The sequence below is a fragment of the Mya arenaria genome, chromosome 1 (assembly GCF_026914265.1).
Source record: "Mya arenaria isolate MELC-2E11 chromosome 1, ASM2691426v1".
In the NCBI taxonomy this organism is placed as follows: Eukaryota; Metazoa; Mollusca; class Bivalvia; order Myida; family Myidae; genus Mya; species Mya arenaria.
In genome coordinates this window covers 29055472-29116714 of record NC_069122.1, presented here as the reverse complement: position 1 = coordinate 29116714, position 61243 = coordinate 29055472, and the positions used below count along the sequence as shown (strand labels likewise).

The 61243-nt window shown below is 36.0% G+C and overlaps 1 protein-coding gene across 2 annotated transcripts; it reads left to right on the top strand.

Moving 5' to 3' along the window:
- Nucleotides 1–13258: 13258 nt before the first annotated feature.
- Nucleotides 13259–52842, top strand: LOC128239240 (uncharacterized). 2 transcript variants are annotated; one of them, XM_052955832.1, is made up of 10 exons: nucleotides 13259–13336; nucleotides 38399–38510; nucleotides 41282–41378; nucleotides 42024–42079; nucleotides 45193–45243; nucleotides 45729–45828; nucleotides 47035–47095; nucleotides 47841–47939; nucleotides 49361–49441; nucleotides 50407–52842. In XM_052955832.1, the coding sequence occupies exons 2-10, from the start codon at nucleotides 38399–38401 to the stop codon at nucleotides 52411–52413; spliced, it is 2664 nt and encodes an 887-aa protein (XP_052811792.1). In that variant the 5' UTR covers nucleotides 13259–13336; the 3' UTR covers nucleotides 52414–52842. The 2 variants fall into 2 exon arrangements, with proteins under 2 accessions (XP_052811792.1, XP_052811874.1); XM_052955914.1 differs by lacking the exon at nucleotides 13259–13336 and adding an exon at nucleotides 18113–18133.
- The last annotated feature ends 8401 nt before the right edge of the window (nucleotides 52843–61243 follow it).

Below are 61243 nucleotides of genomic sequence, written 5' to 3'. Positions count from 1 at the left end.
TGTGAAAGCATTTCAATCGAAGCATTCGGGCACTGGTGTCCGAAGTAGCGGACACAATCGTTTAATGGGTCACTTGTAAAAACAATACGAGGTTGTCGTCTTTCTTTGCTCTAATGGGACTGTAAATAATATGAACCATTTTTAATTGAGTTTACTCTCACCATTGTCTGCATACAAAGACTAAAGTTATGGAATGGCAGTCAGCTCTTTTCTCAGCATGTTTTGCTAAGTTTCTGTACATGTCTACTTCGACTAAATTTAGATCTTTCTTACGCTAAGGCATTGGGTACATGAGATATGATTTTAATTAGAATGATGCATGCGATGCATATAGGTTTTTTTTGCTTGTTAAATTACCAGCATATTTCTAGAACTTTCTCTGTTCATTGTGCTGAGAATTTTACTTACGTTTAACTAACGTTTTACGCAGGGGGCCATCGCATTAGATAACATGGGGGCTGGGCGCTATAATCTTTAACCATTTCTGTAAATTAAAACAACCATGACACATACATGTATTACATGTATACATACAAGCATTTACAGAAAAACAGGAAACTTTTCTGACGGATTACAAATCTTAAAATGTTTCCAAGACAAATATCAGAATGGCAAGAAAAACAGTGGGAGACCTCACTTTGCACCGGGATTTGATTAAACTCCGTAACTTGCAGGCGAGATCAATAGAAATGAAATGGCTGGCGTAATCTCCGGGAAATATGAAACAGGGCTTGGCTTGTAAAATGTCTGAAAGTTGCGTAAATATCTGCAGAATTGATACATCATGAGGACTTTAATGGGGTTTGGTCTTCTCTTTTTAACTTGAACGTGGGTGGGTATGATAAAAATCTCCATTATGACAAGTATGTTTGATAGTGATGGGCAAGAGGCGAGCGTGGTGTTCGTGACAGAAGCTTTGTTGAGGAGATAAACAATTATGGAGTACGGCTCAAACAGTTGGGGAGTGTATAATACAAAAACAGTAGCAACAACAACAACATCAATCCAACAACAAAAAAACAACAACAACAGCGTCAGCCGTCAACAACAAGAAACCGCCAACACCACTACCATCATCACCACCTACGCCCCCACCACCACCACCACCACCACCAACAACAACAACAACAACATCAACAAACCACCACCAAAAACCCTTACCTACAACAGCCAACAACATTACCACAACCACCACCACCAACAACAACAACAGCCATCTGCAACAGCCAACAACAACTACAACATCAATAACAACAACACCAACAGTCAATTTCAACAGCCAACAACAGTCAACAACAACAACAGCAGCCGAAAACAACATTTATTACATTGTTGTTACCATATTAAATCGCCACAACAACCGATTTGTACCATTGGAATAAAATATAATTCTTTTGAAACACTACCGATAAAAAAGCAGGAAAAAAGTCCGTAAAATAGTGATCAAATGCAGCAGATCTATGCAACAAGATTGTCGGTATGTTTATAGAAATAATTGAAACAAACGTGGTCTACAGATTTGCAATTTGAAATTTATTGCAATATCTGGTTCCTCTGCGGAGAATGAATCATTGTCTAAGATTGATACAAAATTACCTTTATTGCGTAAACAGGAACCAGTTGATTTTATTTCACATTGTATTACCAGAAAAACACAGACTTCCAATTCCACCATGCGTAATTAATCTATATTTACGTCTAATTTTTCTGACATATTTATTTCCTTTTAATCCAAATTTGATTGGCTCAAACTTGGCACGTGTTTTTGTGATTCCGATAAGCTAGTTGGCTGTCTGCCTGCCATGAGGCCAGCTTCCAGGAAACTGTTTGTGTATTTCGAAATAATAGATTACCCATAATATAAACACCGTTCTAGAAAATGATTTCAAATTCGTACAATTCTTGTTAAAACACCCTGGCTTTTCTTCTACTTACAAAATAAAGAAAAGCATTGCTTAAATGTTATTTCTCACACCTGAAGATACGTAGGTCATACTATTTGGCCATGCTGGAAATCCCAAGCATGCGCACAATCAAAGATAAAAAGTACCAGTAACTAAAAAAAAAAAAATCCCAAAAAAGCAAAAAAAATATCACGTTCAGAAATAATTGAATGCTGACCACACAATAGAGTCGGTGCAAACATAAATGGTAGAACGGGAAACCAGAGATAAGCATTGTTTAAGTTTTGCCTTATTTATCAGTCGGATGTTTTAAAAACAGTCACGACCCCATCTAATGTTTCATTAGAACATATAATCATTTGAAGGCCATGGTGATGTATGAGTCATAATGCTTTTTAGCTGCACTCTCACGGATTGAACGTTTTCTTACAACTTTTTATTTCATTGTTTTGTCTTGTTCAGAACAAGCTATTTTTGCGAATGCAGGGGAACCAGTGATATAAGACTGCTGACAAAAAATCAGATCGCAGGTTTTCATATTTATGTTCAATGTTTTATGCATTTTTCTTAAAGCTTTTAGGGTTTTAGCCACAGAACGTAAATTTTAAAAACTGCGATCTGATATTTTGTCATCAGTCTTATATCTCTTCTTTCCAGATATTTACGCACAAATTGTTTTATTTCAAGACAAAAAAATAAACTCAAATTGTAAAAACGGTCAATCTGTGAGAGCGCAGCTTTAATATCGTCATTTGATACAGAATGGATATTATTTCTCACGAAAGTAATCATTTTCCTAAGCATCAGAAATAACCTCCGTCTAGGTCAGTCTGTTACAATATGCCGTGGTACATTTCCAGGACAATATACGACGTATATTGGAAAAAAACAACGTACCAGGAACCATTGTAACTAGCAGAACGTAGAAAACAGCAAATAGATTCAATCAAACTTTTCCTGCCTTCTGGAATCAATCTTCCATCGCCGGACAGCAGTAACATTTACGGCCGAATGTCATGTTCTCCCCGCGCTAATTGGCGATTTTAATGCTAGATCAATTTATTTATCTTCCCCATTAGGCCGGAAGCTGGCACCGGCGGGCCGGTATCGACTCTGAAGCACGGGAAACATCGATTTTATGTCACACTTGGGCAGTCATTAGCGCAATTTGTGGCCATTTTGGGCGGTAATGGCTGCGAAACTGTAGACGGACGTATGTCATGAAATATCAGATCGGGAATGTATTGTAACAAAGCATATGAAATGCATCTGTAATACAATATATAATGTATGTGGGAGCGCCAATGCCGACTGCACGCACCCAAATACCGAAGGCTCAGCCGCAAGACAGCCGTTACTTTTAAATGTATCGGTTGACGATTGTAAATATATACTAACAAAGATAAATAACAGAAAAAAAGATATTTTTTTTAAATACTACATTATATTGTGTAAACACTAGCTAACTGGGCCAGCCACTGTTTTATCTACCGCTTTACCCGATTTAAATCAATGACGGCCTACTGCTTATTGCCTGAAATAAATGTATTGAAACACTTGAAGAAATACTGCCTTCTCATCGGACAAAATATAATGCTGATCACTAAACCGGGCTTGCGCTTTCTCCTCGGTATGTACGAAAGTATTTGTTCAATGTTCGTGAATCAATGACAGCATCTTATGTTCTAGTGTTCGAAATTATATGTTGTTCAATTCAATGGATTGCAGTACTTTTCAAACTTGCTGAAAATTTATTTTGTTGAATCAGCTGTCAGTGGCTAACGATTTTAATCAAGTGAATCGTATATTTAATCAGGGGCTGGGTCAGTAGACAGAGTATACTCTCAGACCAGGTTTAAGGATTTATTGATAAATTTTGCATTTACCAAATAAATAGGCCAAGTCTATTTTTGGTAAGTGCATACTAACACGGACCTCTAAACCAAATACATGGTGTATAGGGCCGTGATACTAATAACTACTAAATATGGTAATAGTCTGCACTCCTTTTCCGAATATTCACATAATACATTGCGTCTACACTGCATTATCTTTTAGCGATAATCTATTTTCTGCATTGATTATATCAGTGCTTTTTGCAACCTGTTCCTTTACTGCATCGGGTTTATTTCCGACGTTGAAGTATTAATTTCCTTCGTTCTTATCGACATGATAGTTAATACAACACTGTATTGTTACTTGCCCTACTTATCAGATATTGTCATTGGTCCAAATTTAATTCATTCATATAAGATGGCATTTATGAGTCGGCGAGCTACAGTGTATGCACGCACAGAAATTGCTGACATTTGTGAATTGATATTTGATCAGTGATAAAACATGCACGGTTTATTTGCACACTGCAAAGCTTTGGAGGTTTTTTTGTATCCGTGAATCGATGGCTTGCCATATTTGTAATGAATGAACGTGAAATTAAATTTGATGGGCCGTAATAAAAATGTCTCACATATTGAAATGTGCATAATCTGAATGAGTTGAATGCGTTTTAAAAGTTTGGTTTAAGATGTGCAGGTTTAAGCTGTCCCTCGCTAATAGCTACAGTCATGAAAATACAATATTTTTGACGTTTGGTCAGAATTCATAACGATGTTTTATTTGACTCTAATAATGATGATATACGGGCCTTTCGTTCCGTCAACAAATCTTTCAAAGGTCACAGGGGACACAAAAATTAAAAACAAATATGTGATATAAGTGTATCGACTTTTAGAACTCAAATCAGAGATGTTATGTTTCATTGTATATATATTGTATGTCATGTTTATATAGACATACGCCCCGTGACGAAGAACTGGCTGCAATTTTTCTGGAGACTTTCCTTATTTTTCAGCAGACGAGAATTTTTACAGACCACGTGAGTTGCATTTCCGGTGCCAAGACGTGTAATTACACCGGCGTCGGTTGCCAGCGTATTGTTTTGAATGTTGTTAAATGTCAGAGGTACCGACACGGGAAACTGATCGCTACTTCTTTCTCTATTCCGTGCATGCTGCAAAGTGTCATGAAATAACCAGTTTTCAAACACATGTATACATTCATTGCAAAATGTTTCAAAGCCATGGGAAATAATCTATGCAGCCGATGAATGATATTGTACATGCGTCGAACATGAGCGCGTGAAGCGTTGTTAGCAGACGACATTCCGCTGTTTCCCAGGGACCGTCTCAAAACATAGTTTTTGTTAGTTTAACGTTCCCATTTGATAAGGTTGGTGTTTAGTGAAGGTCAACAGGTCATCCAAGATCGATCACCCAGCGTGATATAAACCCAGGCCCGATAACAGAGGGGCTCTGGAAAGGGAAATTAAATAATTTGACCTCTACCAAGAGATAAAAAATGCACGATATGTTTTTAGATTTATCAATAAAAAACTAAAAAGATATCCCTAGTTTTCCAAATCATTCGTCCATTCCCTCAATTAAATGAAGATTCTGAACTTGATTCGTCTTCAAGCTACTGGTGTTACTACCAGCATGATACAAAAATGAATATACTAAATTTACTCTAAATTATACAACAGCAGACGTTAAATTGATGAACAAGTCAAGTCTAGTCAAATCAAGCCAATATTCGTTACTGCCACGTGTCATATTGACCAAATATTGATATACATACGCTATGTGTATTCTTTCCTCACAATACGATAGCATGATTATTTTTTCCGTATAAAATGATAGAAAAATATATTAATAATGCATTCAATTTTAAATATTCGTAAGAAACACGAAAACATTCTAGAAAATGAAAATGAATGCGAAATAAAATCACATAACTTGGAAGAAATAAAAATAAACGATACTATACTATAATTATAATGAAATAGTGAGCCAAATCAATCAATCTTACTTTAAAAAGACAGTAAACATAGATTGTAATAGTGTGTGTTTTCTGCATATCTCCCAAAGGCAGATTTCCAATCTTGGTGACTCAAGGTGAAGACTTATTCGAGTTACCTCCCCTGTACTGTCGGAGTCTTTTCTTCTAATGGAAGTCAGGAAATATCACTTACTATTTAAAGATATCAGGGGCGGATCCATGATTTGACGTGAGAAGGGGCGAAACTTTTTGCGCGCGCGCCGGGTGCACCCATCCCCTCATCTGGATCAGCCAGTGGATAATATTCGAGTTTTAGCGGAGGAGTTTATGGAAGGTTCCTATCCCCTGTCCGTTTTGGGTAGCACGCGTCTTCCCTCATTGAGACCAGCCCTCTGCCTTCGTAGAATTAAATGCTTAAGACTGCCAAATACTTTGATTAAACATTAATTCATAAATAAATACAAACCCTATATATTTGTCAGTTGAAACCTAAAACAACTTTAATTAAACTATATTTTCCCTATTATTTCTCAAATTCACACTGTTAATATTATTCATATAAAAAAAATTGTGACTTTTTCTCCCTTACTATCCTGTCCTTCTTCTGCTGAACTTTGTCCTTTATTTAACCTGGCTAAAACCGTAATTAAAAATTGCGTATATGTGAGAGTTCAGTTAAGGCATTATCATTTATCAGAGGTTTAATTATTATAAATCTAAATCTAGATGTGGTATGCATAGGATCATCACTCTGGTGAACGAAAATGTTTTGTGGCGATGTATAACCCCCCACCCCCCACCCCAAAGATTCTAACTTATTTAGAGTTTGCCGGTGCATTCATTAGAATCGATCTATACAAAGTAATGAAAAGAAAAAAAATCCTGGATAGTCATTGGCCCGCTCAAAAATGCACACCAAGTAGCAAGTTTGTTCACGTGTAAAACATTTAAAATACATTTTGAAACCATCTCAAACACCAAAATGTGTGTCCTAATTACATAACTACGGGTTCATGTGTGTCCTAATTACATAACTACGGGTTCATGTGTGTCCTAATTACATAACTACGGGTTCATGATGTTTTACACGGTTAATGTTTTAAACTTTAATCAAAATAAGAATATATACTACTTTGTTAAGATCATTTAAAAACAACCCTGTATGGAAGCGTATATAGTATATACTTATGATTTGTTCATATTGTCTTATCGACTTGTTTTTATTCCGAGTTGACGAGTTATATATGTTGACAAAAATAGTTGGATTCACTTTGTCGCATTGTCAAAAACGATGTTGTTATAACGTGATAAACTTTTTTGTCGACAGTTAATAACTGAACAAGTATACGAGACTTTACGTTATAACTCGGCAAGTCGATTACAAACAAGTCGACAGGACTATATGATCACACTATCAGAATATTCTGTATGCGATATACGCTTCCATAACTCTGTGGAATATTAACAAATTAACAAGACTACATGGTAACATTATACGAATATTGGTATGCGACATATACGCTTCCATATCTCTGAGTTACATCTGCGCTGTACGTGTACTCATATTGTTAAAATAACATCGCGAGCAAACACTTACCCTAAATTTTACTTCCAGCAATGATACCACTCACTTATTCTCAACTTTCTTCTCTTTTCCCTCTTATCTACATAAAAATGCTTTGAAAAATAAAACATTTTTAAGCTGCCAGGCCACCAACTTCACACCGATGGGCCGCTTGGCTGCTAACTTCACGCGGCGGTTGGCCTCCAGGCCGCTAGGTCGTTCAAACCGCTCGGCCACAAGGCCGCTAACTTCACAACGCTGGGGCCGCTAGGCCGCTAGGACTCCAACTTCACACAGTTGGGCCGCACCGCTAGGTCGCCATATTCACACCGCTGGGCCGCAAGGTCGGAAGGCCGCAAGGGCGCTAGGCCGCCAACTTCACACCGCTGTGCCGCCAGCCGCCAGCCGCCAACTTCACACAGCTGGGCCGCAAGATCGCTAACTATACGCCGACAGGCCGTTAACTTCGCGAACATCGTTACTAATTTAATTTATCAAATTTTCACCATAACTTTTAATATTTACAAAAAGTAATGCATTGTTAAGTCATTCGATATTTTCTGCAATGGCGTTGTCCTCAACCATTAAGTATTATTTTGGTATATATATATGCTTTTTCATTTCATTTTATTTGATAAAATGTTGTTTAAACTAAAAATACCTTTGCTGCAATAAATAAGAAATGCAATAAATAAGAAAAGACTTTAAAGTTAATATCTTAATATAAGATTTCTCCTCAGGCATTCTAACAAGGTTCTATATTTAAAATGTGTTGTTTCAGTGGATTGTCATGAAATAAATAATTCATAGAAATATTGCAATATGGGTCCGTCTATCAGTTTTGCGAAAATAATGACATGATTGAGTAAAAAAATACTTAAAAAATGTTTTGAATAAAAATGTTTTATGCTTTACATGATTCGCCATTGCCTCTCATAGATGTACTTGGTTTCAGGAAAGTCTTAGTTCGGATATTCAAATCAATTAAAAATATTCAATCAATTACAAAAGCCAGACTGGTATATAAACAACATAGGACAATGCTACGAGTACAGTGACATATATAATGTGTTCCTGCCCTTTTTGGGCAGAACTTCGGCCCAATTTCCCCTCCTGAAAAAAAAAATATTTCCACCCCACCCAGGTGAAACAAGATCGCCTATTTTAAGCATTGATCTCTAAGCATCAAGCAAATGTAGCAATGTAGTGCCATTCATGAATATTTCGATACGTTTGTTGAATAAAAGGTTTTATAACAAGTTGAACATTATAAATTATGTTAGAATTTACCCTTTATGCAAAACTAACGCTATCCCCCCTAGCAAATGGCCCTGCCACCATTCCCTTTAAAAGTTTGGGAAACACACTGATATTGACTATAAATCTAAATACATGTACGTATATTTAGTATGGGAAATACAAATAATTTGAAACATACGTACATTTCTCTTAATACGTGTACATTCTGTTAGTTTGTGGGGGGTTTTAAAGTAAAATATAATTATTGTAGCATAAATGCGTACGAGTATATATAGTCGACCATTTACGATCCCAATTTAAAGAAACAATACAGACAGCAGACAACGTCTTGAATCAACAAAACATAAGAAGAAAAAATACTAAATTTGGTGTGGCCACGAAGTGTTTTTTCTAATGTACATTTTTTTCTATGATATATTCTGTCTGTTGTTGCGTACGATAAATATGGAAATAAGTTTCATAACCTTAAACTATTAAACATGTGAATGTGTATGTGGTGAAAATATAACTTATTTCAAAACCCTATAATATGGCTTTATTATTTTCATTATTATAATTTTTAGTATAATTATTAGTTTAAATATTATTTTATGTTCTATTTTAATTATTATTTTATTATTATTATTATTATTATTATTATTATTATTATTATTATTATTATTATTATTATTATAACTATTATTATTTTTATTCATTTTATTTATTTTTATTATCATTATTATTATTATTATTATTATTATTATTATTATTATTATTATTATTATTATTATTATTATCATTATTATTATCATTATTATTATTATTATTATTATTATTATTATTATTATTATTATTATTATTATTATTATTTTTATTATTATTATTATTATTATATTTATTATATTTATTATCATTATCATCATTATAACAAGTTTATCAATTTTGTTTATTTGTTTCTATTTGCTTTATTTAATTATCATTATGAATTATAATTATGAAACTAAAATTTCAGAATGGAGCTGTTCTTGTTAAAAAGGTCAGCGTCATCGTCGTTGTTCTTCCTGCTGCTGTTGCAACCTCATTTTGTACTTTTTGTTATGTGTTGTAAGGATAGTGATTAAATTTCTTCTATAAATATACATACGTTTTATGACACTATCGTCTCTAATAACTCTAACAACTCATTTTTGAGTGGTGATGTGGTTTCATATTTTTATTAGGACTCGTATGACTTGTTTACACATACGGTAATTTTACATAACTCAACTCAACTCAACTCAACTCAACATTTTTTTTCAACTTTAATGAATTTTTTTGCAGTACCCATTTTTATAGAAACTGGATATATACCTTTGTAACACTCCTAAATTTACATGATCATCAATAATTCATAGAATAATTGGAAAGAATATTGAATGTAAAAACAAAATATCTTATAGATTATTTCCCCTCCAGCAACGAGCGTTAGATGTGCGGTAAGATGTTTTGTTTCGTATTGGCGACATTAAATATATAGTTTGCCAGTGTAAAGAGCTCAGGAAAATAACTCATGGTTTCGTTGACTTTGATCAAAAGTTTTGTGGAGGCATACGGCTGAGTTTTATATCAAATAATGGCTTTGCTGGCGACAAACTTTCGCATTTGTATTAAAGGAACTAGATCACGTTTTATACGACCAGACACCGAAATATATAAGCTCGTGTGAATTGGGAGCTGACATGATTCTGACAATTATACGACATCATTAAAAGTTTAAATGAAAACTATGTTGTAAACAATTATTTAAAACAAACTTTGGCAGAAAAAACGTCAACTTTATGTTGCCGTAAAGATTTAGTCAATGTGTTGAAAATCTTACGCATGGATTTACAAAATTCGGTTTCATGTGTGAATCTGCAAGTTGCTATGCGGTGTCTGTTCATAAAAGTAGGATAAATAACCCAACATAAAATCGGTGAGCGTGTCCCTTTAAATTAAATACATTCTTATTTTGAATAACATAATTTCCAGTGTAATTGTTGATGTAACGTGTATCATATTTATGAATAAAACATTCTTAACTCGATCAAAGGGTTGTGTCGGTGATCGGAGAGGATATGTTCGCTGAAAACGGGTAAGATTATGGAGTTAATTTGTTAAGGCGTTCATTTTTTTATGTTTTATGTAAAAAAAATGAAAAAATTAAATAAATTAATAAAAATAAAATATTACATAAGTAAAAAAAAAATAAAAAAAATGGTTAGGTAGGTCTGTATTTTCTTTTTACTAGGCAAATTGCTTCGTCAGATTAACTGTCGCCAAAAAAAAAAAAATTATATGCTTAAAAACATCATTACAATCAGTCTTGGCACCATTGGTATTGCTAAAAGACAAAAACACTTTATTTTGAGCTTTGAAAAGAAAGAAAATCAAATCAAACAATTGGTAAAAAAATATTTCTCCATGGAATAAAAAGGTTTAGGTCGGGGCAAAAAAATAGGGAAGATCAGAAAACCATAAAATAAACATTATATGTTACGCCTTATTTATATATTTTTCAACGCGTTCGTTCGAATAAGTAACGGTCGTACGAGCATACTTTATTGCGATCTTACTCTGAAACAAACTTTTTATATTCATTTTATGCATACAAAGGATTAAAATGACCGTTTATTGTAGTTTTTACGTAAAAGCGCGCCGCACAAGTAACGTCACTTCGGAAATGACGTGGTTGATTTTGTGTCCCAGCCCTGTGCGCGCTGACGTTTGATTTGGAATTGAGAGCGGGCTAAAATGTCAAAACATTGAAAAATATCAAAATGTTATTTCATTTATATTTCACTAGTAAATATCTATAAACCACAGGAAAGCATATAATAAATATGCATGGTGCATGCATTTGTCACTATATTGATATAAAAAATAACACAAAAAGGGTAGAACAATCCCCTTTCACCGTGGCAAACCGCTGAAAGCATAACTTCAAAGAGAAAATAATAATCTAAACCGCCCACAATCATAGGGCTCTTTTCAATGAATGTGTCATACGTTCATTTTTTTCTAATTATTTAATAATATATATTTTGGACCGAGTGTTCAGAACTTAAAGTTAACAACATAAGTAACGACGTCGCTGTCAGCGTTTAAAGTAGCTAAAGAACTTCAGCGAACACGTTATATATTACCTTTTTGGATGTGTTTAATGTGTTGTAAACATCAAAAAAAAAATATCAACATTAAAGTTATGGAAGCCAGAACTACGTTTAAAGGTGAAATATTTGATAACGTACGCATATTTGAAATCATGAACACACTTACAACTGAAACAGGTGTCTCGCACCTTGTTAGAAATACTGCAAATCACAAGACTGTGTCCATCTTCAATCGAGAATAATAAAGATTTGAAAATTAACAATGATGACGTTAACAACGTTGTTAACTTTATGTTTTTGAACAATGGGCCCAAATTAAGACAAAAATATATGTTCTTAAGATCTTAATTCGATTTTAGAACGTTGCTTGATATTCTAGTAAATTTCCTTATTTTGTTACTAAATAGGTGGTCGGTCTCATATGCATTTAAAGTACTAGTTTAACACAAACAAACTCCAGAAAGTAGTTAAATAATTCTGAATATTTCACTTTTTGTACAACATATTTGACGGTTACTTATAATGGCATTACTGATAAATGCGTATATCAATCCTACCAATGTACTTAGAGTGAAATAATATCATCATCATCAGCAGCAGCAGCAACGCCGCAGTCGCAACAATAGTAGCGGCAGCAGCAGAACCACCACCACAGTAGTAGCCGCAGCAGCGGCAGTAGTATAATGACAACAGTTGTTACTTATGTCGAGTTTATTCGATGAAATGAAAATGAAAAGTGCGCTTATGAATTTAATCTTTCTGTCAGTTTTGTACAGTGCTAAACGCACATGCAAAATAAATAATAAAAGCAATTTCCATTTTTCAAGTGAATTTGCACCAAAGCAATATAAAATGAACACGAAACCCATTCCTCTTGACTGCCTATATAAACCACCCATGCACTTTAAATCACCCAGGTTTGTCCATAAGAAAATGGTATGCTAATTATTCATCAAAACGAGATCTACCATAATTTTTCGGGCAACATTACATTTTGTCGAAGGAGAAAGCTGTACTGTTAAAGTTTTCAATAAATCAACAGTGAGCCGTTATGGATTTTAATCAGGTGAAGCAGTAGATAAAACAGTGGCTGGCACAGTTAGTGGGTATTTTACGCTAATAAAGGGTAGCCACTGAAAATAAAAAAAATGTTAGTACTTACACAAAATAAACGGTAATATGACTGAGTCGCATCAAACCAGTTGTTTTTGTAAGTAAATACTAGAACATCTTTAACCATCTCAGTTAAGCACATTTCTTTTAAATTAAACATGTGCATACTATTAAAAGTATCTCTTTCGGTAATAATGGCCAGTTGAAAATGATTCATCAATGTATTAAATTTTAACATCCGAAACTATTCTTTTCCGCGATAAAACGCATCGAGTAATTTCAAACCAATTTCATTTAAAATAAATTAAATTATCAAGACTGCAAGAAAATAATATAATCTCTTCAATCTTGAATATTAATGACGCGTTAGACACGCCTATTAGCAGTTAACGATTGGTCGCACATGCTGTTTCTAAAAATAACCACTTGTAAATAATATCGCTTCAGTCACGTGATAGCGTGGCTAAATTTATCCAAAGAAAAGTTACACAGAGGAATTTTTTCTTTGTTAATTTCTGTTGTTTTATGGACTGATTCCAGCGTCAAGGGTGAGTGATTTTATTGTTTATAGAATCTATAATCTTTACAGAGTATTGTCACTTAAAATCAAGTAAGAAATATGGTTAACAGCTGAGATAATTAAGGTAGAAATTTCCATCGCCTAGCGATACGTTCAAAATGGCGTCTCGATCTTCCGAATTTGAATATCGCCGAGTGCGATCTTTTGTTCGAATGAGATAATCTAGATTAATCGATTAAATACATTGACCGGTGGTCGAGTTAGGTCAAACTTCACACAACACATTGTATGTTTCTTCAGACATTTTTTTCTATACGTTGAACTATTAATAATATATTCATTTTTGAAAAGTCGACCACACGCAGAATATGTAGCGTTTTATAATGGATTTACGGCCGTAACCCGGCGATAGTGACTTGGATCTAGGTCATTTTTTGGCGCACTCCGAAAGTATTTTAGTTTATTAGTCAGCTTGATATTATGCAATAAATGTTTATGTTAAAGTCTGCTTAGTTGAAATGTCAAGTGTCGAAGCCGGCATAAGTCATAACATCAATTTTGTTCCAAATTGTTCAGTTTGCGCATATGATATGAAATATTATGATCATTAATGTTAACCGCATTTTGAAGTGTTATTTATATATTAATACGTTTTTTTTGCTTAACCGTTCATGGCTGTTTATTAAACTTTCAGGCATGTACTGTTTATATGAATACACAACATATGTAAGGTTATTATATCTTTAAAAGCATAGCCGAATAAGTGTTCGTCTTTATCATGCGCTTGGTTCAACAAAAATAATGATTTTTTTATTGTTTCACTGCCTAGCTTTTCACTGCACATTCTGAATGGGATTGTTTCATATACTCCGATATATACATGACTAGGTTTAAAAAATAAATATTAAATCTCAAAAATCGCAATTGTTTCCTCATTTGTCACAGATCTCTTTAAAATCATGGCGTTTGAACTTTCAATGACACTATTTTCAACCAAGCTTATTTCACGAAACTTATTAAGTTATAACCAGTAAGGCCAATTTAAGGGTGTCCAGCAAATTGACAAGTTTATATGGGTGATTAATATAACCCCATAAACATGACATGTATCACCCACATCATGTCAAATAATGATAACAATCTATAAACTGGAATGATTTAACATTTGAAGTTTGGGTACATAAGTTGACCTTTACGGTACGGCTTTTGTTATTTTAAGCGAAACATGCTCTTAAGATCAGATTACGGAAATTTCCAAATGTGATGCATTTTTTTCTTTTCAAAATGTTTTTTCTTTCAAACTATTATTTAAACTATTTATAAAGTGTGGGTGTTTTAATGAACGTTTATTATTGGTCCTCATTAAATATATATCAATCATGTGACTTGCTGCAGTGTTTCAGGGTCTCTTTCATGTTTTATGCTAAGGGTTATACTTTAAACAAGTGTAAGTTATGATAAAATGTGCACAAAATGTTTGTTTTCAATGATAAACATCCTCACAAGGTCAAAATCGAGCTCTAGTATTTATTATTTCATAAAATAATGACAGAAAATGTTATGTTTTGCCTTCAAGCGTTTGTAACGTATGTGAAAGGCTTTCATTTAAATAAATTTGTTCAAAGGAAAACCTGTCAGTGTCTGTTTTGTTTTTGTTATTAAAAAGTTGATATTGAAGTGAGTAAAAGAAATAAAAAAGCTTAAAAAAGAATCGTCATCGACATAAAGTCCGTGCTAGAGTAAATTATCGATGAAATATATACATCAATGCAGTAAAGAACATTGAATTACTTGCAGCAATTCAAATATGTAACAATGAATCTTTAAGCTGTTATTTCCTATTGCAATAATTATGATAGTTTTCTTCTTTTTGTTGTGCAAAACATACAGATTAAACATTTTATCGCCCAACTTGCGACGCAGGAAATCGGTGTTTGACCCCCTTCCTCTACTTCATATCTGGTGTCGGTGTTTCAGTCTATCAGATGAAAGTCTAATCTCTAATTGCGGACTGACCAATCACAAGCCAGCATTTCATTCACAATGTAACCTGTGACCTTCGACCCCGTAACATTTCAAGAGGGGGTGTCAGAATGCGATGAATGAAGCTGTTGAATGGGTTTTATCTTGTGTAAACATCGGCTTTACGCATGTACAAATGGTGTTTTCACTACAGTAAATGCTGGTATATACAATGTACGTAGTGATGTCAATTGTATTGTCAGATTTCCCTGCCACATACCATTAACTGCTTGACCGGGTTAACAAGAAAATTCAGACTTTTTGTCTGCATTAATAGTTGACATATTCCCAAATGAACGTGCACATTGAGCACTCAAATGTCTAGTCCATCGGAGTTGAAAAACTGAAAACAAAAAGAATAAAATGTCACGTTCTTGGCACGCTGGGTCCCGCGAACAAAACAACAGAATATATAACAGTACAGTTTTACATTCAGTCATTAATGAACATACATATACTAATATATAATAATAATAATTTATAAGTTATTCATATTTTGAAAGAATGTTACAATAACAAAGCGTCGCATCAACAAGAATGTAAAAATCTTCCGTGGCCGCTCGTGAAAGATCGGTTTGATCATCCCAACCAGAGCGTATGGTGTTTTGCGGAAAGTCATAACCAAACCCCAGCGTAGGGGTTGTTTTCTGAAACTCGGTTTCCAACCCGAGCGTGGGGTCGTTTTGCGGAAACTCGGTAAATTCTGTTTCCGCAAAACACGTAGTGAATACGCTCTGGTTTGGATGAATTTATCTTACACGACCGGCCATACTAGGTACTTTTTCTCTCACCTCATTTAAAGAAAAAATAGTTTTAAAAATATATTAACGTACGGGTATGTTTTTATCTCTGCCCGTGGGCAAGATAAGGATTTCCAGCATGGCCAAATATTTGGATCTACTTATCTTCGGTGGGAAAAAATGTTATTGTAGATGACACCACATTTGACAAAAATAATTTTCCTGACACGAATGTGAAATTAAGGCAAGAAGTCACAATTAAATACATCACGTTTTTGTTGTAAATAAATTGAATAAAGGGGGATGAAAGTTCAATCAATATTAGATTATAGGTTTTCTTTGTAACTGCCAATATCTTCTGAAACTGGCGAGCAGATGGTTTCGCTATCACTTTTCATTCCAGTCCATGGAATACACTTGACTAGTAGTTGTGTACCATCATGCCTGGTGTTAAATTAATCTGGAAACGTTGATTTCTCGCTTCAGCTTTGTGTGTTTGCCATATAGAAATAACATTGCAACCCCCACTTTCTCACGCACATGCACGCAACTCTTCCAAACTTTGAAAAACGAGCAAAAAAGGAAATTTAATGAATCAAGTTTTATTATAGCATCTGTCAAAAGTTTGTAATGTGGACACACAATATTTCACAATTTTTTATGAATAAACTTAGCCACTTTATGTACGTAATCTATATAGTAAAAACGTACGGGGGAATTTGGAGTGGCCCGATAAGCCAGGTGGCCCTTTAAAGCAGGTGACCGTTCAACAAGGGTTGTCTGTATGTGTCAGATCTTCCACTTTTTTTAAAGAACAACTCAGTCAATTGTATGTTTGTGTTTGTCTTACACATTTTATAATAAGGCGTTGTGTTATATTTCAGTATCTATAAAAATGCATAATTTATTTTTTATAATTGTTGATAATAGCTACACAGAACATACCCCAATATGTTAATTTTATGAGTCTACCAAAAACTTCCTATCGAAAAGATGTGTAGTGTATAATAAGTTGTTAAGTAAGGCAATTAACAGTTCATAAAATGACCAGAATAGAAAAATATGACCGCTGACATTCGAGACACACAGAGAAAAGTGTGCATTGTCAGAAAGTAAATCGTCATAAATATAATGTTGCAATGGTTTAATTTTCACGAATACTTGCAATGTATATTGATCCTAATCTGGGTTCACAAACTAGCTCATGGCATCGAGTGAATGGGTGCCGATTTTTTTACAGAGCAGCGGTTTAAAAGGACGTAAAAACATGGATAAATTAGTAAACCGCTTAGTTGTTCATAAGTTGCACACATACAGCCATGGAGATTTGCAATTTCTGCTTGGCTCGAAGTTTTTTCATCGGCCACTGCGTGCTCGTGCTCGAGTTAACGGGTTTCGACTGTTCGTTCGTTCCATTAAATCTTAAATATTTACTCCTTCCTCGAAAAACAGAGAAAACAATACAACAAAAAACTACTTGATAAATCATAACGGAAACAATTAAAATAAAACCATTTAAAAGATAGATGTTTTGAAAAGATATATTTTAAAGAAAGTATCCCGCGGAATAAATATGTAATTGTATATAATGACACTTATAAGCTAGCAACAGACCAATTACAACGATATTTGCATTAAATTCTCATCGTTATAGTGCATCACATAGCTATTTTTGTTTTAAACGGCTATATTTCATTGGTATTGTCTGTGTCACCAGTTTTTGTGCACATTTATAACTAAGTTTGTCATTTTGTATTTATCAAAACCATAGATACGTATTGTTTCAGTAAAAAAAGGGAAATCCGTTTTGACATCGTTCTAATGGCCATTATAGACACAAATGTCCCGTTTGTCGCGCCAAGGAAATGTGTTTTTGATTAATATTTTTAATCAAGATACTAATGTTATTTAAACACATGGCTGATTTCCCTCTTTAAATATATCTTAAACCTGAACGTTGATACTTTGCATACACAGAGTTAGTTGTGGCTAAAAGCGCAACATAGTTTCAACAGAGTTTAAGTTGTTTCACAAATCACAATGGTGTATTGCTCAACTGTTTGGTATGTAGTATTTAACTGTTTGGTAAAAACATTTTCTTCTGTTTGGTATTTAGATGTACTGTTTTAAGCTATAAACCATGCGCTTTTGTTTAATTTAGTTAAAAGTTATTTATTTTACAGCGATTGTGTTACACGTTTAGGAATTTAGCAAGGGTTAAAAATGGACAGGGTGTTGTAGAAAAGGGACGGGGCTAAGGTTAAAAGGGCGAATTTAATCGGGCTATTATGTATTTGGCAGAAAATGTTAGAAAGGGTGTTAAATTGAAGAAGTACTATTAAGTTTTCAAATGTTAATAAGTAAAGTGTGTATGTATTTTTAATCTAATTATAAGTTTTATGCAGTTCAAACGAATTATTTGACTGTCTTGAATAGTTAATTCTATGACGGCCGAAGGGTGCCCACGCTGGTCTCCATGACCCTCAAGTTATTACAACATTATATTAACAATCACTCTCGTTGACGAGATGCAACGCGAGAGTGTGGTCTTGTGTTGTGGGTGGGGATGGGGGGGGGGGGGTAGGAAACCAATTTGTCCGGCTTGGTGACCACAAACCAAACTCACATGCGCCATCGTCGGGATTCGAACCTTAGTCGCCAAGGTAAGAAACGAGTGCGTTAACGACGAATTAAATAATCATTCTTTCAGTTGAAATTAGAAAAGAAACACTTTTAAAAGGCAATTTAACATTCAAACGATTATTAGTCACGCGCAATTTACTATACACTTATGGCTGTCTGTGTTGTTATGGTAATCAACTTATTAAATGGCCGAACGTGTAAATACTGTTTAAACTATACCGATGAATGATTATATTATTGTGAATCTTATTACTGGTTAAAACATTTTTTTCAGAGAACACTCGAATTCAATAGTGCACACAATACTTTTATTCCTAATTGTATTGACAATTTTTGTTCAACTATTCAACGAATTAAAAGGCAAACATTATGCTATGTTGAATAGGTCGGACAAAATGGGTTGCATTAGGTTAAATAAATACGACGTATGATCTCCATGAACAAGTTGTCAATGGCTTATCAGTTGAGGGCTGTAACTAGGTCATGTTCTTCAACAACTAGTAATTATTCATGCCAAGATTTATAAATTAGTCATTCACAGTCGGAAGACTTGAGGTGGTTTATCCGTCGAACATCTTGGCACAGGCTTGATGGTGTGGCCCAAATAATGGTTTGGTTAGGGTCACATCCTTTTTTAAAAAAAGGTTAATAGGCGTTTTATTCTTTTTATGTTTTATTAGGCTTTATGTATGAACGTTATTTTCATCATTGGAGAATGGTGTTAAAGTAATCCTCTATATAACTCTTGAAAGAATTTAATCTACATATTAAAACACACCGCCACGTACATTTTTTTTACCAAATGACTAGGTAGACATGACGGTATTTTTTGTTGAAGTAATATTAGGTTTCAACTGCCAAATATGTCTGGAAATGTACGAATTTATAATCATACTTTATTTTTTTTATCAAAACAAAAGATCAGATAAAAAAGTGATTATCTTAAGCATTTTATTCCTTGTTGGCAGGTGGGCTACTATACTGAGACCCTTTTTAACTTAAGTGTAAAATTTGGAATTCTTATTTTTTTAGAAAACCAAATCTTAAAAATGGAGTGTTATTTTTTAAAAACTTCAGTTCACATACTTTAATTGCAGAATATAGACTTAACACTTTCTTAAAGAGAAATCAAATAGTAATTTAAGGTAAAGTGAATTATTTTTTTTACTTCTGCTTCTGTAATATTACTGGTCTCCGTGAGGGAATAAGTGTGGTTTCACATAGGACAGGATGCAGCACCCTTACATAACTATTAAGTCATAACCCAAGTCTTGATTATAATACTTCTCCAGTCGAACCCGTTGGCTCGAACTCGCTTTGCTCGAATTCCTCGTCAGGTCGAACTGGATGTTAAAGACCAAATTCTTTATACTGAATGTAAGCATTTCCGCTTAGCTCGATTTTTCCGAGGCTCGAGGTATTTTCGCCAGTCCCTTGGAGTTCGAGCCAAAGGAGTTCGACTGTTACCTATTTTCCATTCACAACAATTGTCATTGTTTGAAGTACATTGTATATGCCGTTACGATATATCGTTTATAGTAAGTTATCAATTCTCTTTTTAAATTTAAACCCTGCATTTTGAAATGAGAGTATTAACACGCAGTCGCCGCCCTTAATCAGAAAATTGCTCATCTTCGAGGTAGGTTAACGAGCTATCGTGGTCCAAAAAAGAAAATTAAACGAGCTAAAATATCATCATCATTTAAAATCATAATTTCCATATTTTTTCAATATTTTACCCATTTTTCATTCATTTTAATGTATCTTTAAAATACCTCAGATTGGTTGAAGGGTTTACTTGTGTGTGTTTTTATGAACGTGAGATGAAAAAATAATTAAATGTCGAGGGAGTTCTCTTCAGATACATGATAAAATGGAAATTCATTATTTAAAATATTTGATGTAATTTAATCAACCTATTTCCGCCTTTGCCATTCTAAATGTGTTACAATAAAGGGTGATGCATTTTTTATGCTTAACTCATTTAACTTCAATGATAAAAACCCACATGGTTCGTGTATAGCTGAAAATATTAGCGTTTATAAGTGAGTTTATGGCTGTGTTGCCATAATATCCGCAGTAAAAAAAACGCCAAAATATCGCGTTATTGTTTTGTTCTGTACACAAAGCGGATGATTTTTTTGGGGTTTTGGGCATTCAAGTCAAATTAGTTAAAAATAATATGAATGCATTAAAAACATTTTTTTTGGCATCGACCTATATTATGCTCCTTTAAAACTAACATTTTCTGATTATCTAGATTAAGAATTTTAGCTAAGGAGTTAAAGAAGGCTTCTGAACCCTGTCCATTATAATGCACCCTTTTGTCCTCATTTTAGTCAAGACTGTCAAATATTTATTTTTTATTTTAAATATGTACACACTCTACAGATTTGGCTGTACAAAGCTAATATTACGTCATTTAAACACAAATCCAAAATATTTCTAACAAATTCATAATGTTCAATTTCTATTCATCCCGATACAATGTGGTAAAGGTTTGCCCCCCCCCCCCTTAATAACCCATCCTGTGCAGCACCCTACCCCTTTTCTCAAAACCTGGCTCAAACCCTAGATTATTTACGATGTAACAACTGATTGCCAAACTTTACATGTTGTTGTGATTGGTGCGGCTGTTGTTGTCGTGGTTGTTGTTATTGCAGGTTGGTTTTGTTTATATAAAACGTAAAATCGAATTGCAGGTCTTAAAGTGACACATTATTTAAAATCAATACATGCACATATTCTACAAACACAAATTTTGAGTGATAAATATTTAACTACTTCATTAATTATGCATATGGGGAAAATATTATTTGCGGATAACAATATTGAAACCGTGTATTTAATAGCCGCAAACGCAAGAATATTAAATAATTGTTGAGTGCTAAAATATTTACTGTGTATACTAACATTTTTGTCGACAGACTGGATTTAACACATCTTGGAGAAAGGTATGATTAAGAAATATATGTTTGTCAGTGTGTTTTAACCACACTCGCTTGTTATATTAACAAAAAATTGACTATTTTTTATAAATAAATCTTAAGCCTGGTGAAACCATTGGATGTTTTTCTTCTTTTTTTTGCATTTAAACATAGTATCAACTATTAAATGTCACAAGTGTAATTAGTCATTAGATCTCCTGATGAATTTGTCGTGAAAGGTGTTGACTGCTGCTTCTATAGTCTGTTGCCATTGACAACCAACAAATGCGGACGAACCTTGCAAGAGTTAAATAATGTACACAGAGAGAATAGCACTATGGTGATACCTATGATTGTAGTAGACAGCGGCGATAACACTGCCTTTATTCGATATATCACCTCCACCAACAACAGCACCACGATATAAACAATGTTTTCTTTTACTTGGCTATCTGAACGTCAATTTAATCATAATTTCTTATATGGACGTTCTAACTTTCTTGTAACTGCAATTTTCGCCCATAACTCTGAATTTAATCATTGTTAAGTTATGTCCCTTGTTTATCTAAATGAAAAACAACAATCAAGCCGAGGCGAGTTACTAAGGTCCAAAGGCACACGTGCTTAAACGAAGCACGCGTTTCAATCACAAGCGTTAGCGTTCGCTATAAGGCGCGTGATTATGATCCAAAGACACGTGTGCACACACGTGCAAAAATGTAAGACATCTTTTCAATCACACGCGTAAGCGTTCGCTCCAAGGTGGGTTGTAAATGTCCAATGGCACACGTGCAACATAGTAAGGCACACGTGCAACAAAGTAACAAAAATGTATCCTGGCTGCAGGCTCGTTAAGATTCCAAAACATATACAGTCGAACCCCGTTGGCTCGAAATCGCTTGGCTCGTTTGTTTGAACTGGATGTAAAGGACCAATTTATATCTACTGAATGTAAGCATTCCCGCTTGGCTCGAACTTGCCGAAGCTCGAGATATTTTCGCCGGTCCCCTGACAGTTCGAGGCAACGGCGTTCGACTGTATAACAAATATCAAGATTGTAGCATGCAGCACTGGACATTAACAGTTACAATCACAAGCGTAGGCATCAAAGCTTGTTGTTAAAACCCAATAACATACATCATATAACAAGACTGTTCGATGCAGCATTGGAGAATAATTGCTAATGAAATGAAATAATAGAAAACGTTTGTTTGTCAAGATATTTCCATGGAAATCGAAATCATTGGAAAATCAGAATTTCTGTAGTTATTTTCGTAGTATGCGAAGAAATATGAATGTCTCCGGGCAATGTGAATTATATTGAAGACTTGTTTTCAATGGTTCGCCATCTTGTTCACATCAGCTCATCAAAAGCCAGTTGAATTAATTTTACATATTTCACCGCCTTGTCGGTCCTCAGTCGCCAATTGTGAAATGTTAATGTTAATGTAGCACACTTAAATGTAGATAAACTTTGTCATTTGTCCTTTTCAGTCTACTGCCATTCGTAAAGTAGCTTACCATGTTGCGGTTATTATGAAGCGTGTTGGATTGACGTTGAACGTGTTCCGTCGAATGGCGGTGCTAAATTCACTTCAAACGTTTTCTAAAGAGGAAAATCACCTTTAAGTTACAGTGATCATTCCACAAAAATGAACATCAAACAACAGTTAAATTAGATTAAGTTTTTCTGTAGGTAATACAACAGTTAAATTAGATTAACTTTTTCTGTAGGCTATACATATATACGCTTAATAATTTATTATGTTATTTTGTTAACAAATAAAAGAAACCGTTGTGTGAGGTTGCACATATTTTGCTCGACTTTTTTTCAAAGAAAAAGTGGGTATGTTCGTGGTCGGCGCGCAAATACTTCAGATTAACCATGAACCATAGTCGTAACCTAAAGCCCGTTTAAAGATGCACTCTTACTCCCAAATTAGATGTACCACATTTAATACAAGTGTTTTAATTGCCGTAGAGGATGAATAAATATCACAAACAAGGGTTCTTTTACCGTGTTAATTTGGAGGAAAGGTGCAGAGAACACGGTTTTTGTACCTTATTGGACGATGGTTGATCACTGTAAATATTTTAGGACCCACCAGTCATTCAATATATGTGCGTTTTCAGCTATTTAATACAAGGCAATCTTGTTATCAGTTATTAATATTTCCATCAATGCATTATGTAGCAAGTAGTACTCAAAATTAATGTTTGTTATACATTCTTATGTATTGATTTTAAATACCAGTGTCACTTAAATGTATTCAAATGGTTGCAAGTGACGATATACAGACGTTTTGCAAGGCCTACAACTCCAGACCAAATTACTGTCGAGTAATGTCCCCTGTTCGGCTAAATATAAAACAGACGAGCGTTGGCAAACGCTTCGCGACGCTCTTTATGCTCAATATTTTTACATACACGTAATCAACAGACAACTTATTTATTCGAGAAAAAAATTATTCTTTTTTCCCACCGTTTATACGAAAACACAACAACTTGTTTACTGACCGGTCGAAGGACGTTACCGACATTGTATTACGGGGTGGTCTTGAAAACTGGGTGGTCGCATATAAGGGTTTTTAGTGTATATCGATTTTTTATATTTAGTATATAGTTTTCGCTCGCTGACCGTTCAAAGGACGTTGCCCACATTTTATTTATATCGATTTTTAATATTTATTTCGTCAGCCGTGTGGTCCGGCTGTTCCAAGGGCGTAACCCACAATTTATTGATAACGAAAGTTTAATATGTATTATGTAATACGTGTTCACCGACTGCTCCAAGGCGTAAAAGCGAAGTTTTATTATTAAGTATGTAAAATGTATCTGTTCTACCGTACAAAATCTGCTTGGCTTTGATTTTTGTACCTTAAATCAAGCTAAGGCCGACCTAAGGAATCAGCGCCGACCATACCGTTTGTTGGTCTTGTCGGTTAATTTTAAATGTTCTATTTGCTAGTGTGTGTTTTAAACTTTTACTATGTATGGTTTTCCGGTTGGAGCAGTCCTTAGCGCACTCGCTTCTCACCAAAGGCGACCCAGGTTTGATTCCAAGCCTGGGCGCATGTGAGTTTGGTTTGTGGTCACCAAGCCAGACAAGTGGGGTGTTCCGGGTACTCCGATTGTCCGATTGTTGTGTCCACAACACGTGACTACACTCTCGCGCAACATCGTGCCAACGAGAGTGAATGAGTTTAAGTTAAAATAACTTTCTTCACAATCGTTGTTAAATATAAAATGTTTAAACTAAAATAAAGATATTGGCATTGGTATTGTTCTGGACCCTGCATGCGTGCGTCTGAATTGCAAATACATTAAGTTACTAACGCTTTAAGACTTCCAATATTCTGCAGTTTTCTTAACAATTGAGATATGTTCTATTCATTGTGAGTTATCCTATATGACTGGATTTAAAGCATTGTTACCCAAAATAGCTGATTTTGAGAACTAAAAAAAATGTCAAAACTGTCAATCTGTGAGAGTGCAACTTTTAGGGTTAAGAACCTTTAGCAGCGAGAACATAAACGATTAAGGGCCAGCGGTTAGAGGGTTTCTTGATCGAACTTATTACAGCAGTTTTCCTTTGAATATGTCGTCGTTGTCCAATGGTCTTTATTTCCCAGTGGATTGTTCTGTGGTCTTGCTGAGCGTAATATTAGATGCCCAAACTATTATTAAAAGTCAATTTAACAATATTGATCTAGCGGCCTTTGTGCAAAATCATTTTATGCTGAAGGCGTTAAACAAAGTATGGTTGTTTCTAGTTTCCCGACCTACCCTTTTCTTTGGCCCGGTCTTTAACTTTTTTACACTGCTCTGAGATTTTTTTTATCATTAGCTCTACTGGCCAAAGGCCAGAAGAGCTTATGCGATGGTAATGTGTACGTAGTATGTGCATCCGTGCGGTCGTGCGTTCGTGCGTCTGTAAACAATTGCTTGTGAACACGATACAGTCTTCAGTTTTGATTGTATCTCGATGAAACTTGTACAGTATCTAGGTATCCATTAGAGCTCTGTTCCTTTCGAAAACCAGCATGAATGCCTAGATTATGGGCCATGACAGTTTTAAAGAAATGCTTTCTATTTTTAGCCAGGTCTGCATGAGCGAATTCTATTTTTAGCCAAGTTTACATGTACATGTAAATTCCAGTCTAGGAGTTAAGGGAGACAATTTGCAAGTCTTGGATTTTGAGAGACAATTTGCTTTTTGCTTCTGCAGTTGATTTTGTGAATTACTCTGCCTTGTTCTTGTTGAAAGCCCAAAGGCCGTTTTTTTAGCTTGAAGTTCTGTAGTTTGCGCATTCATCTTAACAAAATTGGTTGTGAATGTTTAAGTTATGCACCTGGTGTCATTACTGGCCACACCCAGGGTTCACAGGTTTGGTAAACATAATCTGGAAAGGTTTGAAAATCTTTTTGTGTGTTCGTGCATCCATCTCAGCACAATTGATTGTGAATGTTTGTTTAAATTGATCAATGTTGTTCTAGGATGCCCTTGACTTTGACCTTTTGACCAACCTTTTTTTAACTTTTAAAACTACAGAAATTTTTACTATGAGTACAGTTTTGAAAGCGTTTTTTTTTGTCAGATGACTTTTACTTGGCACATATTAAAATAGTTTATGCAACTAATCTGCTTACAATACTTTCTGGGCTCAGATGTTGAACGTGCTACGTTTTCATGTAACCCAAACACAAAACATAAACTATATGTCTGTTGCCTTTTACCCATACATGCATGCTCTGGATTGATATGACCACAAAAGCCATGCCAGTAGAGCATAGGCCCTTTTGGGCCTCTTGTTATTTTTTAAATGCTAACGAAGTGTCTGGCTTTTCACAATATCAGTGATGCTTATACTGTTTTTAAAGATGTTCTTAAGCATATACAGTCGAACCCCGTTGGCTCGAACTCGCTTGGCTCGAAATCATCGTTGGCTCAAACTGAATGTAAAGACCGATTTCTAAAAAATAATGACGGTAGGCATTCCCGCTTGGCTCGATATTTACGAGGCTCGAGGTATTTTTGCCACTTCCTGTGAGTTCGAGCCAACAGGGTTCGAGCTGTAATTCATGTTTTGTTAACAGAAAAAAATCTCATGAAAATAATTGCCTTATAAAAATAGATAGATAAACGACCGACCTAACGATTTCCCGACCTACCTACCCTTCTTTTAAGGGATATTAACCGAAAACAAATATATTATTTTTTACGCCAATAGTGTAAGCTTTTGCTTAGCTTATAACTGGCTTTTCGAATTTTCCATTGCATTGTCATCATTGGTAAAAGAATTTAAAACTTGGACCCAAGCATCGATGTCTGAAGAGATATCTCAGCATGGTAGCCAAGATTTAACAAATGCATCATGGTGCAAAAGAAGTGATAGTCGAAAATTGAAAATATGAGGAAGATAAAAGCGATATTAATATGCAGTCAGTGAAGCGAGGCTCGAGAGCAGCAATACGCGGACCACCGTGGTTATGTGTGCCCGGTGGAGCGTATCGCAGTGACGCGCGGTATCGGAACATCGCCTAGATAGGACGAGAAATGATGGATGACATGTAAATGGCGTGTCAGCGCGCCCACCAGGGTAGAGGGAGAGACGCCCAAGTGTGATCTGGGCTCTCCCCTGTGGTAGGTTGATTTGGTGTAGAGTTTGAGGACCGGGGGAGGGGGGGTTATGGTAATATTCGAGGATTTTTTTTTCAAAATGTCTTCTGTTTATATGTGTAAGGACCGGAATACGTCTGCAGGATGCCATATCATGCGGCCTTTAAGGAACAGAAACGTATTTTTTGTCGACTTTAATAAACAAAGAGTTATAGGCAGTCGCCCTGCATATAGTATAGGGGTCGGGAGTATAAATGTTTCCAAGCAAGGGGTCTTTAGTTCAGCAGACTGGCCCTTGCTTGAGAGGGTAACATAAAAAAACTGACAGTTCGCAGTTGGATACCAGACAACAAATTGACACAAATCCTAACTGGGTACCATAACAAACTGATATAGCTCGCAGTTGGGTACCTCACTAATTTGACAAAGTTAGTATCTGGATACCAGACCAATTTGACAGAGGCTTCCTGCTTGGAACCAGACAAAATTGACAAACTTCGCAGTTGGGAACCAGACAAAACAGACATTGATCTCAGCTGGGTACCATATTTAAACTGACAAAATTCGCAGCTGGGTACTAGACAAAATTGACAAAGCTTCTTAGATATGTATTATGTCCAGAATATGATTTGCTGTCGATTTGTTGTCGCTTTCACTTTAATATTGAGAGTGGTCTATTGATGCAAGCATTAGCCTCTCACTCAAGAGGTTGTCGGTTCGAACCCCACCGCTGACCAAGGTAACTTTCCCATGACCACCCAACATGATATTTAGTACTCGTTTGCACTCGATGGTCGGAAAAAGTATAGCATAGAAATAAACTTTATTGATGACTGTCGTCGTCGCTGTAGTTGCTGCTGTTGTTGTTTATGTTTTTGTTGTTGTTGTTATCGTCGTCGTCGGTTAAATTTTCATGTTGATAACGATGGTAAGAATACGTTATGTGGAAATTGACGCTTGTTTTTTCAATTCATTTATGATGTTTGTGCGTTGCAGCTATAAATGTGAAGTTACCGGAAGCACTTACTTTTAATCTACAATCATGTTGTAATGTGATCAATCGTTTTAACCTGTCATCTCACAATGTATCGTTATTAATAATGTAAAAAGGTAAAGAACACAGCCATTATAATCCAATTTGTTATGTTCGACTGCTATTTCAAATGCTGAATATTTTATGAATCGATTTAAAAGACATTTGTCTTAAAGAGATGAAAGTACTCTGATTCAATCACTGTTTTGTTATAGAAAATAAAATTCAAAGCAAAACACATGCCCAGGATATTTTAAGTCAATTTATGTGGATGCTGTTGTTGACGTAAATATGTTGTACAGTAGTATAAATGTTTTACGCATTTATTTCGACTCCATTACGGTTAAATTGTTCCGCTGTTTCGCCGTGAATTATATTCATGATAGGTCAGCCTACCTCATTTAGTGGTCAACATTTTATTTTGTCCAATAAGGAAGAGGTATTTCTTAAGATTTCCAATACAATTATTTCATTAAAATTAGCATTCAGACGTTATTGATTGTAATTTTATTTAATCAGGTGAAGCGGTATATATTAACAGTGGCTCGCTCAGTTATTGAGTAGAGTACACAATATAATGTAGACCAATACTTTTTGATGATTGTTATTATGTACTTACATCAAATAATAGCTTGAAGAGACGCAGTCTTTAAGCAGGCGCAAATACCCTTGTAAGCTCGACCTCAATTTGTTTTTACTAGAAGGCAATTAATATATACATTCTGATGTTTCTTGCTCGAGAAAGACGTGTAAATTTACTAAGACAAAATGGCGACGGTTTTCTTTGTGCAAATGTCATTAATGATATCCAGGCTCGACTTTAATGTTAAAATTATATTGGTATTAATATTATTTATTTTTACAACTTATCCTCACCTACCTTTCATACATGTATGGCAGTGAAATGGAAAGAAACAATTCCGTTTTTGGCCTGAGGATTCAACATTCTAGCACTCTCCTTCATTACGTAAATAAAAGAAACGCGACTCTTTTATGTCTAGTTTATATATTAAGACACTAAAATCAAATCGTAAATTCTGCAGTGACATCGGAAACCAGCACTTATAAGCTTTGGCGTCACTGTTTATCCATTTCATTTTAGTGGTACCCCATTTAGCCCACACAAACAAATAATAAATTCTGCAGAGAGATCGGAAATCAACACCTGTAAGCTTTTGGCCTTACTTTACAGGCATTTGGTGGTCCCCGTTCAGCCCACAAAAAAACAAATAACAAACTATGCAGAGAGATCGGAAACCAGCACTTATTAGGTTTGGCCTTAAAGGGGCATGTGGTGGTCCCCCATTCAGCCCTCAAAAACAAATAATACATTTTGCAGTGAGATCGGAAACCGACACTTGAAAGTTTTGGCCTTAGTGGTGATCCCCCGTTCAGGCCACATAAACAAATAATAAATTCTGCAGTGAGATTTCCCGGAAACCAACACTTATAATCTTTGGCCTTACTATTCTTTCATTTGGTGGTCCCCCATTTAGCCCTCAAAAACAAATATAGCTTTCTGCAGAGAGATCGAAAACCAATACTCGTAAGCTTTGGCCTTAGTGGTGATCCCCCGTTCAGGCCACATAAACAAATAATAAATTCTGCAGTGAAATCGGAAACCAACACTTATAATCTTTGGCCTTACTATTCATGCATTTTGGTGGTTCCCCATTTAGCCCACAAAAACAAATAGTACTTTCCGCAGTGAGATCGGAAACCAACACTTGTAAGCTTGGCCTTGCAATACTATTCATCCATATGGTGGTCCCCCATTCAGCCCACATTAGATCACTTCTCAATCTAACTATATGTAATCATCACCGCTAATGCACTCCGGAGATGAAATGAAATTCTTCGCAGCTAGTTCATGATAATGTATATTTAATGACATGTACCCCAGAGCAATATATGATTTGAATTTTCTTTGACGTTCTAAAAGACTTGTTGATTTCTAGATAGCGTTTGATAAATGTGAGTATTTATGCGAGCTGTCTGCGCAATAAAACTGCGTGAGCGCTTTATAGAATCACTCACGGCATGTCGTAATCGAGTGTGTTCTTTACTACGCTGTAGACCTTGCATGTCGTTAAACATTTAAATAAAGTTAACTGTAATTCTTTTGTCGTTTCGAGTTGCACAAGGTTGCATCTGCACTCCCGTATTGTTTTTCTTCGTCATCTGTCTTCAATTACCGTGTTTATTAATTGCTCATTTTGCAAAATCATTGCGTTTTATTTTGTTTGCTAGTTAGTGAAGCTCACTTACAAAATATAATAGTCAAACAGTAGACACGAATGCCTGTTTACTTATTGTATGCGGTCATTGACGTGAATTTAAAGGGATTCTTGTTGTTGTTGGCGTTGTTGATTTAGCACTTCTTCATCTATTCCATCATATTCATCAACACCTTCCTCCTCCTCCCCCTCCTCTTCCTCCTTCTCTCTCCTCCTCATCCTTCTCCTTGTCATCATCATCATCACCACTTACATCAATTATCATCATCATCATCATCATCATCATCATCATCATCATCATCATCATCATCATCATCATCATCATCATCTTCTTCTTCTTCATCATCATCATCATCATCATCATCATCATCATCATCATCATCATCATCATCACCACCACCACCACCACCACCACCACCATCATCATCATCATCATCATCATCATCATAATTTTCCTCCTCCTCCTCCTCCTCCTCCTTCTTCTTCTTCATCTTCTTCTTCTTCTTCTTCTTCTTCTTCTTCTTCTTCTTCTTCTTCTTCTTCTTCTTCTTCTTCTTCTTCTTCTTCTTCCTCCTCCTCCTCCTCCTCCTCCTCCTCCTCCTCCTCCTCCTCCTCCTCCTCCTTCTTCTTCATCTTCTTCTTCTTCTTCTTCTTCTTCTTCTTCTTCTTCTTCTTCCTCCTCCTCCTCCTCCTCCTCCTCCTCCTCCTCCTCCTCCTCCTCCTCCTCCTCCTCCTCCTCCTCGTTCTCCTCCTCGTTCTTCTTTATTCTTATTATGTTTATCTTAGTATATACTCTTCTTCTCTTTTTTAAACTCTTTTGTTTCTTTTTCATCTTGTTCTTCTTATTCTTCTCTATCTTCTTCAAAAACATTTGTAAGTGTATGCGTATGTATTTCTTTCATTTTTCCAGATATCTGGAGAAAGACAATGCAATGTTTGTGCTCTCATTAACACAATAATGACCTGCGTTTTACGTAATTACTTTTGGCACATGTTTTGGTATGATAACGATTTTCAAATAAGTCTATGTTTATTTTGCTTTCAAAACTCTATTTATTAATTGAAAGATCCGGGGTTGTAAGATCCCACTTCAGTGTATGAATTGCCTTCTCAGTTAATTGGTTCGCACAGCATTAAACCTCTTAATTTATAAACCAATTGGATTGCTTCTAGACGATTTTCTTTGTGAATTATTTCTTTGTCACTCACCGTAGCCATTTTTTGTGTGCGAACGCTTGCTTTTACAAATGTCATCATTATTCGACATGCACATTATAAAAGTTTCTGTCAATGCATTTGAAGCACTTATTACGAATGGGAGGGCGCTTGCACGCGTATTTTGTGAAATTCAGATTTCCGCAAGTGTTTATGAATAAGAAAACGTAAATTTTAAAGGGCATACTCAGCCAGATGCATTTTTGAAAAAGAAAATAGGAATTCTGTTTTCTACTTCTTCAATGTGTGATATTGAAACTGTAGTGAAAGGAAGATTGGATCTATTATCCGGAGACGATTATTTCTCATTCGCTCATTTTTGCACGTGTTTCTTATTCGGTTCCCCTCGGCTGCCCTGGGTGTTTGTCGCTGAAGCGCATGCGGGATTCGGTTTTGTTGTCAGTGAAAAGATAAATTGTGAGATTTGGGGGGAATATCTACGATATATTATAGCTGTAATTTGAGTGAGGATTTATTATTTTCTTGTCAAGAGATGTCTACAATTTGAAAGTGATAAATGTTAGCCCGAGAGTACTCGTTTTAACCGCCTGAATTTACTGGCACCCCCTGATACTAATTATTACGATAATAGCCAGTGATTGTGAGCTAGCTTCACATCTGACACCTTTAAACCTTGAAAAATTGTATTTATATGTAAATTTGTGTGAATTATCTGAGCAGTGAACCAAGCAAGATTATAAAATGCCTTTAAAACATTTTATATGAATTTAATGAAATTAAGCTTAACATTTAAGGAGGAATTGATACCAGAGTTGTGGAATTATTATTGAGGTGATAATTTTGTTATGACAGAACGACCTTAATTTGTTTTGGCTAAATTCTGCGACTGGATAACATAATTTATTGGTAAGTATATTAAATTCATTTAATAAATGGTTATTACATTCTGTATACCTTGTTTCTTGTTTAATTTAACCATCACGTATTTTTCTGTGTAAAAACAATATCACTCCACATTTTTGTAAACAATTTTATTGGAAAAAGCAAAAGTTTAATTGATAATATTCCAGCAAGTGAACGATTATTTTTCATTTTTTAACGATAAAGAATTATTTTTTAAAAAGTAGTTCATTTTCCATATAAATTATTAAATGAAAGCGTGATTTATAACCCTTGATTTCATGAAATACATTCTTCAAACATTCACCACCTACTGTATTTAAACAGGAAATGACGTCGATTAAATATTATGCAAATGTGACGTCATCTTTTGATATAATATAATATAATAATGATAATTGTATTCTTGAACACAAACTTCGATGAATGTCAAAGCTTCAATTTTTTGTCCGCTATAATCGTTCATATATGCATAGAATTTAGTCTGGATTCAATAATTGCATCTTTATTTGTTTGATTGTATATTTAATTCACAGTGTAACCGTTCTCTAATGGCCTGTGTGATAAAATAGCATATGGGGATCATTTGTTTTATGTTTCTAAATAAAAACTGCTTTTATTGCCAGTATATATTCAAATTTGTTGCTTTAGATCTCATAAAGATCTTTTAAGTGTTACTTTTATGTGTTAATCTAAAATATAAATCACGGTATAAAGCGAGGTTTTTTATCGCATATTTAAGCAGTAGCGAATTGCTCCGTGTTTTTTTTCTGGTTTAAAAACCTGTGTTTTCTAGCGACCGAATTCATGTAAAACTATCTGCTGAATCTGTTTTGTAAATAAAACCACGGATGTTTTGTGGAGTTGTATGTTTATACAGCACACATGGGCAATTTTAATGAATAAAAAATACCCCCTTTTTCTGCAAATACGTGTTATACTATGTTTTTCGGTTTTAAAGTTAAGCCTAGTTGCGTTTTTCTTTTGACGTGTAGGGAAATTTAATCGTTTTGTCTGTGTTTTGTTTAACAAAACATCACAAGTTATTGTTATAGCGGCAGAGTGCAAAAACGTTACGCTAGGTTCACATGTTTTCTAATGCACAAGTGTAGCAGGGTCCCTCAATGTAGCTAGTACAAATGTCGAGTTATTCCCCTTGGATAAAATACCCAACATTTGTCTAGTAATTCCCTTGGCTTCAAGGCCCATCTCTCTAGATAAAACGATGGTCAAGTAATTCAATTTGGTTACAAGGCCCACCACTCTAGATAAATTAATTTTCGAGTCATTCCCCTTTATTTCAAGATCTTGCAAGACTCTTGATAACAAACTTATAGATAACTTTCCCCCTGGCTGCAATGCAATAACACAATTGTCGAGTTATTTCCCTTGACTGCAAGACCCTCCAGCCTTGATGACAGAAGTATCGAGTTTTTCACCTTGCTGGATGCTCTCGATTCTTGATAACAAAATTGTCGAGTTATTTCCTTGGCTGCTGTAATGTCCATCATTCTTGATAAAACCATTGTCGAGTTATTATCCATTGCTTGAATGCCCGTGAGTCTTGAAATCACAACTGCCGGGTTATTCCCCTTGCCTGAATGAGGAAATGGGACTGGCTTAAGCGTCCGTGTTTGGTGCCCTCGTTGCTATTACCATATAACGCATATGTCTATCGAGACCCATCATTCAGAGTAAAACAATTATCGAGTTATTGCCCTTGGCTGACTGAAAAAAAAACGTCTGGTCTTGATGCAAATGTCATTGAACGCATATATATAGTGTGGCCCATCACTCTGAGTAAAACAGTTATCGAGTAATGCCCTTGGCTGACTGAGGAATACCGTCTGATCTTAATGCAAATGCCATCAAACGAATATGTTTAGTGTGGCCCATAACTCTGGGGAAAACAATTATCGAGTTAATGCCCTTGTATGACTGAAAAATACCGTCTGGTCTTGATCCAAATGCCATCGAAAGCATATGTAAAGCGAGGCCTATCACTCTTTGTAAAACAATTGTCCAGTTTATGCCCTTGGCTGACTGGGGAATCCCGTTTTGTCTTGATCAAAATGCCACTCGGGGGAAAACAATTATCGAATTAATGCCCTTGGCTAATTGAGGAATACCGTCCGTTCGTTGCGCTGGTGTTGCTAAATGCCATCTGATTAAACTTAGTTGGCCCGGTATGTTCTAAAACCTGGCCTGGCCTGGCCTGGCCTGGCCTGGCCTGGCCTGGCCTGCTGATTCAGCATTTTGTGTCAGGCCAGGCCAGATTTTATACACAATGAGAGTTCAAGCTCTGAATATACGCAGACACAATGATATACCTTTTATTTAAAAATTAAACTGCATGTTTAATATAATATCTTTTTTGAGATTTTTCTAGATAAAAAATGTAGTTTATTTAAATGCACAATTAATTAATTTTCTTATACAAATTTTTCAATCAACTATGCATGTAGTTTTGAACAACTTGAATGTTCAACTATATGAACTGTAAGATGGAATTTCTACACCATAAATAAAGATAAAACATAAAAATCATCACAAATAAAAAAACAATATTTTTATGTATGTAAAAAATAAAATATATATGTATGTAAAACTTGAATTTGAACACATGTATATTAAGATTCGATTTGTAAACCAAGATATGTGCACTTATTTTTTTTTAATTCGCTTAGTGTAAACAGTGTATTCCCATGCATTCAATTAATCTACTTTTTTTATCTAAATTAAACTCAGAAACAAATCATAACATTCAACATGCAGTTTTATTTCCAAAATAAAGGTCTATCATTGTTTTCCAGTATATTAAGTGTTTATACTCTCAATGTGTATAAAATATGGCCTGGCCTGGCCTGGCCCGGCCTGGCCTGACACAAAATGCTGAGTCAGCAGGCCAGGCCAGGCCAGGCCGGGCCAGGCCAGACCAGGGTTTAGAACATGCCAGTTGGCCCACCAGCCCTCCGCTCTTGGCGGCGGCAATGATAACATATCTGTGTCATTTCAACGACATTACATTATCATAAATTATATTAAAATTCAAAGTCAAGACATTGTTAATGATGGTAGTGTGAAGAAATGTTGATGTATCTGCCGTTTTAGTTAATGAGTTATTTATTCGTGTGATAAATCAAGGAAAAACATCCATGTTGGTTTTACCTACCTCGTAAATTAAAGAAAATACTTTAAAGGGACTAGCTCATGTTTTGGGGGTAAACATTCTTTTTCACGGTATAAATCATCTGAAAACACTAATATTATATTTTGTTTACTCTCTGATACCGAAAATGGAACAAATACAATTAAATTATAAAAGAATTTGGTACAGTTCAGATCTAACAAAAATAAATCGGCCAACAAAACCGCTTGTCAACAAGGAATCTTACGTAAGCTAGAGGATAATTTAACCTTGAAGCCTTTTTTTTGTTGAAAAGCGTTACTAACGCTATTCAAAATTCATTGTCTCTTGAAAGACAATATTCGAGCACATATCAACATTTGTTGAAGGGTTCCAGCCGTCAGTATACTTCAAATGAAGTAATTTTAGCATTTCTTATGATTTGCCACACTTTTTTCAACATTAAAATTGCATTTTTAAAACGCGGTCGAGTCTCTTTAACTGAAAGACGAAGATAGAAAGAAGATATCTCGCTAGGCGTCTTGCAACTCTTTCAGCGTCGTATAATGGATATTTGAGCGTTGTTTTTATGGCTTTTTAATGCGCGTTAACGATCATTTCGCTCGCTAGGTGGCGACATTTATGACGTTAACGTCGATTTATGTGGTGTCTTCGTTCAAGTTACGTTAACGCCTGTGTTACATTTAATATGATTTGATATCTCTGTGTCCGTGGTTTACAAACGGAAGAAAAATGCGGAAAGAAAATACAAAAACTTCCTATATCATTTCAGTGATTTGATATGCGAGTTGATACACATAATTTATTTCACTTAAATATTGTTTTCATTGAATAATGAAAAGGGAAATATATAGTGGTTTATTCCTCCAACATTTATGTCTGGAAGAGTTCATTATTTACATTCATTCATTCATTCATTATTATTATTTTTTTATTATTTTTATTATTTTATATTATTTTTATTATTATTTTAATTATTTATGAAGGGTGGGGTGGGGGGGGGGGGGGTATTGCCCTCTTAACATTTAGCGAATGTAGCAATAAACATGCCTCCATGAATATGTCGATAAGTTTGTTGAATAAACGTTTGTTCATGAAAATAAGTTGAACATTATATAAACCTTGTTGGTATTTTTCTTCGTTTTGCAAAACAACGCTCTTTCACCCCTTACAATGGGCCCCGTCACCATTCGCTTAAAGGTGGGGAAAAACATTGTTATCGATATACTTGTCCAAATAATTAAGTTAAATCATATTTTATTGTACTATTATATACACACGTCATATATATCATTTCGACAAACTATATAGTTATACAATTGTGTTGGGCCACAAGTTATAACAACGTTAGAAAATGGCCCTCCCCGCAGTGTGTCAGACTATCGTTTAGATTGAAAAGTTATGACAAGATCAATTTGCATGTGCATGAATAAATAACATTTCATGATAATAATCAATTTTAGGTTTAGAATTAGTCCAAATATCACGCTGGCGACAAAAGTAAATGTGATATCTGTGTATTTTTGGCTTGACATTTAAACTGGAAGTCGAAATGAAATTGAAAGGATATATCAAGCTTGATATGCGATGTACAATAAAGGATTTCTTTTATTGTATTGGCTATATTGCTTCATTTGTGTTTGTCCTAAATACACATGTACATATGTAAATACATCTTGTTTGGGTTAGTAATCCGACCCTGCCAACGAAATAGGCGCCACCCCTTCCGTTTTATAGCCCGTCAGTTGATAAAAAGTCATTGTGGGATTTGATATGTAGTATAACAAGCTTTACACTGAATATAACTTTAACGCCATTTTCAAATGAAGACTTAAACGTTCTTAAATAAATCCCATTGAAAACAAATATGAAGTCGAACTCCGTTGGCTCAAACTCGCTTGGCTCGAATAATCATTGGCTCGAAATGGATGTAAAGGACCGATTTCTTTATTCTGAATGTAAGCATTTCCCGCTTGGCTCGACTTTTCCGAGGCTCGAGGTATTTTCGGCGGTCCCTAGGAGTTCGAGCCAACGGGGTGCGACTGTAACAAATACTAGCAATTATCCTACCTACCCTGTATGTTTTTGGACAAGATATCACCCAAACCATACAATATTTAAGTTAACCTTAGGTATCATTTGATGGGGCCTAAAAAAAAATACATTTGGTTCGGGTTACCCGACCCTACCTTCGGAATAGGCGCCGACCCTACCGTTTTTATAGTCAGTTTGAAAAAAATGAAAAACTAAAAAAAAAAAAAAAAAAAATATTTCGTTTTTTTTTAATTGCTTTTTAATATTAAGTTTAAACCTTAAATGCTTGCACAGAAGATAGCTTTAACACCATTCTCCAATGATGAAAATCATATTCTTATATAAAACCTAATAAAAAAAAAAATAAAAAAAATAAAAAGCCTCCTACCCTACCTATTTTTTTTAAGGATGAAACCCTAACCAAACAATTTTTTTTTAGGCCTGGGATTTTCCTTCTTATTGCTTACAGCAATATATCCAGCCAGGCTTTTAATTCTTTTGTTTTACCACCTAGAATAAAGGATTCGTTGAATGAATCTTAAGATACGACAGACTTCAAAATGTATTGAATATAACGTTAACTTTATTTTATATTTTTGTCTACTTTCAGATGAACCGGACAACCCGTATCCGGATAACGGAATTGAATCCTCACGTGATCTGTGTGTTGTGTGGCGGCTACTTTATCAACGCTACTACCATCACAGAGTGCCTTCATTCGTGTAAGTAGTCAGTAGTCGCTTCGAATTGTCAGTAGTCTTAATACATAGTCAGTAGAAGCTCCGTGAAATGTCCAATAATCTTATACGTAGTCAGTAGTCGCTCAGAATGGTCCACAGTTTATATACGTAGTCAGTAGTCCATCAATAGTGTCCACAGTTTATTTACATCGTCAGTAGTCGTTCAGTAGTGTCCACAGTTTATATACGTAGTCAGTAGTCGCTCAGTAGTGTCCACAGTTTATATACGTAGTCAGTAGTCGCTCAGTAGTGTCAACAGTTTATATATGTAGTCAGTAGTCGCTCAGTAGTGTCCACAGTTTATATACGTAGTCATAAGTCGCTCAGTAGTGTCCACAGTTTATATATGTAGTCATAAGTCGCTCAGTAGTGTCCACAGTTTATATACGTAGTCAGTAGTTGCTCAGTAGTGTTCACAGTTTATATACGTAGTCAGTAGTCGTTCAGTAGTGTCCATAGTTTATATACGTAGTCAGTAGTCGCTCAGTAATGTCCATAGTTTATATACGTAGTCAGTAGTCGTTCAGTAGTGTTCACAGTTTATATACGTAGTCAGTAGTCGTTCAGTAGTGTCCATAGTTTATATACGTAGTCAGTAGTCGCTCAGTAGTGTCCACAGTTTATATATGTAGTCAGTAGTCGCTCAGTAGTGTCCACAGTTTATATACGTAGTCAGTAGTCGCTCAGTAGTGTCCATAGTTTATATACGTAGTCAGTAGTTGCTCAGTAGTGTTCACAGTTTATATACGTAGTCAGTAGTCGCTCAGTAGTGTCCACAGTTTATATACGTAGTCAGTAGTTGCTCAGTAGTGTCCACAGTTTATATATGTAGTCATAAGTCGCTCAGTAGTGTCCACAGTTTATATACGTAGTCAGTAGTCGCTCAGTAGTGTCCACAGTTTATATATGTAGTCATAAGTCGCTCAGTAGTGTCCACAGTTTATATACGTAGTCAGTAGTTTCTCAGTAGTGTCAACAGTTTATATATGTAGTCATAAGTCGCTCAGTAGTGTCCACAGTTTATATACGTAGTCAGTAGTCGCTCAGTAGTGTCCACAGTTTATATATGTAGTCAGTAGTCGCTCAGTAGTGTCCACAGTTTATATATGTAGTCATAAGTCGCTCAGTAGTGTCCACAGTTTATATACGTAGTCATAAGTCGCTCAGTAGTGTCCACAGTTTATATACGTAGTCAGTAGTTGCTCAGTAGTGTCCACAGTTTATATATGTAGTCATAAGTCGCTCAGTAGTGTCCACAGTTTATATACGTAGTCAGTAGTTGCTCAGTAGTGTCCACAGTTTATATATGTAGTCAGTAGTCGCTCAGTAGTGTCCACAGTTTATATATGTAGTCAGTAGTCGCTCAGTAGTGTCCACAGTTTATATACGTAGTCAGTAGTTGCTCAGTAGTGTCCACAGTTTATATATGTAGTCAGTAGTCGCTCAGTAGTGTCCACAGTTTATATATGTAGTCAGTAGTCGCTCAGTAGTGTCCACAGTTTATATATGTAGTCAGTAGTTGCTCAGTAGTGTCCACAGTTTATATATGTAGTCAGTAGTCGCTCAGTAGTGTCCACAGTTTATATATGTAGTCAGTAGTCGCTCAGTAGTGTCCACAGTTTATATATGTAGTCAGTAGTCGCTCAGTAGTGTCCACAGTTTATATATGTAGTCAGTAGTCGCTCAGTAGTGTCCACAGTTTATATATGTAGTCAGTAGTCGCTCAGTAGTGTCCACAGTTTATATATGTAGTCAGTAGTCGCTCAGTAGTGTCCACAGTTTATATATGTAGTCATAAGTCGCTCAGTAGTGTCCACAGTTTATATATGTAGTCATAAGTCGCTCAGTAGTGTCCACAGTTTATATATGTAGTCAGTAGTCGCTCAGTAGTGTCCACAGTTTATATACGTAGTCAGTAGTCGCTCAGTAGTGTCCACAGTTTATATATGTAGTCAGAATAAAAATTATGCACCTTTATTCCTCATGGAAACCAGCATGGGCACCCTTCTGCATTCAAAGAATTGAATGCTCAAGACTGTCAAATGCTTATTTTGTATTGTTCAACACTTATAATAAGAGTATAAATACATGCAAACTTTACATATCTGACAGTTGAAAACAAGTATTACTCCAATCAAACACAACTTCTAACATTTAATAGTTTTCGATCGAGCCCAGTGAATGAAGACTGCTGTTTCAAACGTCAATATTAAAAACTGCCATCTGGTCTTTTGTCAGCAGTCTTATATCACTTGTTTTCAGATATATACGCATAAATTGGCTCTGTGAAAGTGCAGCTTTAACAACAAGCAGCAGGCGGCAGGCTAACGGAAAAAAACACATTTAAAAGCAACACAAATTATTATTAGATAGCATTACTGTATTGGTGGATGGTACCCGGCCCGCTGGTACCCTGTTATTCGTCCACTCCCTTAGCAGCCAGTAGTCGCCCAGTAGTGTCAGAAGGACGTAACGCAACATATAAATGGTCACTTTTGAAATTCAGCTATGAAAATATTCACCACAATTTTAGCTTAATGAATAAACATGCCGATCATGCACTGGTATATTTTATTTATAGCACGGACACTTTTGGTGAATGTTTCGAAAAACACGCTCGCCCGATTTGCGTTTTGTTATTTGTTAACTTAACATAGGTTCAAAGTCAACGTTGCCGTATATGTATCACGTCTATTATGTATGTGATAAGCCTATGTATCCATGATGTGTCACGTGTCGTGTTCTATTTTTAGTCTGTCGCACGTGCATCACGCGTTACCTAGAGACGAGCAAGTACTGTCCCGTCTGTGATGTGATGGTCCACAAGACCAAGCCACTCGACTATATCCGGTAAGTCAGGGGTGAGGGAAAGAACAGCGACTTAGGGGGGGGGGGGGGGGGGACCAAGTCACTTGACTAAATCTAGTAAGGTGGGTCACATGGGGTAGAACAGAGACATTGAAGGGGGTGGGTGGTACCAGGTAACAATATGTCTAATTGTGATACGGTGGGTCAAACCTGTGACCCCTGGGTTTTTAATTAAGTGTCTTACCACTAAAACACAGGTTCGCATTTCACAAGTAAGCTTTACTGTAAATATCACATTGTCATAAAAAAGTAGTCCGCATTGTTTATATGCTATTTTCATTCATCGGAGGGATCAGAATGCTAATTATTATACGCATAGCGTCATCGCTCTGATGTACGAGAATGCGTTTTATCTAACTTATTATTTCTTGGACAAAACGCATTACAGTGACAAGAACCTACCTTGAAATAAAATGTTTTTATATGTATTGTACTTGGGACTAAACACATCACAATGCAGACTCGAAGTTTGAAAAAAAATATGTATTTCTTGGACAAAATGCATCACAATGTAGAGTAAAAGATTGATTTTGTTTTAAATTCTTTTCTAGGGAATCGTTTTTGAATATAGCGCATCACAATCCAGAGTCCTATGTTGAAATAAAATGTTTTATTATCTATTTTTAGCTCAGACAAGACGTTACAAGACCTGGTGTACAAACTTGTCCCGGGCCTGTATAAAAGTAAGTGAAATTCCGTGTCGGCGTGTTTAACTGCTAATTAAGCCTCAGAATTTAAGACCTACTTCGGCTGCTGACACGAACGTTGGCGTCTTAAATATGCAATTTATGACATATGTCACTTTAAACCTTGTAGATGTTTAGTAAATTTGTTAACGTTTTGCCGCATTTGTGTTTTCTAACATAACAAGTGTTTCGAACATAACAAGTGTTTCGAACATAACAAGTGCTTTTGGTTTTAATTGGATATTCACAACGGTGTTGTTGTTGTTGTTGTTTGTTGTTGTTGTTGTTGTCATTTATAATGGCTCGCTGTATCCTTTCGCTGCATAAAACATCCGGCCCCCATTTTCTCGAAACATCTTTTGGTTTTAATTGATTATTCGCAACGGTGTTGTTGTTGTTGTTGCTGATGTTGTTTATAATGCCTCCCTGCCTCCTTTCGCTGCAAAAAATATCTGGCCCCAATATCTCAAACATCTTGAGTCCCTTATAACAGGATTAAGCTAATCTCACTAATTTTGTTTCGGTAAAGTCTGTGTGATATTTACATTCTTAAGAGTTTTTGGACTTCAAACGGAAAATATCTTTTTGTTAATCATGATAAACTTATTTAAATTGAGTATACTCAGGATTAAATATGAAATTTGGCTTTATGAAATAAGCTACTTACAGTAGCTTGTTACGCTTAAGAACGTTTAAGCAAATAGCGCCTTACATACGAGTGTATGTAAAAAAAATCGGCATTTTTTAACTTAATATTAAAGAGACACTCGTAATCGAAATCAGACACAAGTCTTACAAACATAAATTTTGAGTGATAAACCTTCAACTACTTACTGAATAATGCATTTATAAAATATATTAATATATGATAACAAGATTGTAACCGTGTATTTGAAAGCTGAAAACGCACAAAAATTAAATGAATGGTGGGTGCTAAAAGATTTACAGTGATCAACTATCGCCTCTCATCAATATTTTTCACATGATAATCTCATATCCTAGGCAAGAATTGTATACATGACGTCTTAGGCCAGATATTCCTGCTGACACCCGCAAACTAAGTCTGATTGTGTACAATGGTTTCGCCCATTTTATACGTATAATTATTGTGTGTTATACCTATGAACTGGTTTGAAAGGGAACTCTGTCAATTGTTTTGCGGATTTGAATAAATCATCACCCCAAAATACTTATTAAAATAATTTCACTGAAGCCAGCGTGTCATTTTAAAATTGCATTTTCTGTAAAATTTTCGTTTGTTTATTCCTGTTTGTTTATTCACTCTCCGCTTAGAATAAACTGCGAAATAAAACGACACATTGAAACGCAGAGAAACTCTCTCTGTTTCCCCTTGCGAAAACATGTCCATTTCCCCCCCCCCCCCCCCAAAAAAAAAAAAAATAAATAAATAAAAAAAAAATACGTTTTCTTTCCAATTTGTTAAAGGCAGATTATTTTAATGAATAATAAAGCAATGAATAATTTGAAAAATAAATAAAATCTTTAATTAACAACTCTTACTCTTTCACAGCATAATGTATACATAAGAAAGTGAAAACAAGTATATTTGCCATTGAATTAGCTATTTTGGCCTGATTTTGTGTTTTTCCCAAAGTCAACTTTTTCCCAATTTGCATGGCACAGGCGGTAAAATTAATTTTAAAAAATCACTACTAACGCTATATAAAAAATACAAACACATAAAACATACGATATATAACACTGTAGCAACGATAGCATACTTTAGCATTGCCCCGATTGGAACGGAATGGCTTCTTTAGTTTACTTCGGTATAATTTCGACGCCCTCACAGTATGGAGGACTTATCTGATGTTTTACATTCTAAGAAATATGGGAAATGTTATCAGACCCTTGGCTTGCGGGATAATTCGAACATTTAGCGGTACCTCCAACATCGAAACGCACTCTGAAATTTACTGTGGTAATAGAAACCACTGTATAAGCAACAATAAATGTTCATTTGTTTACAACTTACTGAAGTAGTATTGTTTCCAGACTGCGGACTTATTTAATTATTAGAATCACTATTTATGTAAATGCTTTTGCATCAACTTTGCCACCAGTGGTAGCTAATAGTAATTCAATTTAACCACGTATCATTGCCTGTCTATTTCTAGTAGGAGAAATGTATGAGAATATATAATGCTAACAGGCGGACGGTATTTTTTATTTTTTATGAAGTATATAATTTTTGATTTTAGTTAAGTATACCTTGAACGGGAGTATTTATTATCTACTTAACCCACACTACCTTTAATGGTTTTTTTATTCTCTACTTAACCCACAATACCTTTAATGGGAATATTTATTCTCTACTTAACCCACAATACTTTTAATGGGGGTATTTATTCCCTACTTAACCAATAATACCTTTAATAGGAATATTTATTCTCTACTTTACCCACCTTACCATTAACGGAGGTATTTATTGTCTACTTTACCCACTTTGCTTGAACGGGGGTATTTATTCTCTACTTTATCTTTAACGGGAGAATTTATTCTCTACTTTTCCCACTTAACCTTTAAAGAGAGAATTTATTATCCGTTATTTTACACTTTACCTTTAACGGGAGAACCTACTCTCTACTTTACCCTTACCGGGAGAAATTTTGCCCCATATTGCTCACTTGGCCTTTCACGGGGGTACTTAATCATCACTTTACACTCTTAACCTTTAACAGGAGTTTTTATTATCCACTTTACCCACTCTAGCTTTAACGGGAGTATCCACTTTACGTTAAATGGGAGTTTCTAGTGTTCACTTTACCCACCTTACCTAACGGAAGTGTCCACTTTACATTAAACGGAGGTATTTATTTTCATATTCACTTGAACTTAAAACGGGTGTATTCACTTTACGAAATAGTTTCCACTCTTCACTTTACCCACATTCCATAACGGGAGTTTCCACTTTACGTTTAATGGGAGTAACGTTTCTTCCCTTTACCCACTTTACCTTTAACGGGAGTATCCACTTTACCTTTTTAGAGAGTGTTTTTAAAGTACTTTGACGGGGATATGTTTCTTTATCTAACGGGAATACTGTTACCACTTTACCATTAACGGGATAATTTATTTTCTGCTTGAAGGTGAGATGAAGCGACGCCGGGAGTATTATGCCAAGGTTGACCCGCCGGGAGGTAAGGCCTACTTTTCAATTACATTGTTTCGCCCTGTACATTGATAAAATATTCGTCCTATTCATAGTACAAATTTTATCAAACAACAGAATGAGAGTATTCAAGTTGTTATGGTGTCTGCCTCAAACCAAGGTGTTTTTGGTTCGAGTCCCAGCAGGAGTACCTTCTTATGACATCTCAAAATTGTTCCAGTACTATCTACCCTAGAAACGGATAGTGAATATATCAGTGTTCACCACATTGGAGCTAAAAGAAATAAGTAGTACTAGTGACTAAACTGAAACATCTGTAGTGATGATATCACATTTTTCATACTATAATTTGTGACAACGATTTGCATGCGGGCAGGGTAGTGGCCATAAAGTCATGTATTTATGAATTTTCATTCGATTGCATAAATAATTAACTATATATTTTCAATAGATGCTCTGAGAATGTTTATTTTATCCACGCTGGAATTTATTTACGTTTCTTCCCTCTTTAAGTCACCCTGCCCCCTAGCGAGGACCGTGGGTACGAGTTTTACGACCGTATCATTTACACAGAGGACGAGAAAATCAGCCTCTCTCTCGAACTTTGCTCTCAGTAAGTACTTTCACTTTCACTTTCGTTTTGGACTTGTAGTAATGATTTTCAACATAGATCTCAACATTAGTACAGCATTATCGGATAAGCACTTTGCTTCGTTGTGTACCGTGGGCGATGAGGTTAGGAAAATCCCGTGAAAGTGAATTGATAATGCGGCATTTCATGCGTTTCATTGGTTCTGCAAGGAAACGTCTCCGGAAATCTTACACATTTGCACAGACACTCAAACTATTTTTTCCCATAGAAGTATTCTGGCAAATGTCGAATTGAGCTCGGTCCGCCTGATCACAAAAAAAAATCAGCCACTAAGACCACTCGCTTGAGGAGAAAACTGACAATACAGGATTAATTGTAACATGTGATTTGATTCAAAGAATAATTTTCTCCCATGCCTTATGTATATTGATATAAACGATACTTTTTCACGGTATGTATGGTGTGTAACGGAAAAATATTCGGTGGTTGCCGAAGATTTATTTCAATTGAGGAAGTATACTATTCGTTTCCGAGTTACATGTCTCATGTCTTTTACGAGCGGACAACATTACGTCCTACGATCACGAATTTTAATTGAATTCAAGTCGAGTGTCAGAAATTGAATGAAAAATCCAAACCAGCCAAGAGTCAAACGTTTTGTGTCAAAATGTATCACATTACAACAACGAATAAAAGATGCAGAAAAAATCGATCATTGACAAGATGGGGGGGGGGGGGTCATTGTATAACAGAATTGTTCAGTGACGCATAAATGGCTTATTACAATTACAGTTCTTTCTATATCACGGTCGCATATTTAAAACATATACTTTACTATATTTAAACTTTACATTACTAGTTGAGTTTAAACGTATTTATTTTACATTTTTTGTGAAACAAGTTATTCGTGACAACTTTAAATTAATCACTCTCGTTGACGCGATGTTACGCGAGAGTGTGGTCTTGTGTTGTGGGGGAAACCGGAGTACCCGGGGGAAACCCACTTGTCCGGCATGGTGACCATTAATCAAACTGACATGCGCCAAGGCAGGGAATCGAACTCGGGTCGCCTTGGTGAGAAGCGAGTGCGCTAACCAATGCGCTAACTGGACAACCGTTTACATTACTAGATGTTCTTAATGCCTGTTTCGGGTGTTTATCTTGAGATAGGTTTGGAAAAGGGGTCTAGTGTTTATTATATACATGTATATTCTTCTACGCTTTCAGCGGTGTTCCGTTCAAGACACCCAACAATATCCGCGGGCACAGTGGCCCCGACAATATAAAGGTTAGTACTCGTGAAAGCACTAACGTTGATTAGTTCTGGCTTCCATAACTTTAATGTAGATATTTAGTTTTCCTTAACTTTAATGTAGATATTTAGTTTTCCTTAACTTTAATGTAGATATTTAGTTTTCCTTAACTTTAATGTAGATATTTAGTTTACTTTAATGTAGATATTTAGTTTTCCTTAACTTAAATGTAGATATTTATTTTACTTTAATGTAGATATTTGGTTTTCCTTAACTTAAATGTAGATATTTAGTTTTCCTTCACGTTAATGTAGATATTTAGTTTTCCTTAACTTAAATGTAGATATTTAGTTTTCCTTCACGTTAATGTAGATATTTAGTTTTCCTTAACTTTAATGTACATATTTATTTTTTTGATGTTTACCACACATGGGCTATTCCCATACCAAGTTCAACCAGAATCAGCTGACTACGATGATCCATTTAAATGACTCGGCAATCACATGACCGTGATGGCGACGATTGATTCTAATCTTAGCTTCGTCTTCACATTGTGTATTTAGTTGAAACAAATTGCCGTTAGGTTGAAAATAAATTTTAATAAATAAAAAGAATTTATATATTCCAAATTTGTTTTCTGTTAGATTTCTGATCATTCTTTTTATTGTTCATCTCAAATTTCTAAACTAGTAGACATAGTTTTTCATCAGTTTATGTACACTATTTTTATAGTTTAGTCAATATTAAATTTCAATGTTTAAGAATGTCACTAAATTCCAGGTGCGTGACGTACGCTATCTGCAGTGTCCGGCGGCGTTTTCCGTCGGCAACCTTAAGAAATTCATCCGCATGAAGTTTGACCTGAAACAGAAATTTGAGGTATGGTTGATGTCAGAAACTGTTTACAATATTCCGTCTGCAGTTTTGAATAGCTGGTCCATGATTAAATTAACATTGCCAGACTCGGTTACATGTGTATTTCATTCAGCTTGGCCAAATGCTGATTTCCCCAGGGTCAAAGCTGGCCTCTGTCCGCGGGTCCAAAGTTTTCTAAATATAAAATGTATAATTTTGATCTTTTTTTCGAAACTTCATAGCCCAAACCTTTGATTTTTCTAGCTGTGTGAAGTAAGCTAAACATACGACGTTGGACATTGGACATTCAAAAATGAATGTCGTTCTGGCACGACATTGGACATTTGACATTCGCTGCAAGACTGTTGTAAAACACTTACTTAAACAACTATAGGTTTAGTGAGGAGGTTTGCTTGTGTCAAACTGGTGGGAGTAGGAATCGTTTGTAACAGTGTCTACAGTATTTCAAAATTTCAGCGTTGCATCGGCTTACAAAAGTTCCGTGAAGTTGAATTTTTGGCGAAGGATTACATCATTACAATTCAAACAAATCTAAAATATTTCACACGTGTAGAAGCAGAAATTAGCATAGTCTTTCATAGGCCAAGAATATTCTTTGACAAAAAATATTTAGAAATTATCGTTACTTACTTAGTAAAACAGTAGCAGTAACCAACATCTTTCATCAAATGCGCCGATGTATGGTAACGGTATTCGAAAGAATATACATTTGCAGCAAGTAACCCCCGGTGGGGCTTAAACACAGAACCTCTTGGTCGAACCAAAAGTCGTGCTACAATTTGTAATAATATTACACGCGCAGCGACGAAAATTACAAAGTTGCTATATGTGCCTCTAGCGGCAATCGGTCGTACAAACCCTCACACAACTGGCGGAAACTCGGCTGTGTCTGCCATAGCCAGGCCACAATATAAAAAATTACTTAAGTCAAATCTCAATCTCAGTCTCAACTAATATAACCTCATCGCATCAAAAGTCATTAAAAATGTATGCTTTACGCCTTTTAAAAGCGCATTCTTTCAAAGATTATGTTGATTAAAAGATTTGGTCAAGATTCCAATGAAAAATGTTCTACAGCATGAAATGTAACCGAGTATAATCAAATGATTTTAACAATTACTCAAGTAAATGTTTTGGTCTTGAATAAGTTTTCTTTGAAATTTTGACGAAAGGTTTTTATCAACACATTCTATGAGGAAATGACGTTTTTAAAGAATAGAAAAAGAATACTATAATCTGGATCATACTATGAGTTATGTGATAAAATTAGTTGATATTGAGATTTGACTTTTTTTGTGATATTAGTGCCAAATTCCACTAAAGTATGTTTGTTTTGGTCGCTGAATGTTCCACAAGTCAATGAACGATCATTTGCTGCTGAACAAATGTCCACGAGGAATTCATTCGCACATTTCTATTTACAGATGGACATATTCCACACAGCCGAGCCCCTGCCCGACTATTACTCTTTGATGGACATCGCCTACATATACACATGGACACGGGTCAGTATTTGAGAAAGACATTTAAGTTTTTAGGATATTTAAATTTAAAACAATTTAATTGTTTGAAGTATGCTCAATCAGTGTGTGTATACCGCATAATAAATAACGTCATAAATGCTACGTCGGGATGCAACATTTTGCTACGAATGAATACTTAAAGCCAATATAACTTGTTTTTACTTCACCATTTTAAATAAAACAAAGGGTAGTCTGTGCCGCTTTAAGAGCACCACCTTCGTTGTATTACTGGGGTTTGATACGGTTATAGTTTCCTTAAACACTTCGACAAACCTGCTTCCAAAATAAATTTTGACAGTGCTCCATCAGGCGGCGGTTTTGTGAAAAGATTTTTCGAAGTATTTTAGGAAACTAAACTATCAATCAAACTTTGGTAGAATACCGAATGCGGGGCTCTAAGTGGCTTAGTGTTTCTCCCTGCAGAAATGTTGCAAGCACCTGATTGATGCTAACCAATCGTTGTTATGTTCAGGGATGTGATTTGTCCGCGGATTCGCGGAATTCCGCGGATCTAATGCCACAGGGACCCCCCCCCCCCAAAAAAAAAAAAATAAATAAAAAAAAATGCATTTTTTTTATTTGATTTAAAAAAGTTACTAGAGTGCTTTTGGTTGTTAGTGTTGATGTTCCAGTTTTCTTCAAATTTGAAGTCAGAAGAACCCTCATAAGAGCTTCTAAAAAGCCAGTTTTTTCTTCTACGGCAGTGTGCTTTTGACCCAAAAAGTACCCCAAGAACGTATGGCCGAAATGGTTTCAGCCCTCCAGTTGCCAGGTCAATCACATCCCTGATGTTACTTACGAAATTGAGGCAAAAAAGCGACTGTCCGAGAGCTACTTTTGTCCGAGAACTAATCTACTTATGTACTTTGTATGACTCAAGTTTCGCAAGATACATGAAGCCAGCCTGAAAGTAACCACTAGGTCAAAATACATATTGTCTGTTTCAGAGAGCTCCATTGCGGTTGTTCTACACTGTGTTTGAACGCAGGCTGCCTCCGAATGTTATCCAGAAACTTCTCTACACGACTGCCAACGGCCTTAGAAACCAGACGACTGCGCCGGAAGTTGAGGAGGAAAAGGAGACGATTGAAACAGCGAATGATGACGTAGGAAAAGAACCGGAAATGACGAAGAAACGCAAACTTCCGGATGGCCCTGATGACGTCATACCTGATATTGACCTAGATAAGGCGAAACCGTACAAGCGGTTAAAGAAGAAACGGGGTTATAAAAAGGGCAGTAAGGCGTCGTCTGTTGCGGATGATGATTCTGTTAAAGAAGCTATGTCTGAGTCGGAAGAACAGCTAGCGAAATTGAAGCTGGACAGTATAAGTGATGCAGAAACAGTTATTCCTGATTTTGACTATGATGAAAATAGTCGAGCAGGTTTTGATAACGCTATGGTGAATGAACCAACTGAACCGGATGAAAGTAATGCTGAGATATGTTGTAGTGGTGAACGCGTTCAAGAAACAGTTGTTAATGTCAGTGAAAGTAATGAGACCTTTGGTGAAAATATCATTGCTACTAAGAACGGGGAAATAACTGTTGATACAAACCAGGATAACAGTAAGCCGTCAAGTACGCATACAAGTCCGGGGTCAATACACTTAACGCTTTTCCAACCTCTCACTATTGCGAGCGATGAATCACAAACAGACTCTGTTAAAGAGAACAAATCATGTGAGAAACTTTATGAGTTTAAACCAGATGAAACTCAGTGTTATAAAGACGATGAAGGTAATGAAGAAATGCCTGTTAAACGACCGAAGGGTCGACCAAAAGGGAGCAAAAATAAGGTGAAGCGGATTTCTTTGGCTGACACTAAGTCAAACGATAAAACCAGCAAAACAGACGATAGTGTTAGTACTAAGACTGATAGTGTAAGTACGAACAATACACCAAAGAAAGTTTCCAAGGTGCAAGACATAAAGAAGGAATGTGATTTAAGAACAAATACAAAAACAAATGGAAATAGTGAGGTCATTGTTCGACCAGAGATTACAAATGGAAATGGGACCAAAACTGAGGAAAAAGTAAAACGAAAGTATGTTCGGAAGAAAAATGTTAGTGATAAGACAAGTGAGGTTGAAGGTGTTGGAAAACGAGCTAAGAAAGACACTGACGCTGAAAATGGAACTGTAGATGGTGTTAATGTTGGAAGCGTAACTGCACCTCAAGATAAAACTGAAGAGAGTAGTGGGAGGATTAATGACGAGTCACATCTTACAAATGACGCTTCGAATGACGATACTTGTGAAAGTGGTGTTGACAATAGTGATGATACAAGTGAACATGAAAAAGTGCAAATGGAAACAAATGAAACCAATAAGATAAACTTGAAACCATCTTTGCTTGAACCTGTCACCCCTCTGTATGGGGAGACTCCAAATCTGAACGAATCCAATCAGGGATTGCCTTGTTCGCCTACAATGGACTCGTCCAAAACCAAATCTGACCAGATAAATTGTGTTTTAAACAATCCTAATGAATCAAGTGGTGCTATAGTTAAAACCTTGAGTGATAATAACACAAACAATATGAACTTAAACGGAGTACACTTTAATGGTGCTATTGTAAATAAAGGACAAATGGGATTTGACCTTAGACCGAGTTTGATGTATCCAAATATTCAACCGGCTTTCCTCGGTTTTAATCGTGGCCTTATGAATGTCAACATGATGAGACCGGAAGTTTCTGTGTCACATTTTGGATTTAGAAATGATATTGGCGCTATCACTGTACCGACCTCTATGTGCATTATGGGAAGTTTTGCTCAGTCACCCATGAACGCGCATGCGCAATTCAATCACATGCTCAATGTTGCTAATGACAACGGGTCATGTGATATAAACGGCGACCAACCATTGGATCTTACAAACGGAGTGCAAAAAGAGGAATATACGAAAGGGAAAATTTTCAAAACAAAAATGTTGAAAAAAGTCACAACCTAAGTCAGAAAACGGCCAACATATCAAAGACAAGACCAGCCAGTCCATACAACCATGATTAGCGGGAAACAGTAATTGTGTTGACATTCTAAGGACATACAAATGACCACTTTTAAATTATATTCACAGAAATTGTTTCCGCTATTTTGAAAAGTGATATTTCATGATTTTCATAGTAATTAAACAGCAGTCAGACTTAACGGCTCTCAGACTGGACTGCTCGCAGACTTAATTGATTTTTTTATATCGTAAATACAAACTTGTATTTTAAATGTTATTGCTTTGTAGAATGAATCGCAGACTAACATTTTAGTTTCTTTTGTTTACAGTTTCAGTTTTACATTTTTCTTAAAGCCCAGACGGTTTTGATTTTTGTTCAAAGTTTTGTTTGTTTTATCTCAATGTGCTATCTGAAGTAAGTAATAAATTTTAAACGCTCTGTTATGGATTGTTTTTCAAAGAAGTTTAGTTCTAGCTCGTTCAAGATTCAAAGAAGTATAGTTATTGCTCGTCTCAACTCCAAAGAAATATAGTTATATCTGGTCTGATTTCAAAGAAGTATAGTTAAAGTTCGTCTGATCTTCAAAGAAGTATAGTTAAAGTTCGTCTGATCTTCAAAGAAGTAAAGTTATTGCTCGTATGGTCTTTATTGAAGTATAGTTATTACTTGGCTAAACTTCAGTGAAGTATAGTTAAAGCTCGTGTAGTTGAAATCGTGGAAATCAATTAAGTTAACAACTATTATAAATGCCGTATCCGTTTTTAACTATATAATGTGATTTTAATCAAACTTCACACACTTGTATAGCATTATGGGACAGTGTTTCCAGCATAATGCGCATTTGCCACGTTCGAATGACAGGTTTTGATCACTGTACATATGAGATAAACATTGATCAGGCTATCAGTTTGATACTACATGTATAGTGAAACGAACATAAAGCAGCAAATTGTTAAACTAACGCCGAAAACATAAAACATACTGTAAAGACGATGCAAGTACTATTGTATAGCTCTTCTGGTTTTCGAAGAGAAGAAGTTGATGATTGCGATTGCCTTGGTGTCGTCATCGTCGGCGTCGACGTCTTCCAAAACGTTGCTATAACTCGAAATCCTTTTAAGATAATCAAGTGAATCTCGTTGCGCCTGTTGCCAGAGATACATATATAGTAAGGCATATATCTTCGTCAACTGTCAACAGCGTATGGCGTCCGATTAGCGGCGCTCTTGTTCAAAGTCCGCAATCAGGAACAGAATACATACTTGCACATGTCATTCTCATTCAGAGGTAATCTAACGCAAAGCGTCATCATTCTCGTGTTCAGTAATTAAACATGTATGTATAAGCAGTTGTTTCATTCAAACGAGATCACAATACAAATGTTTGTTTAAATTATTCAAATGTTTTTTGTTGCATTAAATCATTGTATTACATGTTCACATGAATAAAACAATTGCTATAAATTATGCAATTAATACGTCCGTTTTTCCGCTGAAGGCTTATTCCTTTGAAAAAGATCTACAATGTTTTTTAAAAGATTAACACGAGAGACCGTTGATGACACTTCACTTTTACAAATTCAGCTTCACAATTTAACGATTTCAACTTCACTATTTCACGAATTCACTATTCCACGATTTCAACTACACGTGCCGTAAAATGAAGTTGAAATCATGAATTCGTGAAGTAGAAATCGTTAATTCGTGAAGTTGAAATCGTAACTACGTAAAGTTGAAATCGGGAAGTTTGAATTTGAAATGTAACCGCCGCTCTTTCGTAGATGAAAGATTCCACGTAATATATGAGTTAACGTTTCGGTGGAATCATTGTCAGTCAGCCATTTCAGTGCGGAAAAGAACATAAATATTTTGTCCATTACCGAGTCATTAAATTGACGCCACTTGCCTTGATTAAAAACAAACAGCGTCGATTAGACCACTCTGTTGGGTCGTATTGCTAGGTACCGGGTTTTCAGTTTAGAAATACTCTTAAATGAAAAGGAAATTCTACAAGTAATCCGATCTTTTGATAAAAAAGTCAACATAACTTGGTCACGTGACCAACTGATATGATCACGTGACCAAATGCATTGATCAGACACCCAGATCGACTTGTAGGCAAAGTGACAGTTTAAATGCTTGTGAAATGCTTGCTGTAGCCAGACCCTGGAGCTCGTTTCAATAAAGACCAAAGTCGTGAATTGAATTGAATTGATTTTATATAAGTGTCATATGATCGTTAAATATTTGCATGTTTGTGTGAATTTCAGTAAATTAAAACAGAAAATTAACACAATTAAGATGCGTGGAAATTTTTTTGCTAATAATTTGGTGACATTTGAATGATAATTTGATTAGTATGTGTATCTGTCAGTTGCCGCTTGGAGTTTGTTTCTTAAAAGTAAATAGAAAAAAACCCTCATTTTCCACAAATTTTAAAAAGAAATGTTCCCAACGTAAATTCGGCGAACGAGTCCCTTTCAGAAAATAGTTCAAGCGATACCATTTCGATAAGTCGGTCGGGCCACTGCAAACATCATGTCTACATTAGAAATAAATAAGAGAGAACTTGTATATACAAATAGCTACATCTTAATTAAAAGGACAGGGTGTAAAACTTATATGTTAACATGTATGTGAAAAGGAACGCTAATAACAAATCTGAGAAAAATCAACATACATTAAGCCTTAAATGATGCTTGCTTTTGTGTTTAGAGACAGCTAAGCAACCAACTGAAATAATGGTTAAAGATTGTCAGTATGCACAAAAATAAATGGTTTGATGCGAGGCAAAATTATGTCGTCAACTAAGTAATAAATATCGGTTTAGGAACAAGCTTCGTTGTTTGTACTTTTTCAATCATAAACCTCGGGAAAGAGCAATTAGTGTTTTCAAAAACGCGGTACAGTCGGACCCCGGTTGGCTCGAACTCGCTTGGCTCGAATAATCATTGGCTCGAATTTTATTCCAATCCAATGGGGTTTAAACTCAAATTCCATCTAATCAATGCATCAGGTTTTTCTTTTTTCACACCTCATTAAACACCTCAACTGCACTGAGACCCAGAAGCTGCTCTACTGAAGGAACATTCATGTATATTAGCCCTTGTCCAGCGGAAACCCGTTAAATGCACTGAGACCCAGATGCTGCTCTATTGAAGGGACGGTCATGTATATTAGCCCTTGTCCAGGGGGAAGCCCCTTAACTGCAATGAGACCCAGATGCTGCTCTATTGAATGAACGATCATGCATATTAGCCCTTGTCCAGGTGGAAATCCCTTAATTGCACTGAGACCCAGATATTCCTATTGAATGAACAGTCATGTATATTAGCCCTTGTCCAGGTGGAAATCCCTTAATTGCACTGAGACCTAGATACTGCTCTATTGAATGAACAGTCATGTATATAAGCCCTTGTCCAAGGGGGAGTCCCTTAACCGCACTGAGACCCAGATGTTGCTCTATTGAATGAACAGTCATGTATATAAGCCCTTGTCCAGGAGGAAATCCCTTAATTGCACTGAGACCTAGATAATGCTCTATTGAATGAACAGTCATGCATGTTAGCCCTTGTCCAGGTGGAAATCCCTTAATTGCACTGAGACCCAGATGCTGCTCTATTGAATGAACAGTCATGTATATAAGCCCTTGTCCAGGAGGAAATCCCTTAATTGCACTGAGACCTAGATAATGCTCTATTGAATGAACAATCATGTATATAAGCCCTTGTCCAGGTGGAAATCCCTTAATTGCACTGAGACCTAGATAATGCTCTATTGAATGAACAGTCATGTATATAAGCCCTTGTCCAGGAGGAAATCCCTTAATTGCACTGAGACCTAGATAATGCTCTATTGAATGAACAGTCATGCATGTTAGCCCTTGTCCAGGTGGAAATCCCTTAATTGCACTGAGACCCAGATGCTGCTCTATTGAATGAACAGTCATGTATATAAGCCCTTGTCCAGGAGGAAATCCCTTAATTGCACTGAGACCTAGATAATGCTCTATTGAATGAACAATCATGTATATAAGCCCTTGTCCAGGTGGAAATCCCTTAATTGCACTGAGACCTAGATAATGCTCTATTGAATGAACAGTCATGCATATTAGCCCTTGTCCAGGTGGAAATCCCTTAATTGCACTGAGACCTAGATAATGCTCTATTGAATGAACAGTCATGCATGTAAGCCCTTGTCCAGGTGGAAATCCCTTAATTGCACTGAGACCCATATGCTGCTCTATTGAATGAACAGTCATGTATATAAGCCCTTGTCCAGGAGGAAATCCCTTAATTGCACTGAGACCTAGATAATACTCTATTGAATGAACAATCATGTATATAAGCCCTTGTCCAGGAGGAAATCCCTTAATTGCACTGAGACCTAGATACTGCTCTATTGAATGAACAGTCATGTATATAAGCCCTTGTCCAGGAGGAAATCCCTTAATTGCACTGAGACCTAGATACTGCTCTATTGAATGAACAGTCATGTATATAAGCCCTTGTCCAGGAGGAAATCCCTTAATTGCACTGAGACCTAGATAATGCTCTATTGAATGAACAGTCATGTATATAAGCCCTTGTCCAGGAGGAAATCCCTTAATTGCACTGAGACCTAGATAATGCTCTATTGAATGAACAGTCATGTATATTAGCCCTTGTCCAGGAGGAAATCCCTTAATTGCACTGAGACCTAGATAATGCTCTATTGAATGAACAGTCATGCATATTAGCCCTTTTCCAGGAGGAAATCCCTTAATTGCACTGAGACCTAGATAATGCTCTATTGAATGAACAGTCATGTATATTAGCCCTTGTCCAGGAGGAAATCCCTTAATTGCACTGAGACCTAGATAATGCTCTATTGAATGAACAGTCATGTATATAAGCCCTTGTCCAGGAGGAAATCCCTTAATTGCACTGAGACCTAAATACTGCTCTATTGAATGAACAGTCATGTATATAAGCCCTTGTCCAGGAGGAAATCCCTTAATTGCACTGAGACCTAGATACTGCTCTATTGAATGAACAGTCATGTATACAAGCCCTTGTCCAGGAGGAAATCCCTTAATTGCACTGAGACCTAGATAATGCTCTATTGAATGAACAGTCATGTATATAAGCCCTTGTCCAGGAGGAAATCCCTTAATTGCACTGAGACCTAGATAATGCTCTATTGAATGAACAGTCATGTATATTAGCCCTTGTCCAGGAGGAAATCCCTTAATTGCACTGAGACCTAGATAATGCTCTATTGAAGGAACAGTCATGCATATTAGCCCTTGTCCAGGAGGAAATCCCTTAATTGCACTGATACCTAGATAGTGCTCTATTGAATGAACAGTCATGTATATTAGCCCTTGTCCAGGAGGAAATCCCTTAATTGCAATGAGACCTAGATAATGCTCTATTGAATGAACAGTCATGTATATAAGCCCTTGTCCAGGAGGAAATCCCTTAATTGCACTGAGACCTAGATACTGCTCTATTGAATGAACAGTCATGTATATAAGCCCTTGTCCAGGAGGAAATCCCTTAATTGCACTGAGACCTAGATACTGCTCTATTGAATGAACAGTCATGTATATAAGCCCTTGTCCAGGAGGAAATCCCTTAATTGCACTGAGACCTAGATACTGCTCTATTGAATGAACAGTCATGTATATAAGCCCTTGTCCAGGAGGAAATCCCTTAATTGCACTGAGACCTAGATAATGCTCTATTGAATGAACAGTCATGTATATTAGCCCTTGTCCAGGAGGAAATCCCTTAATTGCACTGAGACCTAGATAATGCTCTATTGAATGAACAGTCATGTATACAAGCCCTTGTCCAGGTGGAAATCCCTTAATTGCACTGAGACCTAGATAATGCTCTATTGAATGAACAGTCATGCATATTAGCCCTTGTCCAGGAGGAAATCCCTTAATTGCACTGAGATCTAGATAATGCTCTATTGAATGAACAGTCATGTATATAAGCCCTTGTCCAGGAGGAAATCCCTTAATTGCACTGAGAGCTAGATGTTTCTCTATTGAATGAACAGTCATGTATATTAGCCCTTGTCCAGGAGGAAATCCCTTAATTGCACTGGGACCCAGATGCTGCTCTATTGAATGAACAGTCATGTATATTAGCCCTTGTCCAGGTGGAAATCCCTTAATTGCACTGAGACCTAGATAATGCTCTATTGAAGGAACAGTCTTGCATATTAGCCCTGGTCCAGGTGGAAATCCCTTAATTGCACTGAGACCCAGATGCTGCTCTATTGAATGAACAGTCATGCATATTAGCCCTTGTCCAGGAGGAAATCCCTTAATTGCACTGAGACCTAGATACTGCTCTATTGAATGAACAGTCATGTATATTAGCCCTTGTCCAGGAGGAAATCCCTTAATTGCACTGAGAGCTAGATGTTTCTCTATTGAATGAACAGTCATGTATATTAGCCCTTGTCCAGGAGGAAATCCCTTAATTGCACTGAGACCTAGATACTGCTCTATTGAATGAACAGTCATGTATATAAGCCCTTGTCCAAGGGGAAACCCCTTAACTGCACTGAGACCCAGATGCTGCTCTATTGAATGAACAGTCATGTATACAAGCCCTTGTCCAGGAGGAAATCCCTTAAGTGCACTGAGACCTAGATACTGCTCTATTGAATGAACAGTCATGTATACAAGCCCTTGTCCAGGAGGAAATCCCTTAATTGCACTGAGACCTAGATACTGCTCTATTGAATGAACAGTCATGTATATAAGCCCTTGTCCAAGGGGAAACCCCTTAACTGCACTGAGACCCAGATGCTGCTCTATTGAATGAACAGTCATGTATATTAGCCCTTGTCCAGGAGGAAATCCCTTAATTGCACTGAGAGCTAGATGTTTCTCTATTGAATGAACAGTCATGCATATTAGCCCTTGTGCAGGAGGAAATCCCTTAATTGCACTGAGACCTAGATACTGCTCTATTGAATGAAAAGTCATCTATATTAGCCCTTGTCAAGGGGGGGGACCCCTTAACTGCACTGAGACCCAGATGCTGCTCTATATTGAACAAAGGCCATGTATATTAGCCCTTGTCCAGGGGGAAGCCCCTTAACTGCCATGAGACCCAGATACTGCTCTATCAAGAAACAGTCATGTATATTAGCCCTTGTCCAGGGGGAAAACCCTTAACTGCACTGAGATCCAGATGTTATTCTATTGAAAAACGGTCAAGTATATTAGCCCTTGTCCAGGGGGAAGTCCCTTAATTGCACTGAGACCCAGATACTGCTCTATCATGAAACAGTCATATTAGCCCTTGTCCAGGGGGGGGGGGGGCTTAACTGCACTCAGACCCAGATGCTGCTCTATCAAGGAACAGTCATGTATATTTGCCCTTGTCCAGGGGGAAACCTTTAACTGCACTGAGACCCAGATGTTATTCTATTGAAAAACGGTCATGTATATTAGCCCTTGTCCAGGGGAGAACCTGATCAAGTTCTCATCATCTCCCTGTTAGCTGAACTCATTCATTCCATGGAAAATTGTAGTCCGTGCAGACACTCTCATTTTCTTAATGAATCGTTGCTTTGGAAACGCTGGTATAGAGTTACAGGGTGAAGGCGATTAATTGAATACAATGCGCCAATGCTCTGAATAAATTAATTTCTGGAAATGGTGCATGTGGAAAACGAAGCATTGTGCAAAGGTCAATTAGTTTGATAGTTGTATATTAAACATGTTTAACATATATGTTTATTTACATGTTTGGCAGATGATAATTGTATGCGGTTCATCGGCTGATGTGCATTTTTTGGCGTTAATTGAAGAAATTGTATATTTCATTTGAATTAACGTATCTTACGATATATTAATAGAGAATTGAGTCTAAATAATGCATTTGGAACTTTATTTTTTCGCGTGGAATATCTCTGTGTCTAACACACACACACATACACGTATACATTCAATATTATCACATTCCTTGGCTACTACAGCGAATTGTACATTGCTTTATTCCTAACGTTGAGAAAGTCCCCAAGATGAGTAAGCCTGCCGCATATCGACCAATGAGAAAACTCGATCCACTCTAGCGAATCAATAACCCTGTAGCTGAAGCGAGCTGTCAACTATCTATTTTCTGATTTGATATCCCTATTCCGCCTGTCATTCAGTGTGACTGACAAGGCTAGCTCCGCCTCCCCGGATATTACTACGCGCGAAATAGGTCAGAAAATTATCGTCTGCTTGAGCGCGTTATGTGGGCAAGAACGGAGAGCAAGCAACAGTCGACAGCCTGAACTAATTATGAACCTTGTACACACACCGGTAAGAGTTTACCTTACATAATGGTATAATAAAAATAAAATGTACGATACGAACAACCGGACAGAGTGCAATAAATCTTATTTGCCTGATATTTTCTATGTCAGAATAGTGATATGTACTTTTCGGTCCATTTTTCTTTCTCTGTCTGCGTATAGCGTGCTTGGTCAATATCGAAAACGTAGACCTTTCTTGGGTGGAAAAGTTTGAAGAAAAAGTTTTTTTCTGTCAGAAACCACACACTTGTGTGAATAGTATTCTGCTCCGGGTGCTCCACACCCCACCACGTCTCAATTGTATGTGAGCCGTTCTATTTAGTATATATGATAGTTTATATTGTACAGATATTGAACAGAAACGCCCGCGCTGGTGACGAAACTAAACCAGTACATATGGTTTATACGTATAGCGGATACAATTAGTTGTCAATTTTGGACCTCAACTCCAATTTTATTCAAATTTCTGTGTCACAGCATGCTTCCGACTCTACTTTCAATTGGCGGACAATTTTATCCT

Coding starts and splice junctions, on each gene's coding strand:
- LOC128239240 (XM_052955832.1), top strand. CDS start 38,399: ATGAACCGGACAACCCGTATCCGGATAACGGAATTGAATCCTCACGTG. Junction 38,511..41,281: donor CACAGAGTGCCTTCATTCGT/GTAAGTAGTCAG, acceptor TTCTATTTTTAG/TCTGTCGCACGTGCATCACG. Junction 47,096..47,840: donor GTGGCCCCGACAATATAAAG/GTTAGTACTCGT, acceptor ACTAAATTCCAG/GTGCGTGACGTACGCTATCT.